We start from the raw sequence: 72,089 nt of genomic DNA on the forward strand, positions 1-72,089 counted from the left end.
TTTATATACTCAATTCCAGTTCTGACGCCAAGATCTTAAGGTCAAAATAAGCTTAAAGCTATTTCTCATAAAACAAGCTGATTTTTTAAACGTAGGTATATCTAGAACATATTAAAAGTAATCGCAAATCTCTCGTTTTCCGTTATCCAAGATGACGTCCAAAATGGTCGTATTTTTTCTGCATTTCTATTAACATTGCAACTAAATAACCTAATTAATAATGTTTAAATATATATGGAACTTAATCAAATACTTGTTGATAAGTAAACCAAAGCTTATGGAAGATTTTAGAACTTTGAAAGTTCTTGAAACATACTAAGTATAAATTGACAAACAGAAGAGACTCAGAATCCGACACCACAAAAAGTACCAAAGACAAGTAATCAGGAACAGACTATTAACGTCAGTGAATCGCTTAAGAATATTTTGAGGAATTTTTAGACTGGTGGATTAAAACCACTAAAAATTTTAAATAGGCCAAGAACTTTGGTGAGATAATGGATATGTATTGCATGATCTGTAAAGAACATCACCTGATAGTTTCAAATTCAAGAGTATATCTGCAAATTTGATTCACAAATTCGGAATTATGATTTACTTGATACCTTCACATTGGAAACACCCATTTAACTAGGTTAAAAGCGCTGGAGACTGGAGAAGCCTTCATTCTTAAGCATTACTGGACCAGCAGTTTTAATACTCTTGATGACTTATTTTAATTAATTGAAACATTGATATTAATACACAAAATATACTTTAATTATAAAAATCTAATGAAATATTATGGACAGAAGTTCTCTAGAACTGAATAACCTCGCTGGAGGATTGTATTGAACAATCAGTGGCGTTTCAATTTACATAGTGAAAGAATGACCTGTTCCTTTTGTGGTCTTCGCTCAGCCACCTCACCTGATGTGTTATAGTAATGCCACTGTGAACAATAAACTCTGAACTAATATATTCCTTTAATAGTGAATTAAGTCATTGAATTTTCATCGTGTTCTATTAAATTCATAAACATCATTAAATAAATTCATCATATTTTACATTTAAATTACAATGTCAAAAGTCAGATATCCATAAACACCATTTACATAAATATTTTAATGTCAAAATTAGACCCGAATATAAAAGGAGCTTCGTAGTGAGTATTACTAAAGGAAGAATATAAAAAATAAGGACATAACAGAATGGACAGTCAACTTAAATGTAAAATCGAGCCATCAAGGTTGCCAGTTGAATACCAAATAGAGCAAACAAGAAAAATAATTCTTATAACACTACTCTACTTGTTCATGAAATGATCCTTTCATTGGAGGTTCTGTATCGCAAAAGACAACCTTAAAACATGCAACTTTGTAACCATGGAGATTTGAAACTTTAAAAATGGGTACTGGTATCGTTGATACTACGACCATAACACTACATGTACTGTATACAAGATATATAATAATTTAAGATGACTAAATCCTTTCGGACAGTGATATTCCAATCAAAATCCAAACCTGGTTTACAATCTTACGTGAATTTATATACGCCCATGCCGTAGATGTATGATTAACTGTTTTTTTTTTTTTTTTTTTTTTAAAAAAAAAAGCCCTTATCTTTAAGAATAAGAAATTTCACCGAAATCCTCAAAACTGTCGATTCAATCTTGTTCACTAGATATTAGGCAAACGTTTTCGTATATCACGTCAATGATGCAGATATTAAATTTATCAGTATCGATATGAAATATGTTACCGCGTTGACACTCAAAGTCATATTCCAATGGCAGTAGGTGATTAAAATTTCAACACGGGTAATGGAGTTTGAATATTTACCGAAGTATGTACATGTAGATTGTATAATATCATTTCATTGTTACTATTTTGAGTTCTACCTTCGAATTGTTTAAACTGAAAACGCATCTGTTGCCATGTACTTTACTTTGTTGATCCCTTGAAATTGATTTTCCACATGTATTTTACAAGATGAAAGATAATATGGTTTTATTAAGAGGAATACATACTTAAAAGGATATCCTTTGAAGCTATACTTTGAAAATTGCATAGTATACAGATAAGATTGATTGTTTCCATGCAAATTGTTAGTAACATTGTAGACAAAGTTGCAATATAAATCGTCTTGAATCTAAATGTTCTTTCAGTATGGTTGTTGTTTTCCATTCAGTTCGTCATATTCACAAACGTCTGGCATATGATAATGGACCATTCCCTGCAACTTAAAGGGCATCCATCTCATCGACTTTGATTGTTCAATTGGTAATGCATAGTCTTAACCTTTTGAATTTGTATCCTTTGGGGTATTGTGGCTAATATAAAGCTGAAAGGTATTTTGTAAGCAATAGAGAACACAGCAGTTTTGCATCACAATTCTTCCAATGAGTCAAGAGACTTTACTATATACATTACTTTTTAACAGAACAGATGAAATAAATGGAGTTTTAGGTCCTAATTTTCTGTTGAAAGGTTGTATTAAATTACTAGTATGGTAAATGAAAACATTTTCTACCTCTAATAGGGAACATCTTTATTAGTACACATACGTTATACACCTATGCATTGTTAATAAATGATATACAGTTTTCGAATATCTGTAATAACCTTTCCCAGTTGCATCATTGACGAAATACAATATCAAATTATTGTTATATTCAACTATTATTAAACTACAATGAATCGTCTGTTGAACAATAACCCAAAAACCAATGGCTGTTATTTCAAAGAAAAACAGCAGCGTCTGCGAACGAACTTTTAGAAATAATACATAAGAAGCTTGGTAAACACACACTATTCAATGCGAAACATAATGCAAAAATAAATGAAAAGATTGTTACAAATATTATGAGATTTGTGAAAAATGTTTTAAACTTGTTTTCTGATGAACCAAACTTTTTTCATGTGAAGTTTTTCATTAGGCAATACAAGAAACTTAACAACCACGACCGAATAAAAGGATAGGAGATAAGGGACTTCCTTGTAAGGTCTGTGATATACAAAGTATTATTTGGAGGGGTATTTTTGAATTGTGGAAAGTAAGCTGTCAGTCAATAAACATCGCCAAGACACGAATACCACATTAAGAGATGATGAATTTGGCTCTTAATTTTATACATTATTCATTCCTATTTAACAATCTAAGAAGTACATTACTAGTCTTTCAGCAGACATAATTAGTGCATACAAAACTTCCTTTCCTCTTGAGGTGCCAATAATTTGGTTACAGTAAATTTCGTGGCAACCCATTTTTAATGCAGACTGTTCGTCTAGTACTACTTGAGTTTTATTTGAAACACAGTAATGTAATAAAAATTGCAGAATTTCATGACCGCGGTTGATTATCTCTTAAAGTTTCCACCTCAAATTCAATTTAATTCAAACAATCTGGTTTATAATTATTATCTGACGGTATAACCGGAGACTGAAGACAGCCTTTTATATTCAATTCTAAGAATAAAAATTATGAGGTTTTTTTTTCAATCGTATCTTAGTCTTACAAAAGGGATTTTTTTTTAGCTAAACTCATCAGTAATAGTGTTTATTATCCGCGTTTGAATATTAATAAGACACTTTCTCTATCATATATAATAGAAATAGTAAATGAAACTCCTAGTTTGAGGTATTTTTGAAAGAATTATACGATTCTCGTACTTTTCTAGCACTTCTGTTTACATATTTTAAAAACATTTCTATCGCAAAATCATTAAATACAATTTTACTTAAATACAAGAAATGCCAAATTTTCATTGTGCGATGCATGGAGACGTTCTTTTCTGCTTATAACGAAACCAGCAACACAAATGAAGTAGATATTTAGATGTTTATATCAAACGATTTCAAATATAGCACCAGTGCACATATAGGTCAAATTTAATTATTTTGATATCACCAATGTGTACATTTAAAATAGTCTGACCAAAATCCGAACCTTCTTCACGTGGATTGTGCAATTCATATTCGATTTATATCACGAAACTATTAAGTCTATAAGTTTATCTGTGTCGGGTTAAATTGAACAGACGAGAGAAAAGGTGCTAAGTTATGTACTTTCAAAACTTTTAACTATCCATTTGCTGAAATTACACTAGTTTTTTGTATTCAAGCATGTCTTTTTAGTACTAATAGAGGAGAACTCGTGAATTCTAGTGATACCCTTTTGACCATTAGTAAGGTTTTAAATAACTATCCCAAAAACAAAAGGTTATGATTTCCAATAAGCTTTAAGTTTAAAATTGAAAAATCTATAAACACAGTTGAAGTGCAGAAGTTGACACGATTAATTAATTACTCTCTTTCATATACGTACCTTCGTATCGACATTTAAAATTCCATCAAATATTTATAAAATCGTCGTTCCTCTGTTCGAATCCATGTTTTGTACTTGATTTTTATTTTATATATTTTACTCCTCATAGACAGTTTTAAATTATTTTTATCCTGGCGCATTCACAGTGCAAATTGAAAAATTTCTACTGTTTCACAGTTTTGAATTAAAATTACTCCAGTCACATTTTACATATACGAGTAAGTTATCCGTGAAAAATAAAAAAAAGTACTCCCATCGAAGTAATAATAACAGCAGTTAGGACCCGTAATTACATACACAGACTTTACTTTTTACTTAACTTCATCTTACACTAAGCAATCGAGAAACCTAAGCCCCATAGTACATTTCTCACTCATATCAAACCATGAAACAAGTCGAGCACGAACCAGTGTTAGAAGACTACAGTGAAGAGCTATCTAAATCAATATGATTGTAGGTTGGCATTATTCAACTATTTATTCTATTGTCTTCATGAACAGTTTATAATATACCCTGATCGAAAGATAAATACATCCTTAAACATAACCAAACTATTAGTTAAAACATATTCAATGTGTAACTATCTATTTACTTTTAAGAATCATTTAAATCCCAATAAACTTGTTTCTTTTTTTCTTAAGAAAATAAACAAGCACCTAACAAAATTATTCTTTCGTTGAGTTACTTAAGACAATGGTTGACATTTCTTGAAGAACATTATTCCAACCAATTTTAAGCCGTTTCAGTTGTTACGATATGAAATTGTTCTGAAAGTATTTTTTCATTGATCCAGCCTTATTTATCTACACCGGTTGAAACGATTTCTATGTCCATGTAAAATAACATTTGATTTTGAACATTGAATCTTTAAGAGACTTTAATCTATTGAATGTATACTAAAGCCAACAAAATGTCCCAACTTATTTGATTGATTCATGACAAGGAACCCTCTGCGAAATTGTAACCTTTTCCCCAATGTAAAACGTGCAACGACTTAAGACATCCAGTGACACTGTTAAGGTAGGATGACGAACATACAACTGATGCTCTCTGACAGTACGTCATGTTATTTAAGTCACATGATGACCATATTGAGCATCTAACCTACACCACACAGCTCTTTGAAGTAAAGTTTTTGCGAGTAACATAATATGAAATGCAATGACGTGCTACACGTGCAGCCAGTTTTTATACCCACTACAGAAAGTAAAAATATCAATCAGCTACTAACAACAGTGAATACTGCAAAAAATATTTATCATTTCAAATGGGACGACTTGTTAATAGATTCATCGTCAATATGATACAGATAATATAATATTGTTAGTGTGTTATAATGTCTCATGATGGTCATATTTACTGATAATGAAAAAGGCAAATAGCTAATAAAAGTTTTATCTCCGTATGGTTCCATATTCAGACAAATTTTTACGATACTCTTCTGAATTAAAAGGAAAGTGATTGTTACATTACATCACAGTTATTGTCTTGAAAGTAACTGTCTTGCAACATAGGTCAATATGATGTTGGCGTCGTGAATCTATGAATTAGTATTCGAACATGTCGCCCTATCAAAATAACATTCTCTCACATTTCCAATACCTGTGATATTATCTCAAATCAAAGATTTTATGGCTGAATACCCATATGTATTAACATGGTTTTATGGATATTGATATATGCCATCGGAAATATTGATATGACTTTGTTGTGTATGTTGAGCAGCAATGGCCGATGTGTTGCCATCTTCCATACAGGGTATGATTATTATCTGATACTACTCTTCATTACGAAATACTTACTCACTTGTGATTGATATACTTTTTATGTTAAAAGTTCATTAGTTACTTCCTACTTTGGTAAGTTAGTTTGGGATTTTAGGTTTCGTTTTGCGATTCGGATCGTTAATATTGGTTTATTTATCATTCTAAACACATTTTAATGCACTACATAAGTTTGAATAGTTCCATGAAATATGATCTACCATGAAAAAATTTGCATAGTATCAAATCTCGCGAATACCCCAACTCCCTCATTACCCCTTTGGACATATTACTTGGCCCCGAAAAATATGAAAAGACTCATAACAATATGCTATATCTGATCAACAATTATTGGTATGTATCCTTAGACGATAAGAAATTACTTATATAAAAATAATATGGAGCAGTAAAACTATTGATAAAATGAATGATACTTACCTTTACACAGTATGATATTTTCAAAACACAATACTGTTGTTGAGATGGACTTGCTTGAACCAAAATTTGCAAAGTGCTTTTAACATTATGCTGTTCATTTAATTTATGTACAAGTAAGTCTTTTAGTCGATAATTGAGGATGTGCGTCAGAAGGTCCCTTTTAACAACATAAACTTTTAAAAGCCCGAATTGAAAAATATATTTAAATCTAAAAAGAAAAGTGATAATTATTGATGTCAAATATTTAATTCATGTGAAGAAGTCGGTACAGAACAAGTTTGGCATTTATGAATATTTAATCTAATATTTGATTGCTATGAATTGTTCAGGAACTTGCTGTTCACTTTATTCGTTGGCTGGCTTCAATACAAGAACCATTGTTTATATAATAAGCGATATATTGATCCTATTGAATGTGTATTAATGGGTCTATTGAGATTAAAGTCGCACCTGACTCAAGTAAACAAAGAATTGTTAAAAGATTTTGTAGATGAGACCAAGTGCAAAAAGTTTTCAAATCGTCAGATCTGGAGACAAAAAAATCCATATAAATCAACTTATTTCTACTTGTAGAATGTACACAATCAGTCTGTCTAGAAGCGTTTGGGATTTTTTAAGGATATGCTCTAATCTAATCTAATCTAAATGTTAGAAGAAGGTATAAAAGCCCTACATGATTTTAACGTTACGTAGAAACAATCCACAATCCTGGAAATTCATATACTAGAAAGGAAGAAGCAAAACCAGCAAAACCTGTCGGTAAGATGTTGATATCAACCAATGATATACTTAATTATTGTTATGCGAAAAAACTTGATAATTAAATTATCCAATTTCCAAAATCGACGCTTTTAATGGTATCTTTCCAGCTTTTCAAAAAAAGCATAATAACTATTTAAGAATACTTTTATGAAATTGTGGGTTATCAGATCAGAGACTGGAGTGAAACTGTACGAAGGGCTATTACTAGAGATGATTCTCTTTGCACCTTTAGAATTTACTACGTCGCTACTGGAGGTTCAAAAGAGACAGGATTGTTACCTATGTCACTTCATGGTGTCACACATTAGAAGAAAACATACTCTTGGAATTATTTGACGCTCGTATGCTTGACTGTCGAATGGAAGCAAAAAAAAAGAGTAAATATTAAGGTATACGGACAGTCAATTAAACTTAGGAAAAATGTCGCTGGTTTTAGTGGAATGGTTTTGAACTTTCCTGGTTATTCAAGACGACCAAGCTGTAAATGACCCATGCCAAAGAACAGATGTGGATGCTCGATTTATCGGTTTAAAAAATTTAAGTGTTTCTAAGTTTTCCCCATTTTAATAGAATATTGTGTATTGCCAAGAAAAATAAAATATCTAATCAACAAAGGAGCATGTACTAACAATACAGCATATCATAGCAAAACTTTCAGTTACATGTACATGTCTATGTCTATGTCTATGTCGTATCGATTGTGTTCTCTTTTAAAAGAAGGCTGTCTTATCTCTGAATTAAAAAAGAAATAAAGTTTACAGAATAAAAGTTAACTCCCACTGTGGATTTTAATTTGAGGCAGACAATATGTAATACTCTCTAAAGACAGGCTTTATTAAAGGACTGAAAATGTAACAGATCCATTACCCTGTTATAAGAGATAAGAGAATAGATTCCACCAATTTATTATTTCCAAAACAGATTGTCGAGGTTTGTTCATGCAGATAATTGGTCATCGATTACTTGTCTTTGACTGAAACGTTGTTTAGGTTGCGTAGGTTGATACAGAAACAAATGAAGTACAAAAGATCCACTTTTACATTTTAAAAAATCTCGTGGATACTGTTTTATGTACCTATACTTTGTTATTCTGATTATATGCTCACTAAACTGTAATATACATTGACCAATGATATAGCATTTTTATTTTGATCCACATCATATACCTAGTGCAAACTTGGCCTATAAATATATTTTTTGTTAATAAAGATAATAGTGTACATCATTTGACAATTGTTTATTTCATAATTGCTTTAAATGTAGGCTTTTTTCTTGAAACTGTAATACAGAAAAAGAAATGATAATTTGCTGCTAAATTGTCATAGCAATACAAGAGACAAAAAAGACCTTACTTATCTACAGGTCATTTTCCTTTTAGCAACCATTTAACCGATAATTAAAAGTGATATTATCACGGGGTCTTACACAAAGCAAGAATAGTTTACTAACATCATATTTAAATGGAACATGTCTATCAGTCTTATAACATAAAGGTATACTACCTCTTAGAAATTGCAAATTTTTAACCTTGGTTAAAATGAGTCTTTGTTAACCAGTGAACTTATGTCATAACTCTACAACCAGAATTTATCTATATTATATAGAGTCATGGCACCAAGTAAGTCCAAATGATGAATACATACACTTGTTGACCAAGTTACAGACTTTTATGTCCATTCTTAGAAGTAGTATCCTTATAATTTTTATTTCAGGGAGACCACGTAAGCCATTAATATATCACAGTTGACATATTTTATACTAACATGCGTATAAATGTGACCCGGGTAACAGTAATAAAAGTTCATGAACCTTTGGAAGATAATATTAATTAATTTAATATATGATGACCCTCATTAGATGCCATATAGATATTATTGTGACTGATTTCTAAGTTGTTATTGAGTCTGAATTTTCACCAACTCTACTAGTTATGATCTTGTTTATCACGAACAGCTTTCCAATAAAAACATTACAACTCATCAGTTATGACCCAATGGGAGACAGCACGATACGATACGTTAACCTATTTTGTTTTTCTAAAACTATGTCAATGTCACAAGACGAGAGTGTGATGGCACCGACAACTAATAAAATGTTACTTGATATTCAACTACACTTACCATTATGCCTGATGATTAATTTCCTTGTTCTGATATTGCCGTATTTATAACATTATGGCCGTATTGTTTCAGACTTGAGGTTCTGCCACTTAATCCTATCTTAATGCTACTTCAAACTAGCCAATAATTCAAGAAATATTTTTTTTTAAATCTTGTTTCTGGAAGAACAACTGTCCACGAGAGCTTATTACTTGGAGCCTGATCTCTGTCTACTACATATTATATTTCTCGTAATATACAGGAAGATTTTTAGAAAATTTGCTTTAATCTAAATTACTTTTTAGTTTGTTTTTGAACGAAAAAAATAGAATCATTCACTCTCTTTATTAATGTCTTTGAAAACTGTTACCAATTTGAGATCTAGTTTTTGGTGTATTAAGTAGTGATTAGTGTATATAGAATAGCACTGATGCCTGAAATGAAAGATTCTATTTGTATCAGAATATCCACTACTATTTTATTATCTGCACTTGGCTAGACTTCTTCAATTTTGAAAAGAGCTTTTATGTTTGTGGTCTTTTCAATTTGAGACCACGTAAAGTTTAGTTGGTTTATTACATTCTTAAATCTTCTGGATCGTAAGTACAAAAGAAAGTTTCTCCTCATTTAATGTAAATTCCGAATTGTAAGTAGTGCCTTAATGGTCAAAAAATTGGGTGAAAGTTTGTCCCAGTTTGATTTTTTTATATTTCAAGTTAAAATAACCAATGTTATACGTACATGTATACGTGGGTATATTTTTTTGGATGGTCAATAATTTAATGGGTATCAAGGTGTAATCGCTGAAAAGATTTTATTAAGGCTCCTCATATATAAATCTTCTGGAACAGAAAGTAAACGAAATGCTGTAATAGGCCGAAGAGATCTCCAATATCAGGGGCATCAATTCTGTCACTTTCAGTTTTTTTTTTCAGCAATATCTTGCTGTCCAAGGTGTATAAACTTGTATATAAATTATATTGACATATTTCCAACTTGTAAGCAAAGGGCATTAAATGGTTTCTTCTCGGTTCGACTTCTAACGTGTGAATGAGATCATCGTTCATCAACAAGAATTTTGGCGCCGAACCGAAGTCTAGGACCTACATTACTGTACATAATATACATTAATTATAAGGATATTAAGATAACTTTTATTCAGGAGAGGTTCATCGACACGTTTGGTTCAACACCCTTGATCGTTCATTTCATTTGAGTATGATGGACAATTCCATTAGCTTCAAGCTGTGGTTTTCGGAAATGGGTTTGGTACTGTTAATTATTGCAAAGATTGTTATCAAAATGTGCATTTTTCATCCAATATTTCACATGTTAAATATCGCATTTGGTATCTAGCTAGTAATGTATATCCGTTTAAAAAAAAACTTAAGGTTATAGTTTAAGACCTGGCTTTAGTTTAAAATTGATTGACCACCCTTTTCTTCTATTCCCTCCCTGATCTTCTTTAATGACACCGTCGTGTATTGCTGGTGGACTCAACACATTGTGTACAGACGAATCGGTAAACTAAAGCAGACTGTCGCACACTTGGCATCTATTCGTGAAGAATTCGAATCACTTATTTGAAGTGGCAGACTTGAGTGTTTACCAATACTCGTTTACAATGTATGTAGGTCAATAAAACGTTGATAAAGGCCTGTTAGTAATGGTTCTATTGATAGTCATTCAATCAGCATTGATTAATCAACTTGACAAACTTCAACAAAACCAGTCAAACCATGTCTAGCCATTTACACACTTCATTTACAATTTATTTAATACATACTAGACATTTGAATCACTCGTATTCGTATTGAAAAATATAACAAGTATCAGATACCAATAAGACAGGTTTTTTTTTACCTATTTGTTTCTATTTTTTTCAGTATACCTTCATCGATAATCATTCCCTTGGGGGTAATTACCCCTAGGTTGAAAACCATGGAGTCACTTGATAATATAATATTTGTATATTTATAGATATCGACCAATGTAGGAAGTTTGAAGCAAAAAAGCTTTCCGTGCTAATGAAACAAAATAAATAATGCTTATCTGGCTTTCTATTTTAAAAGCTTTGAATAAATTTCATAAGTATCGAAATGCCTTTAATTATTCATAAGATGGCATGTAGATAACAGTTATTGTTAAAATGGACCCTGATGGTATATAGCAGATGATTTTGTTTCAAATAACCTCGCAAGTTAATGCATCGTAAATTAAAAGTACGATCAGTATGATTACCAACAGATCTTATGATAGAATTCACAGACTATATTGATTGGAAATTCTAATTTGGAATTTACAACAAATTCGCTACATCCACGACATAAGTTCTAGTGTATTTTGCTGAATGATACCAGCGTTCAATTTAAGCGGTATAGCATCGCAGTTTACGATTCAAAATGACCCCTTTTGCGATCCAATATTTCCTTTGATTAGCCAAACTTGAAACTTACCGCAACGATCTGCGAATGAAATCAAATATATATTTCAAGATCTACTCCTTAAACATTCTACCAAATCTTTCGGAAATCAGAATTTAACTTGAATAGCCAAAATTCGGGGCGATAAATTGCTAATCAAATTTTCCAATCTAAATGAACCCTGAATGATACTGCTTTTAGATACCTTTGTCTAACATTATTATTTCTTATGGTAAAATAAAGCTTCTGTGGAATTTAGTTACTTTTTAATGCAAGTCGTATATGAAATTCTTCTACAAAATAATCAAATTATGTCAAGCCTCGGTTAATGCACGACCTCTGAAAGTATCAAGAACCCATTCAATATCGCTAGTATTTTAATGAAACAACCAGAATATGTATTTATCACATCAGAACCTCGTCATCACTGGTTGTTTGACATCTCAAGTAATCTTTCTTCTCCCATATCAACTGTTTACAGTATAAACATTGTAATTATTTGTCGATACCTTATGAACATGACAAATCTCTTACGTTAAGGTTTCGTTACAAACTTTAACACATTGGATGGTTTATAAAAGTAACATTCCCGCATATGGTCAAAATAGTGACATTAAATGGAATTTTAAATCTTACTTTTCTTTTCCAGAAAGGCTTCAGAAGTTCAATCGACGTCATGCAAAGTGCACCGGTAGAAATTTGCCTGAACATCAGCATTAACCTATTTTTCTATTTCCATCTCTTTAAACCCAGAACACCTAGTAGCACTGGAGGGCCTTAAAAATAATAAGATGTTTTCTCATGTAACCCACTATGGCTTGTTTCACTGATAAAACAGTAAAAAATTATGCTTGACAAAAAACGTTACATTTTTAGAGATATTGAAGATTATTTTGTCAATTTTGGCATTATTGTATGCTATCTCATACGAAAATTTTAGTTCGCCCTCAACACCAATTCACGATTCAAAGGATTAAGTTGCTTATTTTTCTTAAAGCTGTCCTTGCATATTTTTATGTAATAATAAAGGCTTCGTATTATTAAATCAATAACTATAAATTCAATACATTCTGACAATCTTTGATAATAGAACAAAATATGATAACCTTACATTCATACATTTGATTTGTGTCTACATTAACCGATTTCCCAGAAAAAAAAAATCAAATATACAGGAGAAGTTTTATTGAATTATAAAAATACAAATTTATCTTTGTTTCCTTCTGATATAACAATACAATAATCCGTTAATATCTGAAGTAAGGTCATAAAGTTCTCGGAATTAATGTGACCGTTACATTTGATATATGTACTCCATCTATAAATATAGTCATTAGATAGCGGCCTAAGAAAAATTATGTATGCCATGTCGACCATGCGAATGGCTGTTGCAATTATGTGCATTTGTTAAACAGAATTGGATCCTGTCAACCGGAGAGGTTAGAATTCAGTTAAATTCAGATGCTAGTAGAAGTTGGCTAGTATCTCGAATGAGTGTTTTGCTCTTATGAGATGTTTTGTAAACTCGCCAGGAAAATGTTTTCAAAACATACAATTAACCATAAAAGAAAATTCATTGAAAAATTATAAATTTTCATCTCAAAAGACAAGATTCACGAGATTTTGCACATTACACTCTAATTCACGATAACGCTTTCTGTATAATAATGTACCTTCAAGTTTTATCATTTCTGTGGATCGCCTTATCTCGCACCATTCAACTAGACATGTTCCAACATTTATAAGCGATATGGTGCAGGTTGAAATCCTTTGTTTTTTGTACATGATTTTGCTGCTTTCTGCTTTCTAAAATATGTGTACACTCAAATCTGCTTACACATATGCAATAATACTAAGGAATAGAGTTCGTATAGTTAAATAACAGAAAATAGCATCATGTAAGGATGAACTATTTTTATTGTCAACATTGGTTCGTAGAGTAAACAAGAAACTTAATTAAATTTTAAGTAATTCGCATCTTAGACGATTTGTGTAACAAGTCGAATCAGTTTAACCTTGGTGCAATGTTAACGAACTTATGTCAGAGAGTATTAAATTATTCTAGTCTAATTTAAATCGAAAAAGTATTTTTGATGTCACGGAAGATAGAAAGATTAATGTAATACTAACAGAACATGTCAAATTCTTACAGAAACATAAACCAATATTATCAGCAAACACAACTCGCTTTACACTAACAATATTACGAAATCTTTTTGAATTAAAGGTGACTGTGAGAAAGCATGCAAGTCAGTGATGTCCAAGAAAGAAATAAAATGTTGTTTCTCCAGGAAAGGATAAGAAAGTTACTCAGCAAGTGGCTTATGATACGTAGTAACATACGGGAAGTAAGGATGTTTCCATTCCGTGCGCTTCTAACTATCGTTTTAGAATGTTCTTTGTAAAGTAAATGTCCTGCAATTTCGAATGAAGAAGATTATCCACATTAAAGGAGACGAATTAGCAAAGTTCAAACGAAGAGTGCAGATGCACCATACAGAAGCATCATTTCTGTACCCGAAAGTTCAAACTATTTGACTGTACCGTAAGTACATCACTTAAATTGGAACTTCCAAGTTTTGTAACGACCTATTACGTATTGTCACGTTTTGTAGCGTTTACCCAGTTTTACTACCGCCTATTACATCTCTCCACACCGTGGCTACCGTGGCAAATTATTTGACTGTTTAAAATTCTGACACAGCATGCACAGCAATTACGGTCCGTCACGTTTGGTAAAGTTCTACGGCGCAATACGTTTCGGGCCAGCGTGTCCACCGGGAACATAGTGTAAACCTAGCATTACTTAAACTTTTAAATGTAACTGACTGTATACCTGAAGGCAGAACACCTAGACTAAATCCTTTATTTCGAGTCCTTTACCGGCAAATGCATCTTTTAAACACCTGACTGCTATTAAATTGAATCGGTAAAGACAATACTTAAATTATTTGACTGTTACTAACTCGGTAGATACATCACTTAAATCCTGTATTGGTAGATAAAAGAACTTGATAATTGGGACCCCTAGCTGTAAGTACATCACTTCAAATTTTGGATTGTTAATAAACCAAGGTTAAGGCATGAACTATATTTCTAAAATTCTGGTGTATTTACAAATCGTCATCTGTCAGCCAAACTAATTACTTTTCAAGGCCATGTGGTTAAAAAGCAAATCGAAATAAAGTGCTCATTCGAGGCGTTTTTATTCGAGTCTGTAATCCTTCAAATAGACAGTTTGTCATGTAATTTGCTTTTTCATATTACATGATAGCGTGACAGTTGTTATTTTGCTTTGAAAATAACATTTGTTTTCAAATTCAGCGTATCGTTTGAAGGGAACTCGGTCAAGAAATTGACATTTATATGAATGTGTGGTAGCATGCAAATTGTTGCTTTATATATTTGAATGCAAAGTATATGTATTTTTATGTAATTGGCTTCACAATCAAGATCATCTTTATTGATGGTTACGAAATGCGGTAATTGAATTTCTTGTTCTGTGTTTCTGGCAGGGAATTGTAATAAGCATGATGTGTTCATCAAAGGGACACTACCGATTAAAAAATCGTCGTGTCTATTTGAATTTAAGGTCAATACATATCCGTATATTATTGTTTTTTCAACAACCTTTAAATCCAATTCAATTTCTTGTATCAAAATCTTTGCTGCTCATTGGATAATGAAACAGGGTTATTTTCTTGACTTGAGAAACCTGACTTGAGAAAACTTTGTTTTCTACCATACAAATGAATGAATACCGTATACCAGCTACATCAGCATATTTTAATTCGAATATTTATGGATATGTATTTACATAAAAATCATGAGTTTTGAATATTTCGTAATTATATGGTTAAATAACTTTTGAGCAATGTTAAAGGTGAAGGTTCATCGGTTACGCAAAGGTTACCATAGAAAAACATGAAGATTATGTCCTAAACAACTATCTCACATTGCGATCCAAAAAAGGGTCTTTTAAGTTTGTTTCTTTAAAGGTCGATACAAACGTCAAAGCTTTCTGACCTGCATATAAAAGCATCCTAATGTGATATTGTTGCAGTGTTCGTGTACGCAGGTTATGGTATAAATTTATTAATAAAAGTGCATGCATTGCATATATGAGATTACTGTTTCTTTAGGTATGGTATGTCTCTTGTCCCTTCTCTTATTATTATTAGAAATAGATTAGCTTTGAAACTAAATAAATAATACTTCTTGACATATTTAGTAGTCGTTTTTCTTTAATCAACTTACTTCACACTTTCTTAGCTATCAATTTTTATACTAGAAATGTTCGTAATTCTATTTTATGTCTTTACTATATAATTACTTCGATGTCGGTTATTGTTTTAAGTAGAAAAGTAAATAATCAAATAATAGTACCAATACATTTTCTCTTTCTAGAAATAAGAAATTGCATTGGAGAGTCTATGTCGAGTAGACAGTCATATAAGTTATCAAATAAGTAACGAAGGAGATGGATCTTCAGGCATTTTATGCTTTTAATTCTAATTGCAATAATCAATATTCGATGCAAATCTAAATAGCTTTTTGCCGTGGGAGAAATGAACAGAATATTTTCCAAGGCTGCCCGTTAATATTAGCTGTCCCAATATCACCCCAAAAAATTATTTGTGCCTTAAAGTCTTTAATGGAGTCACAGCCTCATTTGTGTCTTAAAAAAAGCATTGTGCATTATAGAGATTTTATTCCATTAATTTATTTCCCCGCTTCATCCGGAAATAAAGTGGACAAATTATACACCATTCCTAAACGAGAAGCAGAATTACAGGGCTCCAGAAGAGTTTGACTGGAGTAGGCTACATATCGATTCGAATATATGTTAAGATGGATGCTGTGATTACCATAAACTTATACGGTTTTCTGACGTAATCGAATCAGATTAATATAGGAAAACGACATTAATGTCAAAAGTTCAGATAACCTAGTATTTCATGGTATGAGGACATCAACCTGGCTGTAGATGAAGCTTGACCAGAATTTACTGACACTATTTCCGGCTTTCGTCATTGAATATCCTTCAAAGTGGGCTTGTTGTAATACCCTACAGATTGACAAATTGACAATTCCCATGGCCATATAGCAACGCTTCGTGTAAGATTTGGAATTATATTTTATATTCAGGCGTATTTATATATTCAGTCAATAAAGTGATTGTAAACTAGTAGAGGCAAATACGACATGGTTGTATAAAATAGAGCTATATGTTATCAGCCTTGTTTCAGAGCGATTTCGCTGGTTTGTGCAAACAGTAGAACAATGACTAGAGATTGATATAACGACGATAGCATTAATAAAATTAATTGCCTGAACCAATATATTGTCAAGATGATTATCATCTGCTATCTGTTATGTTTGAACTGTGGAACCGATCTAATACCAAGGCCAATATCGTTACATGATCTGGAGAGTTACAGTCAAGTGCCTCACAATCGACATTCAGACAATCATAAAAAACAAAAAGGTTAATAACACAAACTGATGACAACAAAGAAAACAAAAGCTTAAAATGATATTTGACACATCTCTCTTCCTCCTGGATGGCTTAACCGAATTTGATAAGTATATATAGACCAATAACAACTTTATTGGTAAAATTTCTTATTCTTGATTATTCAAAATGATTCTATCGACCCAAATTATAGTAAGGATCTCACTGATATTGTTCAAAGATAATGGAGCACATTTCAAATATACCCACTCGAGCATGCATTTGATGAAACCAGAAACTTTCTCATTCAATCTTCATATACCTACATGCCAAGTTTTATGAAAATGAGTTGAGCTATTGCATTTTCATTTTCGCGTCAAATGGCATTTAAATTTGTTTTATCAAATAGCTTCATGTTATGGTTGAAAACTGAAGAAGCATTTTCAATATGTAATATCACAAGGATAAATAGTAAGAAAGCGCTAGAGTTCGAACTTGATCTTCATATTAAATAGACACATGCGCATACATACAAAAATGTCTCGAAAAGGCTGAAAGACTATAGAATTTAAAAAGCGAGATTGTAGGCGTCGCTAGTCCGAAGCGCTCAAATTCGACAAGATTTTTGAATACACATAAAAAAAATATATCCTAAAGCAAATGTGAAATCATGGATATACACGTCCACATAGAGTGATAGGTGTATAAATTTTGAATACTGACTCTTGATTTTGGTAGTAGACAGAATATTGCTTACATGCCTTGGTATTCAAATATGACTACATGTGTGTCTCGGTAGTTGATCAGTCGTAGGTACGATCAGAACCTCTTGGGCCAACGATTGATCAAATTCTCGCAGAATTATTAGTATGTTGCAATTTCACACCACATCTGGCTTCATGTAAAACATATTATGACACAATATCATTTACAGTCGTTCCCAAGTTATATGTAGTGTGAGCACATCATACACCTCGTATACACGATTGAACAATATTGTGTTTTTTTTCTTCTGAGAGGTTCTTTATGATAGTAAATTGACGTCGACTGTTAATATCCGGTGTATCACTTACTTTATTGGAATTATTAGAGTCAAACCTTTTATCACTGTAGTACCTTAATGTTATCCTAAAGCCATAAAAGTAGTAAGCTGAATTATGTTGCCTCACTTCACATCTTATAGTGTTTTAGTAATAGATTTAAGTACCTTATTGTTTGTTTTATTTTTTATGTTCTATTGGGGATACTGAGATATAGGTTTAATAATAACACTAAATATTGAAATTGTCTTTACCATTCGATTCTTACAACGTGTGTGTCGTTCTAATCGTATTTGTTTAATTGTATGGATGTTTTCTTTGGATTATTAACTTCATTTTCCATAACAATCATAATATTTCAGTTACCCTTTGTATCTAGATAACCGATGAGATAACGTAACCGCCATTAATTGGGTGACCGAAGTCGGTGAAGCTAATAGATTAATTCCATTATGCAAGACATGGTAATAAATCACAATGTCGATTCCTTGGCGACACATTCAGTTCTGCTGTAGCGAAATAATATATGAACAACTTATCCGTCAATGTTACGTTTGTTTTTGTCGATTTCCTTTGGGAGGTTTTCGATTTAAACGTCTGGACCACATTAAATGAAAGTTATAAAGAAAGCAAATGAATCAACTATTTTATATGAGTATTGAGTAAGCTATTTGAACCAATTTAAATAAGACTATAAAATTATGTAGTTCTTGTTCTTTTTACAGCAACCTTATCGACGTTGAATTAAAGGATATATGCCTCTTAAAATACATCCTGTCGATCACTTACTAATTGAATGAAGGAATTTATTCTGTTTCTAATGCTCATCTTGTATCTTCTGCAGACGCTTCAGTTTTGTGCATTAATTTCCTTAAGTTCATTAAGTTCAGAAAAAGAATTTAATTGTCGGAAACTTATGTTTAAAAACGGACAAAATATAAAATATCCCTTGTAGGTGAGAGAATGGAAACGGATATTACATTTCAACTATTGACAGTAAGCAATAGATTGGATTCTAAATTTAAACTGGTTTTATACAACAGTTTACCCAACAGGATATTGATGATGTTATTATTTCTAACATCGGGCTTTAATTTTATAAAGACCATAGACTTCAAGATATTTTTTGTGTTCTGGACTTTATCAATATGTGTTGGTGGTATAGAACGATAAGATCATGATTACAAGTGATTAGCAGCCAGTATTGTAGTTCAATATTATGTGTATAACAGAGTAAGGCCACTGTTTTATTAAGCTTTACAATATTTCATATGACAGTCAAACTTCACTTAAGATGTCCCATGCCATCTGTACTATATCAATAAAGTTTTAATTCGAGACCATAATCTTGGAAACACCAATAGATTTTAAAGCTTCAAACCTTCATTGTGAAAAAAGCGATCGCGATAACAGTTATTGGCTACTATTTCAAATAGTTTCAATGAGGTCTCTTTTTACATCTTGGCAATCCAACATTATAATAATTGTGAACGTGAATGTAAGATCAATGCTTGTCAGATGCTGCTTTATCAACTGCAGGATTTTTTTCTTACATAGATATAGGCGCTCGGTCGTAGCACCGTAAAATGCTGACAAAACAGAGTTAGTTCCAACACGAGTAGGGTGCATAAACGTCAATTACTTAGTTGACTAATTTAAACAGCTGTTCGCTGACATCTTATAATGATTAAATTTTTAGACCATGACGTTGCGTCCGAACCAAAAATTCAACTGACGGAAGTACAAATGATTCAGGATCTCGGGATAAAATAAATCCGTCATGATTTCACTACAAGCACGGAAGGCTACATTGATCTCTTTGATTTATGTCTGAATATAATCATGATGTATTTAATTCAAACCACGGCTTGTAAGTTCTACAAGACTGTATCTGCTATACCCTAAAGCCCAACATTACGTTCACTATAACGATTCTTTTGCTTGATTGATATTTTTATTGAATAGATTATCCGTCTTGAATTCTTTGAAGAGTTCCAATAATGTGGCGAATGTGTTTGTGTATAATGTTACGACAGTATTATCCCGAGAAAATCGTTAGAGTAGTTTACCTGCAGGTTAAATACGCCGAAACCAGATCAGATCTTATCAAATATTACTACATGTATTTGGGTATTTAAGTCCACGAGATAGGATTTCAAAGAGCTTTCTTTTCCACTAATCAACCTTACAAAATGCAAATGAGTCCTATCTGTACTTATTGGATGAGCAATATTGTGTTAGGAGCAATAAAAATATAGAATATAGAAATTGTGCTATAGGACCTTAAAATAACATGTGTAATTTTTGATTTAAGGTATATTTAAAGAGATTGAAGCTATTCTGAGGGCTATTTATATACAATTATTCAACATCCAAATCCACCCCAGAAAATGCCGACTCTTCCCCTTTAATCCATTATTGAGTTTTCATTCTGAAGACAATCTTGAGTTAACTGTCTGCGTCAAAATTTAATATATAAATATTTTAACCTCAATAATTTAGATAAAGATCTATTTTGTTATCGATTCGTTTTTTAAATTTACATATCTGAGAAATAGATCTATGTCTGTATTTATTATGTTTTCTCTGAATAAAAATGTAATGAAACATATATAACTGTTTACCTATTTCATGTTGTTAGTTAGAAGATCAAAGATTAACTGCATACCAAATAATTGATGATATTGTTTAGAATAGGTAACCTTTCATGATCACAAACGTAATCTCCAACTACATGGTCCATTTACATGTCGATGCATGCTACAGCCAACTAAAGTCATAACCATTATGAGGGTAAACAAGAGAAATCGTCCCATGTGTATAAACAGGGAATGATAGTCGCTTATTCGTAAAACTAGAATTTATATCAGATCAGAACAGAAGGCAATTACTCAGCAGTTCCAGATCGCTTCTTCCAATTTCTCAATTTGTTCCTAGGTTTGTAAATATGAAGTATTCGCATTGAAGTTTTAGATAACTTCGATCTAGGGTATAAACTAAGAAATACATAACAAGACAAAAGCCAATCTGATGGAAAAAGCGTGTAGTCGTTCTGATGGAACAATAAATCGAGGCCCTGTGTGTTACAGGCTGTGCACGTTAAAGATCTCTCGAAAGTTGGAAATCGAAAAAGGGCATGCTAATGCCACTGTTCTTGCAAAATGTCCCTCATTGCACCCTGCATGGCGTTGCCCGTATTCATTAGCTAACATGGTGCAAAATAGTAGGACGTTAAACTCCATTCATTTCATTTCTTTATTCAGAATTGCACAAGCAATATTGTAGATGACGGAAGTTAACACTATGAGCTCATTGATGTAGAAAAGTTAAATGGCAGTGTTCTTATTTATAACCATTAAGTAAAAGTTTGTGTCAAGTAATAAGCAATAATTCTTAGTAAATAAAAGTAATTATAGTTAATTCAGATTCTAGCAGGCTTGAACGTGACTATTTATTGTAATCAATTGATTCTATTACCGATCTAATTGGACAAGAGGAATTTCAAATCAACCGATGATTGCCTATTTAAAGTGGCGATATCTGGGAGATAAATTCAAAGAAACTGCAGTTTTTTCCAATTTTTTGTTTATTTTACCTTAAAAAAAATTAAATGTTTTAACCATTTTGGTTAGATCTACACAGTATAATGAATAAGAAAATTTATAATATATATATTTCTGTGCTTAAAGGTAAAAGTATGTGGGAGGAATCCAAAAAACAATGTTGATATCTAACTGTCGTTTTACTACACACTCAACACGGGTTCTGGTTTTCCTCTCAGTCGCCTTATTATTTATACCATTTCTTATGCCAGAATGTTTTCTAGCAAATCAAAACTTAATAATCACATGCATTAAACAGTTATTCAAATATCATGAATGAAATAGCAAATACAACGTATTGACTTGACTACAATATGATCAACTGATCTGGTTACGTTATCAAACGTTGATTAAACTACGAGCAAAAGATCCAAGCACTCCAAGACAGTCCAAGAAACCCACCAGAGCAAGTTTGGCTAATTGCCATGTGACTTAAACTACCTGAAGGAATATAATCAGATTGTCAGACTTATGTTTCTAACGTGGCCATAATTTAACACTTTATGGCTAATATTAAAATTTGTTGTATTGTATTTTGTTAGTCACATGGGATATTTGATGATTACATAAATAACATGCCAAGTGTTGGCTCTGTGAAAAATATTCACATTAATCATGCTGGATTTTTTTTAAATAGGCTACCGTATTGATATTATCATTCACTATTGTTTTATGTTGTCTTTTCGGGAGAAAAGAATGTATTTACCAAGATTTTCCCCCACTTTCTTAAACTGGAAAATGCATAAAAAAAGATGTCATGTTACATAAAAGCGCAGTCATGAAGGAAATTTATAATTATAGATCTGGAATTAAATGTTATTTATTATATAAACGCTGATTATTTAAGTTCTTGTTTACATTAAATTATAGTTCATTCAGTAAAAGGACTAAAGACAGGTTACAAAGGAACTGACAAATCACGCTATTGTTCTTTTCATTGATATGGAAATGTACAGATCTAACGACCAATGTAGACGTCATATTAGATGTTTTATCTTAAAGTACAATAATTTTACCATTGTTCAGAACTTCCTCAATTTTATCATTAAAGCCTAAGAGGACAATGCTTATGTCAGTTTAACTCTAGGTCGGAATGACACCTTCTTATAAAACCATTGTGACCTGTAATTATAGTTTTTAACTATAGAGTTAATTATCATGTACTATAATCTTTTTTCTATTTGAGTCATATTCAAACCTCTATTTCTATGGTTCTGAGTAATTGATAAGAAATTGTCTATGTCAACTTTCAATTTGGCCCTATTTATTATCCAAAGTAATCATAGCAAAAAGTCTGTATTAAAATTGCTATTATTTACAAACTGGAATTATTCGTCGTCTATATCAATGGTCACAATTAAGTCAATTGGATACCATAACACCTAATTTGAATATAGATGGAGGAGACCTAAATATAATACTCACATAATTATTTTGATAGTTACCATTACTGAAGCTCGACTAGAATTACTTTAAATAACCATGGAGATCTAATTTGGTGAGAAAAATGATGTTATATAAAATTAACAATGATGTGTGTCGTCTGATGTCTGAATATTAACCAGAACTTGGCATCCACCATATTTTAACAGAGGGTACCATTATCCACGAAATAAATGTTGTCTAAAAAGATAATAACACATAATAATATGTTATAATAATTACTAATAGATAGGTTGTATTAATCAATACATAATGTAACTAGTATCCTTCTTATTTATATTTGACCATATAACTGACCATTCCCAAGTACTGACTACTTTGTTTACAGTTACTGACTTTAGTACAGAAGTAACGGGGAATAAAATCATCTTAGGAGTTAAAGATCAAGTCCTTCAAGATATTACATTCGGTTTTTTCAACATTGTTTTGCATCAAGTTCATAGATAGTCGATTCATAAACCAAGACACTGTGTAATACAGACTTTGCATGTAGGGCAAAATTCCATTTCATTTACTAATACAGACAAATGAGTTTATTATATTTTTCATGTTTAGTTGTGTTTCGGTATATGTTGACAACTTATGAGAGTATAAATAACAATAAATATCAACTAGAATTAATCTCGTATCATCCATAAAGCTTTCACTGATAAGGTAACTCTACAGTCAAGTAACCTAATTTCGTGGAAACCTATTATTCGTGGATTTCCGGAAACGATTAATAATTTACATGAGCGACCTTGCGCGACCTCCGCATTAGTTTGTTTTGATAAACATAGGTTATTTGTACAATGTCAGCTAGTAGAATGAATCCAATAGTTTCAAGCAAGGTAAAATGTAATAATGTATACTTTGACAAATACAAAATGGCGGATTTCACTTATTACCAAACGATACCATTTTTTATCGGCAGAATTTCCTTATAATCCCAAGCGGTAATCGGAATTCCAAGTGTCGTCTGCTAGATTATATTCCAACGAATGAAGTCATGTGATCAACTAGCGGATTCCGTGTCAGCAGAAAATTTCTATGGAACACAAAGTGGACCGTATTCTTATGTTGTTTCAGTGACTTTTAGCAATAAATCACGCTACGTGTCTTATTTTGTCAGTCACTATTTTTTTTTTAAATCGTGGTTCTTTGAAGGAATTGTCACTAGTTATAATGAATTGATATTAAAGTTAAATACTAAGAGAAGTTTCTTATACCACCCGGTATCCATACAACGTGTTTTTCTAGACTTATTTATAGATCAAACATTGTACACGAAAATGAGTGACGCATTCTGCCGCCATTGCCGAGTTGGTTGCTCATGAAATATGGGTCAAAGTGAAGGATTCATAAAGAAAATCGAAATAAACCAATTTTAATTATTTTCTTTTTTTTCGTTTTTTTAACTTTGACGAAATTCAGTGTTGAATCCTTATATCCACGAAAATAGGTTACACCACTGTATAGTTTGTGATTTATATTTAATTACGATATTTCTTCAGATGATTCTATCTTTATAATCTTTCATTACCTTACATCATCTAACAAATAAACGAAATTCCATGTTTAACATTTATTGCATACCTAACTTCATGACTTAGTTACTTTGGCAAAATACAACTCTATAAAACTTTCTGAGTTTGATTGTTTTTTGGTTGTAAATGATTTAAGATGAGATATTTACGTCCCTTTAGAATTGCCAAGTAGAATGTATTTTGGCTTCTCGGTTTGTTATCTACGTATATAATAACTTTTTTTCTAATTTATTGTCGTTGCAGCTGCACACTCAAAACATAAATACATCGTAACTTCAAAGTACTTACTTGATCTTGAATTGAGAATGTTATTAAAACAGACTCAAGGCAATTAGACCACAATATTCGGTGTGGTTAGACACCACATTACGAGAAGAGTTCGTCTTATCGCCGGGTAGATAAATTGATACAATATGACTATTCATTGGGCTGAGCAGATAAAAATGGGGTCTGATAAGTGAACGTACAATAGCCCTTATCCTGTTGTCAAACCTGGATTTAGGGTGGAAGATGTCCCTTTTCAGACAACACTGGAGATCTGATTTTAAATTCCGTCAGTGGCTCATACTAACTATATTTACTACCCATATCAATATTTCATTAACCTTCAGCATTATATTTTGCGTCAGATGTAGTTCAATAATATATCTAATATATATGGTAGTTTGAGGATTAAATTTTAATCATTCATCATCATGTAATTCCCACGAGGTATATTGAATGTCATTATGTCATAATATTACTTTATCCATACTTCAACGGCTTTCTTTAAGAAATATCTCAACTCATCACTTCAGTAAATTTTCGTCTGGTGTCTTATCCCTGAAAGCTGAACCGAATGAGTTTTATTCCAAAGTCCAAAGTGTTTATACAGAACATGTGAACGAATCAAAATAAAGAACGTGAGTATACCAAGAAAATAACGTTCATATAGAGAGATTCGTTGTCCCCAGACGAACACTATTGACATTATCATGCTGACAGTCAGATTAACATAAAATCACAATGTAACGATACAAATTATATTCTGTAACAGCTCATAAAAATGGACGAAATCTGAGTACGATTGGAAAATGAATAAATTTATCGATTACCATGATTTCCATGATTGAAAATCAGAAATTTATTACTTTTATCGATAACTTTAATTATGTTTTAATTGCTTTGATCTTTTCAAATACGTTATATTGACGTTTATTTCACTTAGAACTCTTTGAATTTCTGCATCAGTTAACTTTGACATTAAGAAAGTGATATAACACAGACTTGTGAATTTTATCAAATGGTTTGGCAAGGCGTATAACATTTCTTTTGACGAAAACTGTTGTGTTATTCTAATAAGTACTTTGGTAATAATTTTGTACTATTAATATATAAGAATAGGTGATAATAATAATCGTTCGTGGTAAATCAACATCTTAACAAATTTCTCTCGATCAAGGAGATCCATGGTGGTTGTAAAATTCCGAACTGACCGAATTGGGTCTGAAAAGACTTAAATTCGCAGCTAAAGCCGCACCAAACTAGGCTGTACACAATTTCGACAATGACAACAAATGGATTATTATTTATGATATATTAGCTTACTAAAATTACTGTATACGAAAAAAGGGGGTTTTGAATTATTCATTCGTTGTCATTTCAAAATTTGTGTACAGCCTTTGGTGGAAATTGAGTACCGATTTTTAGGTCTTTTCTGACCCAATTCGGAATTCGGAATTTTACACAAACCAAAAAAAAAAACATATATTTGTCTACGTCCATGCCACTGATGTCAACTTACACCATCCTTTTTGATTCAAATGTCACCAGCTAATGTTTTATTATCCATTCCTTTAGGCTTTCAGCCAAGATTTATTAAAAATAATGTTACAGAAATGTCATACATTTAATCGGGCCTTAAGGTTTGTGAGTTTCTTTAGCATTGTCATACAAAGTAATTGTAAATGAATCGATTTGTGATTTGTTGTAAGCCAGATAGCAAGTCCCTGTAGTAATATTCTTCATCTATCAATGTCATAGAATTTTATATGGATATTAAACTTTTCTAATCTAGTTCCACAATGGTGTTGGTGAATCTGATACTAGTTGTTGTAGAGGAGTAAAGCATTTAGTTTATTGCGGTTGAGTTTTATATTCGGTGTAGGCGAATCTAATAATCTAATTTTTCAAGGTGAGGTGGTCTATTTTCTCGTTTCACTTTATTTAATTCTCCGATTGGCATTGGTGTAGATAAGTCTGATACTTTAGTTTTACATTGGTGTATATAAGTCTCATACTCTAGTTTTACATTGGTGTATATAAGTCTCATACTCTAGTTTTACATTGGTGTAGATGAGTCTGATACTTTAGTTTTACATTGGTGTATATAAGTCTCATACTCTAGTTTTACATTGGTGTAGATGAGTCTGATATTCTAGTTTAACATTGGTGTATATAAGTCTCATACTCTAGTTTTACATTGGTGTAGATGAGTCTGATATTCTAGTTTAACTTTGGTGTATATAAGTCTCATACTCTAGTTTTACATTGGTGAAGATGAGTCTAATACTTAAGTTTTACATTGGTGTAGGTGAGTTAAATATTCTAGTTAAGCATTGGTGAAGATGAGTCTGATACTCTAGTCAGTGGCGGAGGCTAGTTTTTCGGGCAAGGCATTAAACTAAAAAAATTTTTTGAACGGCCCGATATTATTATTATGTATTTTTTTTAAATTGATAGCCCCATTGTATTCTCCTATAATAATATTTCATAATTCATATTATTTAAGGATCGAAATCACTGCCCGAATGTCATTGGTATGATTATATTTTACATATTTCAAAGTTTGAAAAACTCTCAGAAATTTGGGCAAGTTTAATACAATGGCCTTTTGGGGTTATATACTAATTCTCTGACTTTTGAATACAAAATATTTTGACACTAAAATTAAAAGATAAATTCTCCAGATGTTTCTTGATTCATTACACCAATTACATATCGAACAGATTCGATCCTCTTGAATAAAGCTTTTATTAAAGGGAGATAACATACTTCACTTTGAAATCTAATCGAGCTCTCTCTGAGGAGAATGAGATAGCACTTCATAAATTCAATACCTCGGTACCATGGTCATGATTTCATACAATTTACATCCACAGTTTTTACCAAACTGACAATAAAGCACAAATAAAGTTATGTTCCAAACCACATCATGGACCTAAATAGAAATTAGATTTAATTTTCCAACCCAGCCATCGACTTCGGATAAATTTTATTTTCACCCAAACTATTGAACTTCTACAATCAAAATTCAAAGTAAGGAACGACATTTATAATATTTGCAAAATTAGGGTCTACGGGTGTTGAAATAGATGTAACTGCCCCCGAGAACCTATACCACAAGTCCATGTTTTTGCATCAGATGAATGCTTTGATATCTGGTCCACAAAATATTCTTTGATAGTGGCATCATTACTCTTCAGCATCTTCACATTAACAACATGATATCCATCACCAATCAGATAACTAGTAGAAAAGGTGATGCTGCTTTCTAGATCAAGTCTATATCCTGAAATTGATAAGATAATGCTGTAAGGTACATATAAAATGCGTCAGACATACAATGAAATGGCTACATCTGAAACGTGTAATGGTGTCAATTTTCGAGATAGAAAATATTGCTATTTAAAAGTATCTGAATATCTTCCAGAAGCAAATCTGACGTTTGTCACATTTAAAAAACAAATTGATTATTAGTTTTTATGAAACTATTTGCTTTTCAATAATCAGTTTATCACTTAGTAACTTAATGGAATTTAAAACGACCCCAAAATCTACCTATAATTTACGTAAATGTGGAAAATAGTTAATTAGATCCTATAATAAAATATAAAGCAATAATTTGGACACCAACAATAGAGCACGAAAAGAATTTTCATCTCGAGATCTACATTAAAGAAAATATCATACCGGAGATTCTTCCAGCATAGCTATACTGTATAGTATCTCTAATGTCATTTGTAGCATTTCTGACACAGGCAAATAAATCGAGATTAAACCGTAGTTGAACCCCGTCCACAACAAGAGCTTTGGTTACTGCTTCGAAGTTCAATAATTCAGATCCTATTCCATATCGCGATAATATTTCAAAACTCCTACAAAAATATATCACAAATTAGGGTCTCAAACACATTAAGGTGTCAAACATATTAGGGTCAAATGTACACAATATAGTACATAAAAAATATGAACAACTTTATCACATTATTACTTACCATATGGTTGCCTGGTGCAAATAATCTGGGAAAGAAAGGATTACCACGAGGATACTGTTAATATTTGGTTATATTTAAACTCTTCTGCAAACTGGATTTGTCAATTTGTTATCCGGTGATTAGATGATATAGTTTATTTTCTTGTTTATAACTTACCCTGAATGATAACAGTTGATGAAACCTGGTATAACAAGTTTACCAGTAGCAGGATCCCTATCATATAATGTATTAGTTAAACCACTAGCATTAAATATTGATAAGGTAAGTCTGTCAGCTGGACCTGAACAGTTGAATTAAAACAGAATGTAGAATTATTACGTAAAAAGTAAAAAATCTGTGTAACATTAGTTATACATAACACTATACTTAGATTTACATGATATCCCAGATAGCCCACTTCATGGTTAGAGAGAAGAAATACGATTGCAAAGTTCAGCGGTATCAACTATTGTACCCTCTAAATTCCATTGATTCATTGATTGTGGCTTTGGTAGAGTCAATTAAAAGATTTTGATTCATATTGGCTCAAATTGTGGACTTTTTATGTGATTTCTTTCAAGTGTATCGATGAAGTTTGTCTCTTTATGTTTAACTCTTGAACTATACGATATTTGTAGCTTATTTTTCAGACAAGTTCTGTAACATCTTCTTTTTCCAGAGTCCGATTAGGCCTAATCGTATTGACCTGATTGTGAAGATAAATGGATAATCTACTTTCTTTCTCATAAACATCTTGATGACTTGCAGGTGTTTGATTCTCAATCTTAAAAACTTTTATGTAAGAATATGGTAACTTACTTAATCGAATTTGAATTTGCCTTCCTAAGAAGAGTATTCCTATTGATAACCCTATCATCATTAGATCTAAGACCACTCTGTGCCCTGGTTGGTCAACTTGACATTTCTCAAAGGGCATATCTTATTGAGCTATTTCGGTACAATCATTTAATTGAAAGTATTGGGCTGGTTACCTTTCAGTGCAAGTCTATTGCCACTGACGTCTCTGGCAAAACCAGATCCAACCATCCAATCTGTATTATTATAATTCAGGTAAGCTATCTCATCCAGTTCCTGTTCCCAATCATAGGGTGAAATATGGGCTAAATTTAGTGAACAGTTGTGATAATGTATTCTGTATTGTAAATCTGCACCACCAAATACATAGTTTCTTAGTTGTGCTAGTGGTACTATATTACTACTGGATACGATGTTGACGTACCTGAAATTTATTTTGGCTTTCATGTATGGTCTCCATCTGAGTACATTAAGGAATAAGATGTAAACGATGGTCATTTTGCCGCCCAATCTTCATATTGTTCCCTATGGTAACATTGTTATGATCCCCGAAGAAAAGCAGATAACACGAATTTGCTCCACCCACCCCCTCAATTTTATTGTCAGTGCTGGTGCTTTGAAGATTCAACTGATTGTGTATTACCATTTCAAAATAAGCATAAAATATTTACTCACAAATAAATTAAGTAAGATAACAAAAGTACGCCCTTTGTCATCTTGTCCATTATGGGTGACTGAAATCAAGTTGTATTTGATATAGGTCAGGATTTAGTTTCCCTATCATTATATGATATCGGCGATTGTGAATTTCTTATATATAAGTTACAATTACAACATGTTTATTGTAGGATTAGGTTTTTATCTATAAGATTTAGAGACGTTCAAGCATAAGTGTCGTGGATAGAATGCTACTTAAGACGTACATGTATATCTACGAAGCTTTAAAGGCACGAACTAAAAAAACGTTCTTAGTAAAATCAGAATGAATATCGAAATGTGAATATACGAATTTATTTTATTCAATTAACATTAATTAAGTCCATTTAGTTATTACATATTTCTAAATTGATTTATCTTTAGGGAATATAGGTAGTATGTTATAGATTTTCAAATTTTGAATGAAGTTTACTATTCTGGGTAGGTTGTACACTTCACGACCCTCTACAAACACTGTATCATTACCAATTTCTGTTCCTTCATCAAATAATAAACCACGATCTTTTCGTGTCCCTGAAAGATACATCAGTCACCATTGTTAATATCATGATGTGTTGCCATTAGATCTCATATTCTAGAGACGAGAATATAACAGATCATATCTCATTAAGCTATATTAGCACGCTCTATTTCAGTCTATGATGTCTAGTCATCCAGATGTGATATTAGGCTTCATGAACTGCAGGCCTTGAATGTTAAAAATAAGAGGGCATTAAAATGAACTGATGTTTAATATGAAATAAGAGGAAAAAATTATTTCATTTCAGTTTTGATAATAATGCTAACAAATAAGTTCAGTGGACCCAGTTGCCTTTGTCTATGATCTGTAATGTTAATGAGTAATTGGAACAGCTTACCTCTGACAGTATTATCAAAGAAGAAGGCTATAAATCCACCAACGAAAGCACCATTTGAAATTAGAGTTAGAATAATGTTATCAGCATAAGCATTTCCTGAAAATAAAAGACAACTCAGGTTTTTAAATGAATTGAAAAGCGAAATATTGACCTGAATATGTTGGTCATCTAGTTTAGATTTTACAGCAGATCGGAAATACGACCCATGCTCGGGTCCTCTGCTTCTTTCCATACATCGTTTAAAATATCTTAGTACAGATAAAAGGCTTATATAATAAAACTACATTTGTATATGTATTTATTCAGAACAGAAGGATTATTCACCTAGTCGTATAACATGTTGATTAGACTTAGCCCAATATGGTAATATCAATCCCATTAATATAGATATACCAATAATAGCAAGATTTCTGGTAGAATTCAAATCTACAAATTGTAGATTGGACAATATCAGCCCAATAAAGATACCATAGCTTAGAATCATTGTTCCTCCCAATACTGGATAGGGTACTGTTACGAATACTGCACTGATCTTTAGTAAAACAGCACAGAGAATATATAATACTGCGGTTACTTGAAACGTCCTTCTACTGACCACCTGGAATATTAGTATTAAATTTTGACAGATGTTTGTTTTTTTTCAATAAGTATACCATTCATTATTTTCATTACGAAGTAAGAAAGAATCTGCGGGATGTAGATAGTGTGACTGAGCTGTAGGTATTACTATCTTTACGTGTCTTAAAAGCCGAATCCCAAATCTTTTGGGATACACGGAATGCTCAATATCTCTTAATACATATAAAACTATATCTATAAATGGCTGGTAGGAGTGGATTTTGGACTGTGTATAAATTTGACTTCCCCGAAAATTAATATTACCTTTGTTATCCCCATAGCTCCAATATTACCACCGTATGATACAGTGCCATGACAAGCTCCAGTAGTTCCAGCAAAGAAACTCATCAGTCCCTCAAAGAATATCCCTCTATTAACAGCATGTCCTGGAGGAGGAGGTACACAACAAACTCGCGAAGCAGCATTGTAATCGCCTATAGAGTCTATTACAGACAATATTGTAGCCATGAAACATGTTATAAAAACAGCCACACTAAATCGCATTGCTCCAAATTGACCTAAAATTAAGAAACATCAACGGGTGTTTGTATTAAAATGGGAAGCTGGGTTTTCTTTTTTAAGGCCACATTTGACCACATTAAAACTACTGTAAAAGAGGAGTACTTAAAGAAATCTTTACCTGGATATGGGAAATAAAACCAAGGACTAGAGAACACAATGTCATTCCTACTATCAGTTCGAACATAATGATGTATATGGTTAGTATCAGATGATAAGGCACCAGAAGCTGTCAACACAGCACACAATAGCCAACCGGTAAATATCGATATCAATATCTGAAAAATTGTGAAGAAAGAAGATGGAAAATGTTGAAGAACAGAATCTGTTAAAAGGGAATTCGAAGTTAAAAACAATTTATGCTAAAAAATGATAGTAAACATAACGGATCACCGCACTGGATACAAAGTATCTTAGTGACAACTTACGGCGAAAACTTGGTGTAAAGGATACCATTTGATGTAAAATCCTTGCTTTTTATTATAGGCTGGTAATGGAGTTTGTCTGCCATTCAAATAAATAGCTAGTATAAATCCAGTACCAGCGGTCCTGAAAAAATAATGACTGAGTGGTAGAGATGAACGAGCTACATTGGTCTTTTGTCAACGTGACTCAAAACCAAACAAAAGACCTCTTCTTTAACATGAGGAAGATTTTATGAGTTTTATATAAGTCATATAAGGCATTAACCTTTTTAGTTTTTAGATCAGTTGGATCTTGCAGTTATACACTGGGCATTTGGTCCGTCAAATTATAATTGGTTCGACTAAGTAGGTTATACGTCGAGATTTCAATAATTCCTTCTTTTAATAAACGTTAAAAACCGGTTAATCCCGAATGAGATCATCTTGGTGTGACATATATCAGTTTCTAGTGAGCAAGACAACTAATAACTCTTACGCGGCAGTCACTCCCCAGTGTTTCTCGGCAAATTTAACGGCAACTTGATAGAGATTGAGGCCCACAAGTAAAATGGTGGGTACTATAGTAACTGGACCAACATATTTGGAAAATATCCCTACCAGTCCTGTTAGTCCTACCAGTGTATGTAACGCACCAGCAGCCATCAGAGAACCAGAAATCTAGAGAAATAAAGTATTTACACTATAATATGGCATTAAATGGGATTTAACGCGAGAATTGTGAAATAGAGGAGACAAATTATGAACAAAGTTGATGAACAAAGAGAAATCAATGCAGTTGACGAATTGCGGCTATTGCTTTGATACCTCACGTACTTATATTTAAATAATATGGTATTACACTAAGCAGTTGACTTAAAAACTCATACTCACCCCCTGAATTCTGCTGTAAGCCAACTCTCGTACAAATGTATTTGACACGTTACGAATAGTTGAATTTTGTAATTCTGAAAAGGTACAAACAAAGCCAATATCACAGCAGAATACCGGATTCAAAATCCAAAATACCCACTGAAAATTTATTAGCTAAGATATTACCATATCGTAAGCGACATGTTTTTAAAAGTCATGGGTGTTCCCAATTCAGTCTTTTAGAAATAGGTACATTTCCGAATTATCTTGTGAACAACCCAGTACCACATTAGAGACATTGACTCAAATAGTAGTATACTGTAATGAAGCTTAGGTCGACCTTGTGACTTAGAATTTAAGGCTAACTGGATTGGATTCTCAACCTTTTGAAAAATCGAAAGACTGATAATAGCAGTTCCTGCAAGTCACTTGCTCGTATTCTATTTTTCATTTAACAATTGAATCGGGTAGTTCATCAGAATCAGCAAACATCCATTTGATCGCAGCAGGCGGTTAAGTATTCGATTTGCACATATTGCACGTGTGTACTGCGACTGATCTTGTGAGTCCAGTAGTAGATTTTTAAAATCTCATCAGGTGACTTACCAGAATCCATAAAGTAATTAGGACAACGAAATTCATCCATAGTTGTCATTGCCAAGAGTGGAGCTACGTATATCACAGATGGACCTTGAAAAATGGGCAACCTAAAATAGTTCAGTAACAATTCAAATTTACGTATCTATAAGCGCTAAAATATATGTTAGCTATGCTATGCTATGATTAGCAATTATAGATTACACATATTTCAAAACTGAAACTTGTGAATATTGTGCATACCTTAAACCAAATGTAGTGACAAAGAAAGTAGAAATTCCAGCCATAAACATGGTTGTACTTAAAATTTGAGTTTTAATTATGTCATCATCTTTAGCACAAACCAAATCAGCTACTATCAAAGACATGGACATACTGCTGGATATAGATGTTAATAGTTGCTGAAATGTAAGAAACAAATCTGATTCAAATGCATCTGGATGTTTCATCAGATTTATATTTCTTTGGATTGCTAATCTTGGCAACCATTATTTAGAGACTAGGTCACGTTTCAAGAAAGCAGCTATATCTTGTGGTTCCCGAAGTCCTGTCTTATAGCCCGTCACATTGGTTTGCAACCATTTGCGGTTTTATGCCTATGAAAATGTAGATTGCATGCAAACGTTAAGAAAACGCGATGTATACTCCCAAAATAATTACAAAATCTAAAGCAGTCGCCCACATTCTGCGACCTATGACCTATTGATATCTATGGATTAGGTAGGGACATCCAACGTAGATTTCACGCGCTCCCTCTGCGCTTATTGGGTTAATAACCATCCTGCACTTTTTGCCCTAAATTTGTGTCAGAATGCATCAAATCAAGTCTGTTTTTCAATCATACTCTTGAAAGAACCCTCTCAAATGCTCCATGAGAGTTCTGTGTCTATGATGCTTCCTTGAGAGCTAAATATTTTGAAATCAACCTGGACAGTCCCACTATTAAGTTGGCCCCTTATTTGTACCTTCAGTTTCGAAAACTGTCGCCGCCACTGACGCTTACCATTCCCTTTTTATAATATACGAGAAAAGTAGGGGAATTTGGTCATTCAATGACAATGACAAACTACAATGGCCAACAATAAACTTGTTAGTAGTCTGTTAATATATGAAATTACAGATAACCGTGACCATTTCATTTGCTTCTAAAACATAAACATAAAGATGTACCTGCATCCCAAACAAAAAACACAAATGTGGTGGAGGATTATCGCTGACTTTATAGATCAACCTAGAAGTTGGTATTTCTTCAATAACAACTATAGCATCTTCCTCAGCTTCAACAGCATCTTGTTTTATGGATAAAGGATCAGTTTCCGCTGCAACATTGTTAGAATTTCCCTTAATGTCATCCATCATGTACGTCCATTAAATGCTCACTGCTGTTGGTTAACTCGATTAGTTTATCTTTGAAAGTTTGCTTGTCATTTATTACAAACCATGACCAGCATGGTAATTTTCTACAGTCACGGGGAAACATGACTTTACATGAGACAATGCCTTAATTGTAACTTCACTACTACATATAGTTTTCGAAGCTCGTACCTCGAGATATTAGTTCATTGCTGAACACGAACAATCAAATTGTAATATTACGGATTCCGAATACTTTATAAACCTTATTTTCCGAATAACGTTGCGTAGAAATGAACTTTTAGAATGAGATTTAAGAGGATTTGACAATCTAATACAATGGCAGTGCTACCTTAAACTGTGTATGTGACTAACCAGGTAGAACTCCCTTGATTATATCCGACGGCAGTACCACCTTAATTTGATATCTGATGGTAGTACTACCTTAAATATGAGCTTATCTGAGTTTATCTGATTATAGTATCACCTAAATCTGGGTATATATGTTGGTAGATTCACATTAATTTGATTATCTGATGGTAATACAATCTTAATCCGAGTTTTATTGAGTGTAGTATCACCTGAATCTGGGTATATCGGGTGATAAAATCACATTAATTTGATTATCTGATGGTAATACCACCTTAATCTGAATGTATCTGATTATAGTATCTCCTGAAACTGGGTATATCGGATGATAGAATCATATTAATTTGATTATTTTTTGGTTCTTCCGAAGTTAAGTCTTTGGACATGTAATGAACATATGAAGTGATGTGCTGAAATTTATTGAGCTGACGAATGAACTCCAGGGTTGAGATAATGACTTATTTATTTTAATTTGTGTAGGGCAACAAAGGTTTACAGTAGCCTATTTTTGGGTAAGTTAACTCGTTATTAATAAATGGTGTAACAATGACATTACGACGCGTTTTCTTATCTTGATGCAATCATTACATTTCAATTGTCGTACAGTATGTCAATATGACCAACGTGTTATGCAAATAGACCTGTTATCTTCTTCAGAAAGATTAACCAATAACTTTTAAACTGTAGTTTATATTTTATGCCAATTTAAGTTGATCCGTCCGTTGCTGCAAAATTTGTGTATAGATTGATTTCAGATGATAACGCATAATTTTGGGAAATTAGTTTGTACCAATGATGCTATGGAAATACATATCATGTAGTAAAAAAAATCAAAAGTACTTTAATTGTCGTCTTATTATCTGTGTATAACTTGTGTCTGACCTATATTTGACCTATATTTGTGTAACTCAATGAGGTTAAGTGTATTGAGTACTTGTGTTGATGTAAACCACGTCCGAGGTCTAATATAGCGTTCCTTCTAACTGGACGTTAACATATTAAATAATAAATAAAATGGACGAGCCTGGTGCTATTTTAACAACATTAGCAGTATCGACAGCATTGAAGTACGCGTTTGGTTTGATATCATGGAATAAGAAGAGGAAACAGTATGGATATATTGGTCGAGTCTCAGAGATTAACACTTATCCTATCAAAGCGTGTGGTGGCATTACTCTGAAGAAAGCTGAAGCAACAAGGCTTGGTATCAAGGTTAATGGTTTATATGATAGGTATAATAAAGTTTTAATACACATTGTCATACTATCGATATGTTTGTCTATCGGATTATTTGTGTGCATTTGTCTGATTTGTCGTCTGCATACGCATGCATGTGGTAACATGGGAGACAACTTTTCTATTCTTCGTGAGTATTAAAAACAAAACGTTTGGGTGATAAACATTAGGATCGTAACTTTGATTGTAACTTTGATTTGATTCTCTTGTAAGTGCTATGTATGATGTGCGTTCACTTTCTCTATGCCTTAGCGTATAGGCTCTATTTTTTTTCAAAGCTATAAAGCAATTCTAAATTTATATTCTATTTTACAGACACTGGTTGGTTGTGAAACCTAATGGAGATTTTATAACAATGAGACAGCATCCAGAGTTAGCATGTATTGAAATCAATGTGGTTCCTGTGGAGAATGAGTTTATTTTGACAGCTCCTGGTATGGAATCAATAACCCTTCCTATTAAACCAAAGTCAGATAGAAGCAAGGTTGTAAAATGTAGGTAAGTCGGTGCATGTTTTATTCTACCAGTGCTCGCTCTTCCGCAACATCTGATGAGACCCTAAGTTAATCAACTCGGTATCACATTTGAAGAGTTCAAATATCGAAAATTCATTACACACCATTATATGCCAATGTCATTCAACTTTATTGAATTTGAGCTCCGCCTAAAAAAGTATTAGAGTGGATGACGCTAGCGAGGAAGGACAGGCTCTCTTCTGAAACACCTGATGCATTCTACGATTTGATTAATGAATAGACTTGTAATTATTTGGGTATTTGGGTACCAGATTTTTATCTTAATAATATTGTAAAGTGAATGAGGTTATTTTTGAAACATTATAGCCCAAATTACAATGGTAATTGCTATTAAATTCTGTTACTTATGCACTTTGGTATTCTCAGTTATAAATATTCTATTTTCATTTTAGGGTTTGGCAAAATCAACTACAGGGTCAGGACTGTGGTGATGAAGTTAGTCGGTGGTTAAGTGAATATTTAAAAACAGAGGGTATCAGATTATTATTCTCAGCGCCTGATCTGATCAAATCCCAGGCGAACTCGAGGAACAATCTGTGGGGCAATTCAGCAGATCCAGGTGATCAGGTATATTCATCAAGATATATATATACCTTTTTTCTTCTCTTTAGAATATGCCTGTTGTTAAGATTTGTATGGCATTTCAAACAAACTGGTCGCTTTATCAAAAGTGTCGTTGAGCCAAGGATGTCTCAATACAAAATATTTTTATGTCCATGTCTGCTATCTTGTGAGTTAAATACTGGTATGTGGAAAATTACTTGTTATAACCAAAGTTCTATATATTTTAGGGAGCATATCAAGATGAATGCTGTGGATATCTTATTATGAATGAAAATTCACTGGTCGAGCTGAATACACATCTGAAACAGCCAGTTACTTTTAGGAATTTTAGACCCAATATAGTGATTGATGGTCCCAAAGCTTTCGATGAGGTAGTTTACATACTTTCTTTTCTGATGTTTAGTTCATGCGCGCTGAACTTATGTGTGTTTTACAGAGATAACAAATTTATATCAAATCCATTCTAACCCAATTGATTATATCTTTTCAGGATTATTGGAAGGAATTAAGGATTGGTGAATCACTGTACGTTCGCATTTTGGACCCCTGCGCTAGGTAAAGATACTTTTAAACTTATATTATGTAAACATGTAACAATGGTTTTATATTGGTGAATAATTGATGTTGAAACATTGCAGTCTTGTCATATCTTGTAAATGTTTTCAATACAGGTGTGTAGTCACAACAGTTGATCCTATTTTTGGCAGAAGAAGTGAAGATGGTGAACCTCTGAAAACACTTTCAAGGTATGTAAATCAAGTTTGGGAGTAGATGTTATTTAATTGTTGCTTTTGATAACTTGTGCATTTGAAGTGTTGAGACTACATATTATATCTAAACTAAAGGAATATGTTTTTCTTTCAGTATCCGATGCGTCGAGGGATTGGGAAAATCACCATTTTTTGGTGTATTAGCTACAGTAGACGAATCTGGTCCAATAAAGGTTGGAGACCCTGTTTATATGATCAGAAAATAAAAACATTATGGTCTTATTATTCGGATATTATGTTTCATTTCTCATGTAATCACTTATTTCGAAATGTTGTCTCATTTCCTTTGCTTGATTTGCCTTGTTATTTAGGAATACGGAAGATGGAATATGATCGCGATAGCAACAAAAAGCACCATCATGTACCTCTTTTCATACAATCAAATCTATTGTAACATGGGAAGTCGTTTTGCTAAGCGTAACAAACCGTTGTCAAGACAATGAATTTCATCCAAAACCACTTACAAGTATCAAAGAGAAAAGCAAATTGAAAATACAAATGATTATGTCCATCAAACGTTAGTTTTACCCTCAAAAAGTGGACCTTCAGTTTCCACATTATATAATTGACGTGGTGTGCAGCAATAACTATATTTGCGATAATATTTTCCAATATGAAGGGAGGTTACCATGACGATCCCAAGCATTTTATAATAAAGAACTTCGTTGTGGTCTGAAATTATGCTAAAAATAGCCAGTTGTAAACATTCTAACAGCTGGTCGACATTAATCTTGTTCATATTATTGGTACGTACTTTCTTGACGTTTGCAACACATTGATTTGTAAGATATACCATATCCAAGGTTGTAACAACTTGGTATTATGAACGTGATATAACTCCTGTGTATTAGATGTGTTGGACGTGACATCGAGAGAGGCCATAATGGACAATCCTGGTACAGTTTTATCAACTCTAGCTCTTACATCAGCTATCAAATATTCCTTTAGTCTGGTATCGTGGAAACAGAAGAAGAAGAAATATGAATTAATAGGAAAAGTGTCTGAAATTAACACGTATCCAATCAAATCTTGTGGTGGATTTGGACTATACTCTGCTGATGCTACCAGACTAGGTATTAGAGTTAATGGTTTGTACGATAGGTAGGTATCTTAATGCATGGAAATCATTTGATAGTACATGAAGGTAATACCACACGGTTTGTTTACAGTATTACAATACACTGTATGAAGCTACAATACAGTAGACCTACTAATCAATATGTAATCCGATACTTTTTGAAAAATTCGCTGTCTCGGACACCAATATCCTTTTTATTTAGTCGCACCATATGTAGATATGAGAGTAAGTCAGAGCTTAAAAAAATGTGACTTATGATAGAAGTCGACAACAAAATAGGAAAAGGTATGCTGTCTATTTTGGTACACATAATCTTACTCTGTTTTTCTAATGGCCAACAAGAGTCGCCAAAACTGAGTAAATCGGACATCGCCAACAAACTAGCCTACTTCAGACGATTTAGTCTTCTTTTATTTCTGAAGGCATTGGTTAGTAGTCAAACCCAATGGGGATTTTCTAACCATGAGACAGTATCCACAACTAGCTTTAATAGAGACACGAGTAGAGAAAGATGATCTAGTAGTAATGGCTAGTGGTATGACAGATTTAAGGATCCCATTACGGCCACCGTCAGACAGAAGTAAACTGCGTCGATGTAGGTATGTATACATTGATTCCATTAGTATTCAGAATTGCAGATCATAATTGTCTTATGATTGGAACCACTAACATTTTGTGAAAAAGACAATCACACTAAATATATTATGTTCAGATTTAAGTACTAATTTTCCCAGTTTTAGGTGTTAATAATGATAATGTGCTCTGCTACACAAAGTAGCTACATGTTATCTTTGCTTTGTTCATCGGAAATCTCACTAAATTGTATAATATTTAGGGTATGGGAAAATCAACTACAAGGTCAAGACTGTGGTGATGAAGTTAGTCAATGGTTTAGTGAATATTTAAAAACAGAGGGTATAAGATTATTATTCTCAGCACCGGAGTTAATGAAAGTACAAACTGAATCAAAACAACATCCATGGGGGAACATTGTAGCTTCACCGGGAGATCAGGTATGCATGGTCTAACGTGATATGTATATTTCTCAAAGTGAGATTCACCGGGAGATCAGGTATGCATGGTCCAACGTGATATGTATATTTCTCAAAGTGAGATTCACCGTGAGATCAGGTATGCATGGTCTAACGTGATATGTATATTTCTCAAAGTGAGATGCGTATACAATTTTAAGGAAACGCGCATACAATCTTAAGGAAATGCGCTTGCTGTGGTCAATAATATTCGATAGAGCGAACTCCATAACAGTGGGTTATCATCTACACTAGCAGACTTCGGATGTGTATTTTGACGTTGTAATCAACATGGACTTCTTATATACGCAGAACAAAAAGTTAAGCGCCACTTACTTTAATTCAGTATATTCTTGGACGTCGCATACGTCGTAGAAACCCTCCTGTGCAAATTGTAATAGAGTTGGATGCAGCATTGTACCAGGAGTCGCAGCAAATTCCTCAACAGGACATTCAAAGATTGATACGTAGCATGTCAGATAGGGTTTCTAACAGGTCATATACTCGCTTTTGAATTAACACTGCTTTAAACTCTTCGTGAGAATGTAATGTTTCCTTTCAACGTGGTTTCCTTATCTATTACTGGCTGATGAGTCACATATTTATCCATATGGTATAATTGGTGAAAAACAGATACTTTGCATTTGAGGCTATAAAGACAATATAATGTATGATCATCCACTTCCTGTTGTTGATTTTTTCACGAATACATATTGTTTTTAACATTAAGTACCAATGTATACATCTCTGTTTATCAAGTATGTTTGTGAATTGCATTCATGTGCGAAACAACGATTCAAAATCTGGTTGCGCTTAACTGTTCTAGGTTTTAAACAAAAGAAATAGTTTTCATTGGTTTAAACAAATCGTATCAGTCGAAATTGTGTTCCGTCAAGAATATATCTAATGGTATATATTAACTGTGATCCTTTTGATATGATTTTGATATGATTTCAGGCGGGATATCAAGATGAATGCTGTGGTTATTTAATAATGAACCAACAATCTTTAGATGAATTAAATAGGAAACTAGTCGAACCAGTTACATTCGATCGTTTCCGACCTAACTTAGTGATAGATGGAGCTCCACCATTCGATGAGGTATAGTTATGTTAGAAATTTCTTGAATCCTGTATCTTAGTATATTTGAAACTGCTCCATTGAGTAATTGGTTAGGCATTAGATTATTGTTTATGTTAGATAATAACCAATTCGAAATGGAAGTCAAACTGCCATTATGAATATTTATTTCAGGACACCTGGCAGGAATTGGCAATAGGAGAACAGTTAAATGTAAGAATTTTAGAACCTTGTGCTCGGTAAGTTTTGCTTCCCTTACTTACACTGGGTATATAGGTCTAGTATCAGTAACACGAGTTACTGAATGCAAGCATTATATAATTATGATTTCTATATTTTCCTTGATGCTTTACCCTTGCAAAGAATCGGAAATGGACTGATATGCTATAAAGTCTTCTATGTATATTGTTATATACTGTACATTAGTTTTTTATGCCGTGTCCTTGGACAAATACATACAACTTCTATACACTACGGAACATATTTAAGATATCCTAGTGATAGAATTTAACGAGTCCATATTTTCAGATGTCAACTAGCTACAATTAATCCAGAAAAAGGAGGTAAAAGTGAGGATGGTGAACCGCTTAAAACATTAAGGAGGTAAGATAATCTGTAGGTTAATAATAGTCTACAAAGCTTTTCAAATTTGTATAGGTTTTATCAATATAAACATAACACCAAATCTTGCTGTGGGTGCTCAGAAAATATTTAGGTTCGCTATATTTATTTTTATATCTATATTGGCCTATTGTATATCTGTTTTTCAGAATGCGATGTAAAGAAAAGTATGGAAACTTTCCTCTTTTTGGAGTTCTCGCTGCTGTTGATGAAGAAGGGCCAATAAATATAGGGGATCCCGTGTATGTTCTCAGGAAACCACAACAAGACATAACTGTCTGAAAAGAAGACGACGTTGTCATTGAGCTGGTTAAAATATTTAGCTCAAGGTCATTTCTTGACGCGTGCAGCATGTAACGCGAGAAATATTTTATGACTTGAGATTAAGATTCGTATCTGTGCCAAAAACAAAAATAATGTGATATTTATTTATTCATGCATATGTAAGTGCACAATTCAATATTTCCTTATAGCATAAACAGGATCACCAGCTGCTATAGGTCCTGGTGTATCTACTGTACCATTGACACAAAATATAGGACTCGATCCATATTGCTTAAAACATCGGAATCTGAAACATAACAAAACTTGTATTCGTGAGGTTCCCTAAATCATCTTACTTTTAAAGAAAAAGTATCGGAATATTTGGAAAGGAGATACCTTTTCATCAAAGTATTTAGAATAAATATTTTTCAAACCACAATACTTACGCCTTCAAAGTTTTTAGTGGTTCTCCAGATAATGATTTAGCACCTAAATCGGGGTTAACAGTTGTTAATTGGCATCTGAAATTATACAGTCAATACATTAACTTTTGATCGTCGATCCTCCGTGATCATATTCTAAAGCAACATGTGGAATAGTTTCAAGATGATAAGCCTTTGTGATTACCCGAAAAGTTTAGCCTTTGTGATTATTTCAAAAGTATCTCGTTGTCGTACCTTGTACAGCCATCCAGCATTCGCATATCAATAGTTTCTCCAATCCTTAATTCAGACCAATTGTCCTACAAAAGAACAGAATGTGCTTAAATTCAGCCAAGCATTCTTCACAACGAAGAAAAGTTCAATTTAAGATTTTTCGGTGACCTTCGGAATCGACTGTTACTTCTGTTGGTCACTTGCATTGCTCTAAGGCAAAATCTAATCCTTTCACTACAGCATCGTATGCATTGATGCATGATTTTTGGGTAAGATTGGGTGTTGACAATACTGGACGATTCATTCAACTGGAAGCAATAAGAATGTGAACCCATGATTAAAAGAACGTGTGCATGTATAGCTGACCTTCTCACCTCATCATATGGAACGTCTGTTTTAACCACAATATTTGGTCTAAAATTGGAGAATGTTACTGGATACGACAACCTTTTATTCAGGTCCTCTAATGAGGCAGTGTTGGCTATTAGATAAGCACAAAAGTCTCCATACGCTACCTGAATAAGTAAAAATATATTTGTATTGGTGGAAAAACTCAATCAGTTATATTCTTTTCTTTTCGTATCAATTTTTTTTTTTTTGCAATTAACAAAAGTATAATGCATCAATGCATGTTTCAGATGAATCGACCAAACGCTTATTGTAGAATTACCTCGTCGCCGGGCTTGGCAGGGTTACCCCAGGGTTTCGACGGTTTCGAACAGTCCCTTTTCTGAAGATCAGAAGAAGAATGGACCAATCTTAATCCAGGTATGCCTAAAAACTTATGTAACCAATCTGATGCTTCTTGTCCACAGTCCATACCTTTTACTCTGTCATTCCATACCCTGTTGTTAATGGGAGGATAAATAATATGAGATAACATATATTATATATTACCTATAAAACTGATCTGAGATATTCTTGTTTCATGTTATCACACGTGGACAACGATAATTTGAATTTTTCTCGCAAATGCCGAACATCACCGGATACATTTTTGTAACGTAGGCTACTGGGCCTTTTCCCATTTAATGTGTATCTCAAGTACAATCAAAGATCATAAGGGAAAGATTAAAAAAAGAATATAGAGAATCATTAGTTCCAAGCATGCTCAAACATGTTTTGGCTCTCGCACTCTGAAGGACAGAAGGTAGAGTAATTTGATAAAGTTTAGGAACAGCTATTAAATACCTGCAGTCAATGATTTGATTGTTTTTTGACAAATCTTTGGGTATGTTCAATGATGACATTCCATCAGCTGTAAGTTGTATCTCTCCATGAATAGCAGTAACTTTTATAAGAGCCATTTTAGGTTCTTGTCTTTGTGTTATGAAATCTCCATTTGGTTGAATGACAAGATAATGTCTGAAATAAGTATTCCGAATGAGTAAATGGTAATATACATCACGCGGATCAATTTACACGACGTGATTACTCAAAGTAATACAATAATCTGTAGTCCTAATCCGAACACAATATTAAGATTCAGATTTACTCAACTGGGGCAAATTGATGTCGTGGGTGTAGCCCTCCCAGTCCTATCCAACCCGCAAAACTGACCATGAAAATTATGTCAATATTTCTATGGACGTTATTCTTAATATCTGTTCTGTACCCACCTGTCAGTTACACCGTGAACTCTGATACCTAATTTCGAACACTCGGCCTGTTGTACTTTCATCCCGCTGCATGATTTAATGGGAAAACAATACACGCATTCGATTGTTCCAACTTTAACAAAATCCTTGCTTCTTTTCCATCTCAAGTAACCAGCAAATACGTATTTTGTAACAGCTAAAGTTGAAAGTGTTGCAAATACAACAGCAGGGGTAGATAGTTTATCCAATAACTGCAACATGTTCGTACTTCTGAAATAAAGTAAAGCCGGTAGAAGATATGTGTCATAATTTTTTAGTTGTATTAAAGGGGTATTCTGCTTCTTTGTAAAGTAAATTATACCTGAAAATATTTCTAAAGTATGCTATTCAATCTATGTATATTCTTTGTTCATTTCAAAAGAAAATTTGAAAACTGAATTTGTTTTAATTGTTTATTAAGCAGTTTGAAATTAAATAGTTTGATCTAATTTTGGTGTTTGGCTTTATAAAGGCTCGATATTATTAGTTGGAACTCTACAATTAGACAAGGATAGTTTTATAACAGCTTCCAAAAGCATAACGAACTTGGATTGAACGGAATAAATTAATTTGTATTAATTTGCCACGTAGGCTTATTTTTAGATATTCTCAAAACATTTTTTTGCCGATGTTGGATAGAAACTTTTATGTCAAAAAGTAATGACTTTGCTTTGTTTAAATGGTGTAAAATTGGGCCTACACTGGGTTTCGATTAGGCAACTTTTTGAGAAATTGAACAGTTACACATTTTGAGAATAAAAGATAGCGATGTATAAAACAAAGATAGCGATGTACAGTGTATCAAGATACATTAGCTGTTTTCTGCTAAGTTAATAAATAAATAGTTATCTCCCTTCTAATGTATGACTAATGGTTATTTTAAGTACCGTAACACACATTTTAATGTTGTAAAATGAATACGATGTCAAGGATAACAACTGTTTACCTGTGGGGTCTAGGAATTTCAGGACAGTTAGGGTCTGGTGAAAAGAAGAACAGCCCCATTCCTCGACCAATTAAATATGACGATAAACCAACATCACAAGTTGTACAAATTAGTTGTGGTGGTTTATTTACCACTGCTTTATCGGCAGATGGTAGGGTTTTTACGTCTGGTTGTGGTAAAAATGGCAGACTTGGAAATGGGGCCACCACAGAACAATTAAAGTTTCAAGACGTGTCAAATTTAGGAAATACTAATAAACGGGTTTGTTAATAGCGCAGTCATAATTTCTATAGCTACTTATAATACTTTTCTGAGATAATTTTGGTGAGACTATTTTCAAGGTAATGCAAATATATCCTGAAATGGCTTTCTTTAATTTATGTTTAGACTGAAGGAGTGTAGAGTAATGATTTGCAATACCTGAATCCGTTTTTCTGTTTTCAGATAGCCAGTGGAATTTGGCATGGAGCTTGTATCAACCAGCAGGATAATTTGTGTATATGGGGACATCCTAAACCATGTGGGAAACAGGACAGGACAATGGCTGCAGTGCCACCCACAATAATTGATGGTATTCAAATATCTGGTGTATCATGTGGCTTTAATTACACATTAATGTGGTCATTGGATGGTACAGCTTATTCTTTTGGTAGTGGACATTTTGGAGTATTAGGCCATGGATCAGTTGAAGATGTACCATTGCCAAAAATCATTGAAAAACTAATGGGACACAAAATTACAACAATGTGTGCAGGTTACAATCATTCAGGGGCAGTAACTGATGAGGGAAAGATCTATATGTGGGGTAAAGGTAGTGATGGTGCTCTGGGGTTTGGAAAGGATGTCCATAATCAGATGGAACCCAAAGAGTTAATAGTGAGAGATGTGAGATTCACAGTTTTAAGTTGTAGTGTTGGTGAACATCATGGCCATACCTTGGCAAGCACTGCAAATGGATTCGTTTATTCATGGGGAGATGGTTACAAAGGGAAATTAGGTCATGGAGATCAATGCTCTATAGCAGAACCACGACAGATCAACTCACACTCCTTTGATAATGAAAGTATAATAGATGTTTGTGCAGGAGGTATTCATAGTTGTGCATTAAGTAAGGAAGGCCATGTATTTACTTGGGGATGTGGTAGTGATGGTAGACTAGGACATCCAGAGAGTATTGGACACCGTTATTTATACAGATCAGATGTTCCCAAACGTGTTGAAGACATCAGTAAATATAAAGCATTAGGGATATCTTGTTCATATTATCATACAGCTGCTCTTGTAAAAAAGTGATAAGTAATGCTTAAGAAAGGGTCTTAAATGGGTTATAGATCATACAACTTCTTATAAACATTTTTCAGACTTATCAAATTGAACTTAACAGTGCAATACAATTAAAGAATTCTTCAATTACTGTTTTATTAAATATTTATAACATAAAAATATGAATAATGAAATTGGTATCACAGTTGGTGTATCAAGAAATAAAGTTCAGTAACAATTCATTCAATCCAAGGTTTCATTTTTTAGAGCAGTACCTCTCCTGAAAGATGATAATGTACGGTAATAATTATAAATGTAATGGAATATGAAAACAGAACAGAGAGAAATGTCAAATCAACAATTTAATTTTCCAATTCTTCGACAATGTCTCCCTGATAGGTTAAGTTTAAAAATAATTATGACATAGATCAAAACAACCAATATCCCCTCACAGTTTATTACATAGATTTAGTAATCCTATTTGTAACATCTGTTGTTCATACAGAGAATCTTCAGTGCAATTAATATAATCTCTTCAATTTGTTTACTATTGGGTATAATGACAAAATAAAAGAAGAAACCTACTTGTTTTTCTGTTTAAAACTTGCGTAAAATAGGATGATGGTATAAAGCCATGTTGATCGCCAGGAGAGAGTATAACATTATTCACTGATTTATATACTTTGATATTATCTACAAACACAGCATAACATGTCATCATTGAAGTTACTTTCAATATTTATAATAAAAGAACAAATTTAAGCACATACAGTAATATTAATTAAAGAAATTACCTTGAAGAACCTTTTGTAGATTTAGATAAATAACAACTTCACTGGATTGTCTCATACCTGAAATAGAAATCTTCCATGGATAACCACAATACCATAAGCTAAGCTGTGTCAGCAATTTGTATGTTATATTTTACTACTGATTTGTAATTTGCTATTATGAATTTGTTCTAAATTAATGAAAATATCTCAGTTAATAAAAAGAGATCAGTCTCTGGCCCCATTAAAAATGGCATTTATCAACCAATTCAATTCAGAAAATTTTGTGATTAGTTTGGGTGTATCCAAAGGTGTATGTAAAAATATTTACCACTTATGACACCATTCTCACCAGGTTCACCAATAGCAAAATGTATATGATTTCTATTTCTTCTACTTAATCCCTGAATTTTTGGAAAGTAATCCTTAATATCACTGTCTTAATGTTACCAAATAATTTCCGATTGCCAAGAGAGGAGAGTTAAAAACAATACCAAATATTAATTGAGTTTGATCATAACATTTGATCCTAGTTTCTAATTTAGTTTGCTGCAAAATTGCTGCTTTGGATCATTGCTTTGTGTTCTAGAATCGTTATTAAAAATTTCTGAAGACAAATCTCTGATCATTGAAAAGCTAAATTAAGCTTCACAATGCCATAGGCTAAACCTAATAATTCAAGAACTTCATCTAATATTACCACTTTTTTAATTTCCTATCATCTAATAATTGTACAGGCTTGTCGAAAAAGCAGGCACAAGGGAAGAATTAAACTAATTTATATACTACCTGAGTTTTTATTGAAGACCAAGCTGTTAAGTTGGTGCCATGCACAACAGTAGGATAATCATCAGCATTGTCAACTAGTGTAAGTTCTAAATCATCTACCTGTATTTGAATAAAATACTCCAAAATATATCATCTCTACTTATCAATTCCCCACATATTTTGATTTACGAAGGATATTTTGATATCGAAATATTTTAAGCAATTCAAATTATTTCTCTTATTTGAAAATCTGACACAATGTCATTAAGTAAAATGTCTTCAACACAAACATAAATTTTTACTCTTGATGACAATACTGGTAAATCAAGAGGATCAATTGGCGCTACTTAGTAATTATATCAGTTATTGCATCAAGGAAATGTTTTACCTGTATACTATGGCCTTGATTAGCTCTAATTAACAATCTACCTGACTCTCTGTCATCCTTAATAGCAAATCTATTTTTTTCATTGACTGCTACGACATGTTTGATATCATCTTCTGTATAGTTCTTAAACTGATCTTTCTTTAGGACTTCATCTACATACAGGAAGCCACCTGGAAAATACTAGCAGGTTGTTAAGTGTCAATTAAGACAGATAAAAAATATAAAATGTGAACACTATGATCACTTTTTATTATTCAAATGTGGGATTTAAATCATGATATTTGTCTAAGATTTTATTTGGATACTAATTTGAAGGTCATGCAAGTAATACCCATAATAGCCTACAGACCTGGTAAATATTTAAACCCTTCCTTCTCTGCACCATGTCGTAATAACCAAGACAATGATTTAGAAAGTTTAGTTGTAGAATCACCACCCTACAATAAATTAGAAATTAATTTACACTTCATCTCTAACAGTCACTTTTCCAATTAACTCCACTTTTCTGGTGTCCCATGTAGCCTGTAAATCTGTCAATTTGGGTGATTTTGTTTAGTAGACACACCCATCCAAACATAAAAGTAATAATTACGAGTCTTTCGAATAAATTAAATGAAAATAACTTACAGTCCGTCTTCTGCCTACCCTATGAGCCATATTTCTTAAATTTTTATCTCCGAATAAATCTTATTTATTAGGTCTCCGCAGATTTTGCAAAATTGCATGAAGTTGTGAAATTAAGAGTAGTAAAAATGTAAACAAAGAAGCGTTATCTCCCATAAATATAAAACGTGACATTGGACGCTTCGTGTCAGGGGTCGATTGGTAACTGAAGAAAATTGGATATTTGTGAATTTATTAAAATGGTTTGCATGATATATTTCATATGATGTTCATTTTCTGAATATTTTTTTCGATTCTGTATATTTTTCACCAACTGTTAATGTTTTAATCGAATGATTTTAAAGTATTCAAGGACTCGGACCACCACTTCTTTTAGGCCTACTATAAGTGATTTCTGACTAAACACCAAAACGTGCAGTTTAACAAAAATTTAAAATTTGACTCAGAACGACTTATCTTATACATTTATAGAGAACTTTAACTAGAGTAAAACTTCAATATCTATCATCTGAAGAGTAGGATAATGCCTCAATGATTTCAGTTGATCATGTGTAATCAATTCTAAATTTAAAAGCATACAGTAACCTATAATATTTTATGATATTTATCTTTGAAATTGTTAGTATTAATTGGAAGGCATTAATAAGTAAGCTCAATATTTTTTTTCAGACTGATTTTAGAATAGAGACAGATAGTTTTGGAGAAATTAAAGTGTCTAAAGATAGATATTATGGAGCTAATACAGCTAGATCTATAATAAATTTTGATATTGGAGGGGATAGTGAACGTATGCCAGTAAGTAAAAGAAATTCTTTACATTTTTTACATAGGATAACAATTTAGGTTCACTTAGGATCTTTTCTATCTTAGATTATCTGTAAGCCATTTACAGCTTGGTTGACTGGATTAGGAAAGTAGACCCCAATTTCATCTATCTGTATGCCTATCTATTTTCGAATCTGACTAAAGGGTTTCTTACAAAGTAGATCTTCAAATGTTAAAAATAAATGTTAATCAAGTATGTTTTTTTAGAATAAATTGTATCGGCACATGTCTTATTATTTCTTAGTTGAAAATTTTGAAGCCTGATATAGTCGTTCGTTTGGTTTATCTGCAGTGAGACCGTTTGATGTCCAAAGACACTAATTGTCAAATTTATTAAGCAAATGAGTATTCTGATTTGTAGCTACCACTTATTAAAGCATTTGGTGTTTTAAAAAGATGTGCAGCAAATGTGAATAAAGAATTTGGATTAGATGATAAGATAGTTGATGTCATTACTCAAGTTTGTGATGAGGTATGAAGATAATTATTTCACTTGCTTAATTCATTCCACATATTATTTTAATTCAATTTAAGTTTGTATCAACTAATTAAAAAATAAAACCTTTATAATTACATTTCCCTTTGAAATTTATTAATTAATGTTTGTTAGGAATGTACATTAACTTTGAATAGACTAAGACAGACTGGTAGACTTCTGCATTTACTGTTGGGCCTACATACAAATTCTATTGAAGATCATTCTTATCTATTATTGAACAGATTATTTGATTTGCTATATAAATTGACCCAAAACAGAAATCAAATAACACCCTTGTCAGATCATGGATCTGATTCGCATAATCAGATAGTTCAATTACAAACTTTACAAATTTATGTTTACGCTTTACCAGTTTCCAATAACACTACCAGTTTACATTAACACTTTACATTAACACTTTACCAGTTTACATTAACACTTTACATTAACACTTTACCAGTTTACATTAACACTTTACATTAACACTTTACCAGTTTACATTAACACTTTACATTAACACTTTGCCAGTTTACATTAACACTTTACATTAACACTTTACCAGTTTACATTAACACTTTACATTAACACTTTGCCAGTTTACATTAACACTTTACATTAACACTACCAGTTTACATTAACACTTTACATTAACACTTTACAATAACACTACCAGTTTACATTAACACTTTACCAGTTTACATTAACACTTTACATTAACACTTTGCCAGTTTACATTAACACTTTACATTAACACTTTGCCAGTTTACATTAACACTTTACATTAACACTTTGCCAGTTTACATTTTAAACATTAACAGAGGAATCTAAATGTATTATATAATTTTGTTTTAAGATAATAGAGGGCAAATTAAATGATGAATTTCCTCTTGTAATATGGCAGACAGGATCTGGTACACAAACTAATATGAATATAAATGAAGTTATCAGTAATAGAGGTATAGAAATATTGGGTGGAGCTCTAGGCAGTAAAAATCCAGTTCATCCAAATGATCATGTCAACATGTCACAGGTAGATATAGTTCAATATTTATTGGGTATAGTTCATCATAATGATCATGTCCTGGTATAGTTCATCATAATGATCATGTTCCAGTATTGTTCATTATAATGATCATGTCCTGGTATAGTTCATCATAATGATCATGTTCCAGTATTGTTCATTATAATGATCATGTTCCAGTATTGTTCATTATAATGATCATGTTCCAGTATTGTTCATTATAATGATCATGTCCTGGTATAGTTCATCATAATGATCATGTTCCAGTATTGTTCATCATAATGATCATGTTCCAGTATTGTTCATTATAATGATCATGTTCCAGTATTGTTCATTATAATGATCATGTCCCGGTATAGTTTATCATAATGATCATGTCCTGGTATAGTACATCATAATGATCAGGTCCTGGTATAGTTCACATAATGATCATGTCCCTGTATAGTTCATCATAATGATCATGTCCTGGTATAGTTCATTATAATGATCATTACCTGGTATAGTTCATTATAATGATCATGTCCCGTTATAGTTCACAATAATGATCATGTCCTGGTATAGTTCATCATAATGATCATGTCCAGGTATAGTACATCATAATGATCATATCTTGGTATAGATCATCAAAATGATCATTTTCAGACCCTCATTGCTTTTGAAATTCACAATAAAATCATATGAAGATTAATATCTCAAAAAGTTGAAGAAGAGGAGAAAACAAAACAAAGTTTGTTACTTTGGGATGTTTTCACCAACCTGTAGCCAATTTCACATGCCTTAAAGTAATTGGTTGCAAAGAAGAATTTATTCCCTTAGCTTACCCAGAATTGTTCTTTTTATATTGCAGAGTTCTAATGATACATTCCCAACAGCCATGCATATAGCAGTAGCAGTAGAAATAAACAATAGATTATTACCATCTTTAAAATTATTACACAGTTCTCTAAGTCATAAAGTACAAGATTTCCAAGATATTGTGAAAATAGGCCGAACTCATACTCAGGTATGTAAATGTTTATTGTTGCTTATGGTGATTTTAGCTACCTCAGCGTAAATTTAGCTTAGTGCAATTTTAAAGGGGATAGTATTTGGTGGCCCTAATCATATCATATCATATCATATCATATCCCAAACTTCTAGTTACCTAGTAAATGATTGCAAGAAAAAGACCATATTCACACATTTTAACCAAAAGCTAGAATAATCGTTATATTTCATTTGTGATGTTAATTAATTTTTTAGGATGCAGTGCCTTTAACATTAGGACAAGAATTTAGTGGGTATGTTACACAGATAGAGTTTGGTATAGAAAGAATCAAATCAACTTTACCTCGACTTTATCATTTAGCAGCTGGTAAGATCAATCATTATTCATTCACTGAAACCTGTAACATTGTGATCTGTTCAATCTGTGTTTATTCCAACCTATTGCAACTGGTTGTGGATTGGATTTTCCTGCTATATCAAGTAATACTTCTGCTGAAAAAGTGACTGTCTGTCCTATTTACCTTTAACATACTGTTACGGCATTACATTTCGCATTGAGCTTAAATAACAAAAAATTCATTTTAAATTGACTATTTTGTTTTATTTTGGTATTTCAAAGGTGGTACAGCTGTTGGTACAGGGTTAAATACAAGAATTGGTTTTGCTGAAAAAATAGCAGAGAAAATAGCAGACTATACAGGTAGATATGGAATGTAATTCATATGATATGTTAAACTACCTCTCATGAGTTCTGATTCCAAACTAAATGTTAACAAGTACACAAAAATTGAGAAATCATCCTTTTTCAGATCAAATGTCAAACATTTTTAACCTGTATGATTCATGGCTGACATTCAGTGCCAACTTCTTGGAATAGGCTTTGTAGATAAAGAAAGAAATTGTCATCTTGAAATTTATTCTTGAAAGGGTTACCATTTGTAACAGCACCAAATAAATTTGAAGCTTTAGCTGCTCATGATGCTATGGTAGAAGTCCATGGTGCCTTGAATGTAATAGCATGTAGTTTGATGAAGATTGCAAACGACATCCGATTTCTAGCGTCAGGACCAAGATGTGGTCTAGGTGAAATCAGTCTTCCAGAAAATGAAGCAGGAAGCAGTATCATGCCAGGTAATTTCTTTGAAATAATTCAGTTCAGTCCTTCCTATCAGAGGACTGAAAAAAGGAACTGGAGCCTGCTAACAAATATCTGATTGACCAGGTGATAGAATGTAATATGAACTATTTGTGTGGCTTTAAGAACATAAAACTTGGAATTTCGCGTCCCAAAAATTATGAAGAGATGTAATAGTGTGCTTTTGTTAAATGGTATGTGTAATTTTGAATCTGAAATATCTTACATTTAGCAAAATTTAAGATGACCATATCCCCTTTATAACAAACTATATACCAACATCCATATGATACTGTGTAATTTATCATGATCTACATTATAATGGTAATAAATCAAAGCTGCTACAAAATAGTTGGAATATACATTTTACATTGGAGCATTGCATGTATTATATTGAAATTATGTTTCAGGAAAGGTGAATCCTACCCAATGTGAAGCTATTACAATGGTGGCCGCTCAAGTCATAGGTAATCAAACGGCTGTGTCTGTTGGTGCCAGTAACGGCCATTTTGAGTTAAATGTATTTAAGCCAATGATAGTGAAGAATGTTTTACAATCGACAAGATTGATAGCTGATTCTTGTGTATCATTTAGCTCTAACTGTGTGGTTGGTATTCAAGCTAATACAGAGAAGATTGATCAAAGTTTAAATGAATCTCTTATGTTAGTGACTGCATTGAATCCCCATATTGGATACGACAAGGCCTGTCAAATTGCAAAACTTGCACATTGTGAGGGAACGTCTTTAAAAAAAGCAGCCTTAAAACTTCAATATTTAACAGAATCTCAATTTGATGAATGGGTTGTGGCCAAAAATATGATTGGTCCAAAATGAATTTCTTTGATGCCTTTATTTTGCTGAATTAATTATATTATATAATCTATATAGTTAAATACTAATCAGTATTATATTTTATGCAATAAGTTTTAATATTTTGGTTTGAATTGCTTGGTGTTATTGAAAAGGTCATATTTTTTGTATATTTGTTTCAAATGTTATTGTTTCTGAAACTATATTTTCTTATGGTTATAGATATACATGTTCAAACTGCCTTAAAAAGTCTCCCTTGCCGATATTCATCATGCATGCCAATGATATTCCCAAATTTCTAAGGACCATCTCATGCTAACTCTACAGAATACAACTGTTAATATTCTTTAATTTGTATCTTCATAAGGCTTAAGATTTTACCACACATTACTTTTTGTCCAAGAGGTCGAAGAAAGAAAGTGCTCTTTTTACTGTATTGTACAGTTTACAATATTCTAGTCTTTAAACATTCAGGAATATATAATTTTAATTTTTGTACATTATTTCCATACATGCAATAAATTTTATATATCTTTTTGAATTTAATCAAATTGTCAGAATGGGATAATTCTCTTTGACAGATGCTTGCCATCGTAAAGTTCTGTTAAAGTATTTGTCAGGATTTTCTATAAGTTGGAACTAAAAATGTAATGTGTTTACTGATGGTTCTGGAGATGTCATTCCCTTCGCCACCTTCTGAAAGTGAATCTTACAATAATTTACCATGCAAATGTCTTTAATAATTTATTTGATCATTATTTTTCATATGTACACAATAATTTATTGCTGTATTGTATCCTACAGCTCATTACAATCTAATGTCTACACAAGTTATCTTTCAGTCAAAAACAAACTTTACATAGGATCCCAATTGAGAATTTAATTATGACATTGCTAGCTGATATGAAGACATTGACTATACAAAAACCTGTTGTAGGTGACAAAACAATATCTCTTAACTATGGGCCTGAATTGTATGCTAGCAAATACAACCAATTAGACACCTTGACAATCTTTCTGTCGAGGGCTCTGATTCGCTGTATTTGCTAAAATACAATCCAATCAAATCATTGCATCCTGCGATACAAGAAAAGTTCTATTTCCGAATTTTAGAAATTGCCAAAATTATTGTTAATACTAACTTTGGCTTAAGTATTTTTAATATCTACAAAGGCTGCCAACTGAATAAGATACATTGATTGTAGACAACTTAAAGGGACAGATGCGCCATTTTTTTTTTCATATCAATCATACTGAATTTTCAGAAATGGGAATTTTTTAGCTAAGCCAAACAGTTTTCGTGTTTACAGCTCACTGCCAAGATTTGAGACTTCAAATTCATGTGTGTCCAGAATTATTGTTGTCTTTAAGACACTGTAATTTATAAAAAAAAAAAAACATCTATAGAAATAGGAAAAAATTCTTAGTTTGAGATATTTTTGAAATGAAATGAACGGATTTTTAAGTCCTACTTTTCTGCACCATGTGGGCTAATTAAGACGGGAGATATTTTTGAAGGAATTATGTGTTTTGGTACATTTCTAGTACCATTTACATATATTCAAGACTCAAATCAACCCCCAAAATGGCGCTACTGTTCCTTTAACAGCAATGGTATATATCAAAGTGTTTTAAGTACCTACATTACTAACAGAAATAGAAACATTATTTTTATATTTTGTCTTATTTGCCAGACTTGTTTGAAGTCTAATTCAATCAAAATTTAAGAAAATATGATAATACAATGAAATGATGTCTACATAAAACAATCACAATCGTGATAAATTATAATAACTCTAAATAAACATCTCAATCTTTAACAAACAAATCATTTTACAAATAATATCACAGGCATTTGTAACTGAATATACCATCCTTTTAACTATCAGATTTTAAAGAGACATTCCGCTTTTTTTTTTAGGTCCAAAAATTTTTTGCTCAAATTAATGTTAGCTATACAACAAAATCTAGAGAAATGTATCCCTTAAAGTATCAAGACATTGATTTTTAAACGCCACAAATATTTCAAAACATTATGTAAGGTTTCGTTCTGCATTTTGGAAGCTGTTAGAAAACTACTGTATGGATTTGAGTGAGATAAACACCTAATTGTAGAGAAATATGTCTCTTACATATTCTAAAGGTTTCAACTAATAATATCTAGCCATTATAAAGCCAAACACCAAAACTAGATCAAACTGCTTTTAAAACAAATTCAATTTGATCGAGAAGATATATAGATATGATAAGCATACTTTAGAAATATTTATAGGTATAATTTACGATGTTTTTTGATGAAATTTTTTTTACAAAAAAGCGGAATACCCCTTTAACATAATTTGATTTATTTTCATTACTAAAATCTCCAAACAAATGCCTGCAATCAAAACAAATAAAACTTTCAGAGTTGATTTTCAAAATGATGCAAACAAACAAACAAAAATGTGTACAAATGTAACATAGGCATTTGTAAAAGAACATAGGATTCATCATAAATTATGAGGTTAATCATCACATCATTGATTAGTGTAAGATTCTGTTTACAAATGCCTGTGGTCAAAACAAATTAAACTTTAATTATGAAAATGATACAAAGTTGAATGTGGTAATTGGATTCCATCATTTATAATGAAATCTTGATATATAACATTATCTATATTTGTATATTGGCTGACCTTATTATATACTATACGGAATGCTTTAAACTGTACTATTTCAAATCACAACAATAAAATAAGATTTGGAAACTTTGAATTTGAACATCGAATTATACAGAAACAAAAGATAGAGTAGATAAGAGTAAGGTACGGAATAATCATGCCTATTTCCATGAGTATAAATTGGTCAAGCATAATTCTAAATTTCAAAAAAATGTAATGTTAGATTTTTAATTTGTTCTATTTTTCAATATTCCTGAAAACACAAATCAAAATTTTGAATAAGCAGAATTTTGACCCAGCCATAACAATGTAATCAGCCTCGGAAATTCAAATCACAACCATAAAGCTTCTACCATTAAATGGCAAAAGTTAATGAATTAACATAAAAGATTCCAAAACAGTATTGAATTCTATTAATCAAGTCAAAAAGTAAGATTTTCATTAGAATTTTTATTTTATAGTTTTTCAGTTCAATTTTAGTGATTATCTATCATATGTGTGTGGGCCTAATCCAGATTCAGTCAATATTTGATTACTACAAGCTGAACTTTTGATTAGAGAAATGTACAAACCGGTATATTAGGTATTGATAATATACATGTAGCATTATCAATGAGCAAATACAGAACATTACAAAGTAATTTTAATATTTTCAGAACATATCAGATAATGTTCTCAAAGCATATTTATAGCAAAGTCATTGCTTGTACAATAAATCAAATCTCCAAAGTTGAAGAGGTACATCTATTATGGAGCAAAGGGAGATAATTACAATATTGATCGTACTTATTATAAAGATAGTCAATAATAAATTAGAACAAATGAAAAGTACATAGTTCATGACAGAACAAAGGTAATAAATTTAATGAACACTAAATGCCATTTGAATTCCTCTTGAATTTAGTTTTCTATTTATCCACTAAATAACAGTATATGAATACAAATAGGCATTGATAATAGCCCTTTCAAACAATTCACTACAACTTTTATCATCATAGGAGAGATCCCATCATAAACCATTGAACCAGAAAATAGTTCCCATCATAAACCAATTAAATCAGAATAGAGTTCAGTCATAAACCATGGAAAATTAGAGTAGAATTCCATCATAAATCACTGAAATCAGAAAAAATGTCCATCGAAGAAGTTTCATAATCAACAGAGTTGGTTCCATCATAAAAACGCATAAAAATTTAGTTCCACCATAAAGCCGAGTTCCACTATAAACTGTGAATGTCAACAGAGAGTAGCTCCACTATAAAAACACTGTGAAACATGAGTTGTGCACCATCGTAACCCGGTGAAATTCCACAGTGTTCATTTAAATAAAATGTTGAAGTGTTCTAGACTCTTGTTGTATATACCACACTCACTCAAAATAATGTTATATACACATGGGCTGTCAAACAATCATCATCAAATTTATAGTTTATGATCTTATGGCACTAAGGGTCTCGTTCATCTGAAGTAAGATTCTCTGCACTGGCCGTTCTCCCAATTTCTTGGACGATTTCTGCATGTTCATTTAATAATTTTTCAAAATCTTTTGCTCTCTGTTCTGCTGAAGACTAAAATAAAAGAAATATTTAAAATCACAAATTTAATCTGATTAAAGGCAGATCAAGATTACTGAGTCTGTTTTCTTTGTGCATGATAACCTTTCCAACCCATGCAAGTAACAGAAAAAAAGCAATTAGTATGAAAAATAGCTAGAAGTTTTATTGTCCTCATTAACACAACAAATATAATGTTTTATTATACATCATTAGAGATCTAATAACATGTCACACAGAATCTTGTCATTTTCATACTCCTACTTGCATTATATTTCTTTTTAATCTTTAGAAATTTTTTCTTTGTCAATTTAAAAACAAAAGATGTTTTCATTGGATTGACAGAAATTATTCACAGGGTACTGTGTTGAATATAAGAAGAAACAGTTCAAATTATAGTCATCCAAATTGTTTGAATTCAAATAGCTTTTGGTTACATCTGAAACTTCTACAAATACATGAGATAGTAAGGATGAAATCCTGATGTTGATCACTCAAAGTGAAATGTCTCCCAGCAAGCACGAAATCGACTAAATTTAATCTCATGACTGAAAATCTCACCTTAACTGTTGCTACATAGGCCTCAGATGCTTTGGTCTTACTTAGTTTTTCTACAATGGAAGCTTTTCGAACTTTTCCTCTTGGAATTTCCTCTGAAATAAAATAAAGTTCCACATTATACTTTTCTACTCCTGTATTGGCTAATATAGATAGGCATTGGTTAGCCCTATCAAAACAAATACTTTTTCATGTTAACCACTCCAACCTACATCAAATTACATGAGGAAATTGATCAAAGCCAAGGTTATGAAACTCAAATATTTGTAAAAAAAAAACCTTTATAGAAATGCAAAAACAGTGAACCATTCAACTTAACTAAAAATATTTTACCTGGTGCTATTTCACTTTCATTATCATTGACATCAATTTCTACCTCTGCTGTAGTACCATCAGCATCTTCTAAACCTAATGTGATGTCAGCTCCACTGTTCGATGTTTTTAAAGGACGCATTTTTCTTGTTGTATCTTCTGGATTCAGAGTTGCCACTTCGGCCATGTCACTTGACACTTCTACTATTGGTGTGTCGTTTGATTGCTGTATTTCCTGTTTGTTATGTGATGAAGATTGAGAGTCTAGAAGTTTGGATGCTGGATTAGAACTAGCTGTGGATACTGGCATAGAGACACTGGCTTCTGACTCTAAAATGAGAAGAACAAACCTCTTTCATAACATTGAAGAATGTGCTATTTATAAATGAACTAAAGTTAGATACTAACTCAATAAAACAATATATCAATATACGTAGTTGATACCAATAATAAAGGCCAATCTAGCTAAACCAAAATGGTTCTGGGACAGCAAAATATGTCAAGACCCAATTGATTTGCATGTAAAATAACCATTAAAAGTAGACTAATAATATAACTGGATAACTTTTGTTGCAATGTGAATATCCACACTGTTAAACATCCTACCTCTAATGTTACAAACACGCTAACTGAACCATTAATAATATGTTTCAAGACGAGAACTTATTGAAACTGATATATAAATATGAGGAATGATCCAGTCTATTAACAACAATTTGAATGACATTTCTAAAGATCACAAGGATATGGATATCGACTTCGAAAAACATCATCCTAAAACTATGTTGTGAACAACATCCTTTCCAAAAATAGGTTAATTGTTCAATTTAATACTTTACTATTTAAACTGTTTCATTACAATTAATATGTCAATTCATACTCTAAGATGATTATTTATTGGTTACTGATAAATCAACTTGCTTTGTAAGATTTATATTTATGACTTTCTTAAGAGGGAAAATGAAAAAGTTAATAAACAATAACAAGAGGACAATCCACTTTTAGGAAACATCTTACATTAGAACCTAGCCCACTTTTTATTCATCCTATCAGCATTGGCATAATTTTCTATCAATTAGACACTGATCATTAAGAATCTCTCTTGAAATTTTGACTGACAGGTAGAGCAAGGTTCTAAGTTAGTTATATCATCACTCCTTCTGCCTAGGGAGGGGCAAAATTATAATTGATTATCCTCGCTATGAATTTTAACATATCATAACATAATATATCACAATTAACTATAGTAACTGATCAAAGCAATAAACATTCATATCATTATACTTCTGACTCAAAAAAAACATGGAATTATTATAACATACCTAATATATGATTTTCATATTTCAAGCCAAAAGATCGTACAATACACCAATTTTTACACTTAGTTTAAACAGATTTGTATCCAAAATAATTTTCAACATTGTCATTTCAATAAATCTTTCATTAAAAAATATTATCTCATAAATCTAGATCCTAGTAATGTCAAACATTAAACACTTATTATGGCTATTTAGGGAACAAAACATTAACTACTGCACGTCATAGAATAGTTTTTACTTTACCAAATCTACAGCAAGCTACAACGATATATAGCTTGAAATTTATAATGGTTTATGAAGCCAAAGTTTAAAATACTTTCAGATATCTGTCAATCTAAAAAGTCTCCTGCACAGTTTACTGACGTCATAGAATGTTAAAAACACTTAATTTAGAATAATTCTTATCTTTAAGTCTTCACATATACTCTGTTAACCTAACAGTTATAAGAAACTATGCCTGTTTTAGCCTATTTTATGATACATAATTTATTGTCTTGTAATTAATGTCTTGCACAACTTTTTAAATGTCAAATAAAATAATCTTAATGTCATGCACAACATTCATGATGGATAAAAATTTATATTATGTTAGGCCTATATAGCATAAAATTAATTGTACTGTCTTACTGGTTAATAATCATAATAGGTCATTAACATCATAGTAACCCTATAAAATGGATGCCACAATTATGAAATCTGCCACAATCATCATCTATGCTCAGCAATGAAATTTGAAACTTCACATCATTAAGAAAATGATTACTGCAAAATTTTAATAAAAAAAAATATATTTGGTCATATTTATTACAATTATTGTGCTGACAACTAGTCAAACTTGTTCTGGGTTAGCTTTATGATGGCTTGAACTTACTAGTAAAGGCTATTAGTTCTAACTATTACTGCTGATTATGCTATGTTAAGTTTATGTTAAGACGGACTATGACATGTCATGTTGGATATAGTATATAGCTCAGGTCAAGCATAATTTAAAGCATCATTCTAAAATAATAATTTTTTTAGCTTTAGAGAAGTGTAAGATAGTCTGCTAGGCAAGGTAACATATGCCCACTACCAGCTGTCAGAAATGATAACAAAGTCTGTAGTGGTTTAATATGTGAAACCTATCATCCTATTTTTAATAATTTCAAGCTTTACAGAGATCTCATACCAAGTTTCATTAAGATCTTATCAAAATGTAGTCTCTATCAGGCCTACAAGCCAAATTAGACGTATTGAATTAATTCAAGGGCAATAACTCAAAAACTGTTCACCCAATTGTTACCAATTTCAACTTGACTGAGATCTTATCCATTTATACATGCATACCAAGTTTCATTCAGATCAGATAAAAATTGCACCCTCAAAGTTGTAAAGTTTTTACTAAATCAAGAGCAATAACCCTGAAATCGTTCATCCAATTATTACCAATTTCGAACTTGATCGAGTTCTCATCAATGTATACAAGCATACCAAGTTTCATCAAGATCAGATAAAAACTGTAGCCTTTATCGTGCATACAAGCCAAATTTAACGCATTTTTACTAAGTCAAGGGCAAAAACTCTGAAATTGTTCATTCGATTATTACCAAATTCGAATTTGATCGAGTTCTCATCAATATATATATGCATACCAAGCTTAATCAAGATCAGATAAAAACCGACCGACGGACAGGGGCGACGGCAATATACGTCCACATTACTATGTGGGCGTATAAAAATGAAATAAACAGAGTTTTAATTCACAAGCCAACAAAGTTTGATGTGTTTTTCGAAGTCACAGGCAATAACTCAAAATCCATTCATCGAAAGATTGCACCAAATTTCATTAAAACCAGATAAAAACTGTGGTCTCTATTTTGTTCACAAACAAATTTTGATGCTTTTGTTGTAAGTCATTTTTACTTTGAAAATGTGACAATCTTTCTTCCAAAAGTGAATATCATTCTGATCAATAGTTTTTTAAATGAGAAATATGTTTGATATGATATGATAATCTTATCTAAAGTTAAATTTAAAAAAAAACAATTTTATTAAATCAATGTGCAAATTAAAAGAGTAAATTGAATTTAACAAATACATTATTGCATTTAAGAAACTTTGTTACCATTTTCATTAACAAATTAATGTAACTATAAGTATCTATATTATATATACAAATTCATATACAAACCCCAAACTGAAATCTACAAGACACCAGTCTTTAACACAGTTGACAAAACATGATAACTAGTGAGTAGAATTATCCAAATGAAGCTGAGTTTGTGAATTGTAATCAAAATATACTCAGGTTATACCTCCACTTACCAATTCATCTGTGACACTCAATTATTACACACTATCTTTCAGCAGTTGTCATGAGTAAAACATAGGTCATCATACTGGATAGATAATGTCTTCAAGAGAGGTCAAACACAATAGTAGGTCTATTATAATAGTATGTTAATCTTGTATGATTTATTGAAGGGCATGATGACATAATCTGAAGGCCCTAATAAATCAGTTTTCTTAAATCATCAGTTACCTTAATAAATTATCTCATAGTTACAGAGTTTGCTAGGCATGGTAACATATACCCATGTGCAGCTTTAATAAACATAATTGGCAGAAATGCAATCATTACCAGAATTCATAGAAAATATGTTTACCTATTGTTTCATTCTTATATCCACAAATAAAGTCTTGTTAAACCTTGTCAAAAGATTGTGTCTCTTAGCATATTCATGGGCTAAAAATTTTTAATTTTTTTCAGGACATGGGCAAGAACTCATATCGGATACTTTCTGCTTTTTATGTTTTTGATAGGGCTAATCCTTCTTCCAGTAAAGTCCAGTCCACCATCTGGTGTGTTAACGAACATGTCCTTGGGTGATAATGAACAACTTAAAGTTTTGTCCAAATTTGTCAAGAATTGTGCCTTCTAGATGTTTATGCGCTAAATATTACGCATGTTTTAAAAATCAAAAGCGATAACTCTTATAAAATATTTTTTTTGATAATAAATAATTTCACCAGGATCAGTCAAGAATTTTGCTTGCTTGGGTGTTTATGAGCAAGTATGAACTAATTTGCAAACAGACCATCAAACTGTTATAATCATAGGTGTGAGTCATATACACTCCACATTTTTATAAAAAGTAAGATCTCACTTAAAAACTTAATATATCAATTTTCACTTCCTGCTTTTCATGACATCTCACAAACAGACAAAAACAGTTAAGAAACATGAAACATAAGATGTACAGTATTGAAAGGTGATAATTTTATTCTCATATCACCACTACTTAAAGGAAAGTAAGACACTGACAAAGGTTCTTAAACAATTTCACAGCAAAATTTGTTTTCTGACTGAAGTTTATGTTGTGAAATAATCACATAAAAAGATTCAAATGATCTGCAATTGTGCACATACAGTGGAATATAAGGACCTTTAGGGCTTAACACGAAAGGCACGTCTGTCAATGGCAAATATAACATGTATTGTAAACAAAAATATATCATACCGAATACCCAAACTTTTCAATATATTTTTGTGAATAAAATATTGTTTAAAACAAACCTTTAATGGCAAATACATTCAAAGCAACAAACCAGTAAAAAAGACTAAACAAAAAACAAAAATCTAGCCCCCAAAATGCAGCAAAAAGAACAGTTACTCACCATCACTCTTCTGGATTGTATTTGGTTGTTGAGAGTCTAATTCCACTGGAGAACTATTATGCTGAAATAATAAAGAAGAAAAGAATGTATGTCAAGATAGAACATGACGTGATTAACATGATTAGTATTATACTCTATCTAATTACCTTAATTACTCTTTATAATTAACTCCCTTGATCTGATCCCTTCTAAAATACAATCTAATCATTCTCTTATTTTATATATATTGGGTATTTATAAATACTTTTATATTAGATAGATTAAAAGCTTTTGTGGGTGATAACATGCTTAGAGTCAATAAAACATTATAAGCTAGTAAAACATAAGGCTGGTAAGTACAGAAATTTTGAAAAACCACAACAAGGTTTCTTTGAATTGTATGAGAACAGATTGTCATCGGATTGTTATTTGTAAAACACATGTACTGTTCAGTAATAAAGTGCAAGGTTTAAATCATTTAGTAAATTCTTCACTTGACAAGAATGCACACTGTGCCCAACTCAAATTGCTGTCATAATTAAATCAAATAATATTTATTATAAACATTACAATCATAATATATTATAATGTAACTAGTTATTTCAGGACCCTAAATATCACAACTAAAAGGATGCTATAGAGTTCAGAAGTTACAATATAAATTGTTTTCTGTCTAAAATTTTTTCTGTAAAAAGCAACATGAAACACTTTTTTTGTTATTTTTTGTAGTAATGGAACGGTTAATAAGTTAACTGATTTCAGGTAGTATTTAACAGGTAATAATAATAATCTTTAAGCTGTTTTCTTTACTAACAATACATCTTTATTGATTGAATAATTGAGATTAATAAATCAAGAAATTAACAATATCAATTATCAAAACAATAACGAGTTGCAAGAATTATGGTCAAGATTATCTAGCCTCTTTTCTGATATAGTTCAACTAATTACTCGTTCTGGATAATCGCGTCGCAATGGCCTTAGTTTGTTGACAGTCGCTGTGTGCACCTTTATGTTCATTAGGTTAAACAAATAAGCACTGTAGCACTGTAATCATTATCAGACACCCTACGGTTCGTTGAATCTTGTTATTATTTTTATTATATCGGGAAATGTAACACAGTGATTTTTCAGCATGTTCTAGTGTTTTAATAAGTTTTGTTATTATTTTTATTATATCGGGAAATGTAACACAGTGATTTTTCAGCATGTTCTAGTGTTTTAATAAGTTTTGTTAGTATTTTTATTATTTCAATCGAGTACGAGTTGCTTAGAATAAAACAGTTATAAAGATCGTATTACTTTTTATTAACTCTCCTCTAATTGGCTGTTTGTTTCTTCTTGCCTGTTAATCATCTTCAAGCTTATTAATATTCATGAGTACAGATTCATTGTTACAATAGTTATATACCAGTTGTGGAACCAGTACACTGATTCGCTGGGGCTTCAATGAGATACACTCTTACATTGACCCCACAACTGGTATAAAAACCTTTGATCTGTTAGAGACTCTAGCAATGAGTGACAACGGCGCCAGTCCGTCTGAACTCTGTCAGGCCCGCTCGTAATCTTACATTGAAGCAGAGCTTCAATGGGTTGTATGGTATCTTTCGATTTGTACCGACAATTCGCGGAGAACTAGCCAAAATCTTCCTGGGTACTCATTTACACTTACTCTAGTTTAGTTAACGGTGAGTTACCTCTGCAAATGCAGTTTTTGACTCCTTTCATAATATTTAGTAATTAACCGGGATTAATCGGGTAACATACGGTTATTGCCGACTATTACCCGGTTCGTAAAGTTCACTAACCGTTTCAACACTAATTTTTTGAAAGTGCAAGGGATGAAAAGTATGTAAAATCTTATTTTTTCGAAAGACACTTTTATGCCAATGAAGGATTGTTCTTTTCATTTTCATTACTTGAAATAGCTGACAAAGTCTTATATCACCAGCCAACAGCCAACAGTTGAATATGAAAATTTGATAGTTGAACTGGATCCGACATTAAGAGAAGGAAAATCTCAACTAAGGAGAGGTGCAAGAAATTACTTCCATAGCCAGGGGATATCATTTTTTTGCTGTGACAGATAACTGGACTCCAGTTCTATTTCAAGACCCTACTCCTTTAGAGTGCTATTTTTACTCTACTGAAATTCTATAATTTTAATCTGGACTGTGGACTATTGCCTCTTATTCACTGCAGCTTGTTTGATTACAGAAAATACAAACATTTGTCAAAACAGCAGAAGACATAAATGTTTCACAAATAAAATGGTGAACCACATTCAAGTATGCTGCATGCCTTGGATGAACCAGGCATTATAATATTTAGTACTAATTTTTAAAAAAATCACCAAAAATGTTGCAAGCTATCCAAATTGCACATAAAAATTTACTATTGGATTATAAACATACATAACAATTAAATAAACAGAAAACCAAACTACACCACTTTAATTCTTCTGTGATAAGGGCAATAACCCTAATCATAACATTTTTTTGTGCCTTTGATTATTTTTCTGATTATTCATTTATTGATTGTGTATATATTTATGTTATTTAAGTTGTGTTAAACTAAAATGTAATTAAATGTATCTTAGGAAATGAATGAAACAAGTTTAGTTTTTTTTTCAGATTCCCACTTCAAATTTATAAAATTGTGTTGACAACAGAATAAAAGTATTGTATTAAATCTTTAAACGATTGACTACCTTTGTTCTAGTTTTGTACAGTAGGAATATATTATTTCCACATGAATTACTGTATAAATTATATGATTGATATTATATTGACAGAATATTATCCTTGTTCTATATATTGTCTTGGTAAAATTTCATTTAGTGCACTGTCTGACATCATTGGCATCAGTAGAAGCAGAAAAATAGAATGTAAAATTCAATATGCACTTGCAATACTTACAGACTAAAAGACATATACTGAATTCAGTTCCTGGCTAGCTATTAATAGCCACTTACACCTGTTCATTTTAATCTAGCCTGTAAAATCTGGCCCTATCAGTTCCTTAGACGTGATGTACAGATGTGATTTCATTGCAGTTAGGTCTAAAGAATATGTCCCTATGATAAATTTTTTCATCGTAAGTTTTTTTAATCAAGACAAAAGCAAAATGCAGTGTTACTTTTGGTTTGTTCTGTATATGGAGATGACATGCAGAATTTTGTCGGGCACATCAGAAAGCTCAATTGCAGTTGATGGCTTACCACGCTGTCATTGGCATCGCTAACAATTTGGCTTTTAAGAGTTAAGAGATTTTGTATCTTAGTTTTTTAGAAGATATATGATGTCTGTAATAGAATAACCATATTATACAATTTATAACATACCATATCATAATTATCACAATGACAAGTCAAATCACCTGATGTCTTCATTGAAGAAAGATAAATTCTTTTTTCCCAAGAGAAAATCACATATTATAATTCTTAATCTCATACATGATTTCTGTTTCTCAATAATATGAGATATTTGATACTGGAAATAGAATGTTCAGACAGTGAAATAACAGGCGAAAATATCCTGTAGAAATAGTCAATAACTCAAGATCAATCTTAACACAAAACTCATCCCTCAAGCTAACACATATCACCATGTTTTTTTCACCTTGCTCGAGAGAAAAGATGTTTTTCATGACGTCATCACCAAGGAGAACATTATCACTAATCTAATTCTGTAGTTTGATATAATTTAACAACTCACAGTTAAAAATGTGCCTGACATCTTCTCTAGTTTGATTATTCTAGATTATTCCCCATGTTTTTTATGAAAAACTGACTGAAGAGAAGCCATCGAGTCAACAATCCTCTCTAGAAGCCTTTTCTGTGAGATTTAAAATAGAATTGAGAATTATGGAAAATGATCCTGACAATGAAAACTTTTTTAGGATCCCAAAACTCTACACAATTTCATTGACAGGCATAATTTGGACATAAATGTTCCACATATAAGATTGTGGACCACATTAGGTTTTGTGGCATACCATTGGCTAAAGGCCTAAACTTTCACGAGACATTATATTTTAAGAGTATCAATTTTAAAAAATAACACCATAACTGTTGCATGCTGCACAAAATTACACATAAATTTCACTTTTGGCTCATAAATATACATACCAATAAAATCAGTAGAAAACCAAATTACACCAATTTTATTATTCTATAATTATAACCCTGTACAGAATCATATAGGTTATATATATTTTTTATAAAATCAGCTTGTTGAATTAGAAATGATATTGATGTTAAGCCTATTGATATCCTGATATTTCTTTTCCATGGAAAGAAAGACTTATTTGACCTTCAGACATTCAATCATGTTTATATCTTGTGATTTCCTGATGGTGACCTTCATGAAACAAAAGGAACAGTAACAGAATGGTTTCAGACTTTGGAATTGACAGAAAATCAGTTGGTGAAATATTTTCGTAAGAATCTGAGAGTGTGTTATTTTTCATTATTAGACTGATACCGTGATAATTTCCAACCTACCATCTTTATTCTAATTTGTAAGAGAGGAAATTCAGAAACCTTGTTGATACTATAGTGACATTTTTGACATGGCAGATGACATACTCAGTGTCAGAACTGATGTGAAATGAGAAAAAGACATTAAGATTAAATGAACAATGATGGTTGGTAGTGAGATTAGGAAAGAAGATTTGTGGAAGAAAAATCAATAAAGCTATAAATAAAGCCAACCAGAGAAACATCTGTAATTATAGGTGATAATGAAGCAGGTGTTGGAACAGAAGCAGATCTTGGAATAAAAACAGGAAAGTTCCAAGCCAAGCTTGAGAATTTGCATACCAAAGACCTGCAATCTGACAGGGAACAAATAATAACAAGATTTGAGATGACCAAGGTTCTATATTATATTCTACAGTTGGTCTTTACTCTAATGTAAACCCTAGTGTTTGACAGATTGACAGTGTTTTACAGTGTTCGACAGATTGACAGTGTTTGACAGATTGATTATTTAAATTTATCAAATTATAAAATTTTATACTTCAACTTTAATATGTTAATATGATAAGCCATATCAGGTTATTGAACTTTGGATGTTTGAAGTTGTAAAATGTGCACAATTTAAGGTTATCAAACCTAAAGAATCATAAGTTATCAAGTTAAGTTATCAACCTTATACACCATCAAATTTGTAGTTTTGTCAAAGTGGGTTATTAAACATCCAGAATACTATCAATCTAATTACAAACGTTATTAAATCTTTCAACAATTTTAGATTTTTAGACGTACTACTCCCTGATTATCAAATTGTTACCTTTGTATTCCTATTTAATCTATATGAATGCTACTGTAATCTAAATTCATACAAATTGGCATAATATAATGACAACAAATAATTCATTATTCCACTATACACCTGAGACCTGACATGACAACCAAATCCTTTACTACCATCTGATTTCTCAGGTTTAATTAAAGGCATGATCTGATACTAATTACTGTCCTGACTGCTTAGTTAGAGTCTGTAGTAAGCTACTATAGTAGCTAATTTTACTTCCATACAGGCGTAATACTATACAAAAAGTGGGAAATAGAAAATATAATAAAACTAATAATGGATACTCTGGATCTTTGTGGAAAAGAACTGGGTGATTATTAAGTAAAATTTCTCATTTCTTAAAATTCATTTCTTAAAAAACTGTTAAGATGATGTTTTCCTTTAATTTTGGGACAAGTCATATTTGTTTCCTATTTTCAATCATAATGGATAAAGATATAACGTCAAAATCTCTCTCTGCTTTCACTTTTTATTTAAATGGGCCAATTTTGGCATATATACAGTGCTTCTTCAGGCCAGGAGAGGCCCAAAATGAACAAAATATAGATAGAGGTGTATCACCCTATCTCCCATATGTAAAGTACTTATTGTTCAATATTAATATATAAAGAGTTTGCTATCCACATAAATAACTGAAATCCCCACAACAGAACTTGTAGCAATACTACCATTTGGTCATGCTATTTTTAGGTAAATAATGTCACATGCGCGGGATTATAATTTTGCTCTTCAGCAAACACTGGTAAAGACAAACTCAAAATACTTCTCATACACAATATTTAACAAATAATAACAATGTGATAAACAATGTTCTCTGTTAAATGTTTATGATATTCTATTTGCATCTGGCTAGTAAAATATGTCCACCATCTATTTGGTATGTGATGTATTTAATGTTGATGAATGGTTATCAATGGTAAATAGCATGCTACGTGATTGATTTGACAGGAAAGATCAAAGACTCGATTCATACAGGATACAGATCATCAAAGATTACTGTCAACCAATTAATTACACCATCTTATAA

General features: G+C 32.0%; 9 protein-coding genes across 9 annotated transcripts in view; 4 read left to right on the plus strand and 5 right to left on the minus strand.

Annotated features, from left to right (window-relative positions):
• Window positions 1-28,097: 28,097 nt before the first annotated feature.
• LOTGIDRAFT_230495 (hypothetical protein) lies at window positions 28,098-30,633 on the minus strand. The gene is made up of 5 exons (XM_009048298.1): window positions 30,586-30,633; window positions 30,087-30,334; window positions 29,272-29,395; window positions 28,811-28,995; window positions 28,098-28,409 (listed from the first exon to the last, which is right to left on the minus strand). Exons 1-5 carry the CDS (start codon window positions 30,624-30,626, stop codon window positions 28,195-28,197), a joined length of 813 nt encoding a protein of 270 aa, XP_009046546.1. The 5' UTR covers window positions 30,627-30,633; the 3' UTR covers window positions 28,098-28,194.
• A 337-nt stretch (window positions 30,634-30,970) lies between these two features.
• On the minus strand, window positions 30,971-35,848 carry LOTGIDRAFT_111205 (hypothetical protein; the record flags this gene model as incomplete). Its single annotated transcript, XM_009048299.1, has 10 exons — window positions 30,971-31,140; window positions 31,485-31,580; window positions 31,809-32,082; window positions 32,367-32,620; window positions 32,743-32,899; window positions 33,050-33,170; window positions 33,522-33,703; window positions 34,437-34,602; window positions 34,736-34,893; window positions 35,663-35,848. The coding sequence occupies 10 exons, from the start codon at window positions 35,846-35,848 to the stop codon at window positions 30,971-30,973; spliced, it is 1,764 nt and encodes a 587-aa protein (XP_009046547.1).
• Window positions 35,849-37,318: 1,470 nt separating this feature from the next.
• On the plus strand, window positions 37,319-39,514 carry LOTGIDRAFT_95254 (hypothetical protein; the record flags this gene model as incomplete). Its single annotated transcript, XM_009048300.1, has 7 exons — window positions 37,319-37,446; window positions 37,766-37,948; window positions 38,379-38,553; window positions 38,778-38,921; window positions 39,041-39,105; window positions 39,222-39,296; window positions 39,415-39,514. Coding segments are annotated over 7 exons (870 nt in total), but the record flags the coding sequence as incomplete, so codon positions are not given.
• A 689-nt stretch (window positions 39,515-40,203) lies between these two features.
• On the plus strand, window positions 40,204-43,412 carry LOTGIDRAFT_110992 (hypothetical protein; the record flags this gene model as incomplete). The annotated part of the gene is made up of 7 exons (XM_009048301.1): window positions 40,204-40,421; window positions 40,821-40,997; window positions 41,234-41,411; window positions 42,387-42,530; window positions 42,684-42,748; window positions 43,038-43,112; window positions 43,280-43,412. 7 exons carry the CDS (start codon window positions 40,204-40,206, stop codon window positions 43,410-43,412), a joined length of 990 nt encoding a protein of 329 aa, XP_009046549.1.
• Window positions 43,413-43,586: 174 nt separating this feature from the next.
• LOTGIDRAFT_212579 (hypothetical protein) lies at window positions 43,587-45,908 on the minus strand (the record flags this gene model as incomplete). Its single annotated transcript, XM_009048302.1, has 7 exons — window positions 43,587-43,701; window positions 43,841-43,915; window positions 44,072-44,136; window positions 44,425-44,565; window positions 44,721-44,895; window positions 45,242-45,415; window positions 45,670-45,908. The coding sequence occupies 7 exons, from the start codon at window positions 45,906-45,908 to the stop codon at window positions 43,587-43,589; spliced, it is 984 nt and encodes a 327-aa protein (XP_009046550.1).
• A 692-nt stretch (window positions 45,909-46,600) lies between these two features.
• On the plus strand, window positions 46,601-47,926 carry LOTGIDRAFT_157042 (hypothetical protein; the record flags this gene model as incomplete). The annotated part of the gene is made up of 2 exons (XM_009048303.1): window positions 46,601-46,894; window positions 47,078-47,926. The coding sequence occupies 2 exons, from the start codon at window positions 46,601-46,603 to the stop codon at window positions 47,924-47,926; spliced, it is 1,143 nt and encodes a 380-aa protein (XP_009046551.1).
• A 517-nt stretch (window positions 47,927-48,443) lies between these two features.
• On the minus strand, window positions 48,444-50,241 carry LOTGIDRAFT_110702 (hypothetical protein; the record flags this gene model as incomplete). Its single annotated transcript, XM_009048304.1, has 6 exons — window positions 48,444-48,589; window positions 48,691-48,747; window positions 48,998-49,070; window positions 49,456-49,554; window positions 49,823-49,992; window positions 50,172-50,241. Coding segments are annotated over 6 exons (615 nt in total), but the record flags the coding sequence as incomplete, so codon positions are not given.
• An 802-nt stretch (window positions 50,242-51,043) lies between these two features.
• On the plus strand, window positions 51,044-55,727 carry LOTGIDRAFT_110879 (hypothetical protein; the record flags this gene model as incomplete). Its single annotated transcript, XM_009048305.1, has 8 exons — window positions 51,044-51,241; window positions 51,633-51,743; window positions 52,603-52,779; window positions 53,618-53,773; window positions 54,013-54,124; window positions 54,377-54,457; window positions 54,685-54,888; window positions 55,303-55,727. The coding sequence occupies 8 exons, from the start codon at window positions 51,044-51,046 to the stop codon at window positions 55,725-55,727; spliced, it is 1,464 nt and encodes a 487-aa protein (XP_009046553.1).
• A 3,067-nt stretch (window positions 55,728-58,794) lies between these two features.
• The window catches only part of LOTGIDRAFT_230500 (hypothetical protein), a gene marked incomplete at its 5' end in the record, with an annotated part of 17,819 nt that continues 4,524 nt past the window's right edge, over window positions 58,795-72,089 (minus strand). Inside the window, 4 exons of the mRNA XM_009048306.1 lie at window positions 58,795-59,931; window positions 60,478-60,569; window positions 60,808-61,116; window positions 65,763-65,823. Coding sequence (XP_009046554.1) covers window positions 59,809-59,931; window positions 60,478-60,569; window positions 60,808-61,116; window positions 65,763-65,823 — 585 coding nt within the window. The 3' untranslated portion in view covers window positions 58,795-59,808. The remainder of the gene's footprint in view (window positions 59,932-60,477; window positions 60,570-60,807; window positions 61,117-65,762; window positions 65,824-72,089) is intronic.

Source organism: Lottia gigantea, assembly GCF_000327385.1.
Source record: "Lottia gigantea unplaced genomic scaffold LOTGIsca_12, whole genome shotgun sequence".
In the NCBI taxonomy this organism is placed as follows: domain Eukaryota; kingdom Metazoa; phylum Mollusca; class Gastropoda; family Lottiidae; genus Lottia; species Lottia gigantea.

Excerpts from the sequence above, each read along its gene's own strand:
- LOTGIDRAFT_230495 (XM_009048298.1), bottom strand. The coding sequence starts at position 30,626 with ATGACAAAGGGCGTACTTTTGTTATCTTACTTAATTTATTT. Across the intron at positions 29,396-30,086 it reads CAATAGACTTGCACTGAAAG|GTCCAGCTGACAGACTTACC; the intron begins GTAACCAGCCCA and ends TCAACTGTTCAG. Across the intron at positions 28,410-28,810 it reads CTATGCTGGAAGAATCTCCG|GATATAGACTTGATCTAGAA; the intron begins GTATGATATTTT and ends TATCAATTTCAG.